This window comes from Anser cygnoides, chromosome 1 (genome assembly GCF_040182565.1).
Source record: "Anser cygnoides isolate HZ-2024a breed goose chromosome 1, Taihu_goose_T2T_genome, whole genome shotgun sequence".
NCBI lineage: Eukaryota > Metazoa > Chordata > Aves > Anseriformes > Anatidae > Anser > Anser cygnoides.
The window spans coordinates 80,193,294-80,265,382 of record NC_089873.1 but is presented as its reverse complement, the minus strand read 5'-3'; the positions used below and the strand labels follow the sequence as shown (position 1 = coordinate 80,265,382).

The 72,089-nt window shown below is 39.8% G+C and overlaps 2 protein-coding genes across 3 annotated transcripts in view; one reads left to right on the top strand and one right to left on the bottom strand.

Annotated features, from left to right (window-relative positions):
* Positions 1-24,858, bottom strand: part of VWF (von Willebrand factor) — a 148,000-nt gene extending 123,142 nt beyond the window's left edge. The window contains exons 1-7 of one of the 2 annotated variants that reach the window (XM_048046749.2): positions 24,725-24,858; positions 23,175-23,229; positions 22,453-22,611; positions 20,687-20,789; positions 20,383-20,603; positions 9,063-9,187; positions 952-1,168 (exon numbers count right to left, since the gene is read on the bottom strand). In XM_048046749.2, coding sequence (XP_047902706.1) covers positions 952-1,168; positions 9,063-9,187; positions 20,383-20,603; positions 20,687-20,789; positions 22,453-22,611; positions 23,175-23,229; positions 24,725-24,754 — 910 coding nt within the window. In that variant the 5' untranslated portion in view covers positions 24,755-24,858. The remainder of the gene's footprint in view (positions 1-951; positions 1,169-9,062; positions 9,188-20,382; positions 20,604-20,686; positions 20,790-22,452; positions 22,612-23,174; positions 23,230-24,724) is intronic. The other variant, XM_013195995.3, reaches the window with a different exon arrangement.
* A 28,427-nt stretch (positions 24,859-53,285) lies between these two features.
* Positions 53,286-71,675, top strand: CD9 (CD9 molecule). The gene is made up of 8 exons (XM_013196002.3): positions 53,286-53,523; positions 63,478-63,580; positions 66,482-66,579; positions 67,783-67,857; positions 69,292-69,384; positions 69,965-70,054; positions 70,559-70,642; positions 71,331-71,675. Exons 1-8 carry the CDS (start codon positions 53,458-53,460, stop codon positions 71,394-71,396), a joined length of 675 nt encoding a protein of 224 aa, XP_013051456.1. The 5' UTR covers positions 53,286-53,457; the 3' UTR covers positions 71,397-71,675.
* The last annotated feature ends 414 nt before the right edge of the window (positions 71,676-72,089 follow it).

Below are 72,089 nucleotides of genomic sequence, written 5' to 3'. Positions count from 1 at the left end.
TATAAACATTCTGAGAGAACTGTCCTTCCTGTGTAATAAAGAAAGCATGAGAAAAATCATTGAGAACATGATATTAAAGGATTTTTATTAATATTCATTTGTGTATTTATGTATTTAACTGGGGTTCTCCAGTGGAGGCATGCAGGTATACGAACTCCTGCACATTGGGTGCAAATGTGACCTTTACTCTACAGAGGCATCCCAGACAATCTACATCCTTCTCTGTTTGCAAAATCTTTGCGGAGATGCAATCAAGACCTCTGACCTCGGCAAAATTAGGTTAATAAAGACAACATTTCAAGATGCAATCAGGATCTCTGACTTAGAAAAAAAAAATGGCTAAACTAGGAAACGTCCCAATTCCAATGTAATTGTTTCAAGCAAATAAAAGATTAAATAATTCTCTTTACCCAGGAGCATTAAGGAGAGCCTTTCATGAAGATGCTGTCTTACAAGTATAGGCTGGATAAAATCACACATCTGAACCAAGTGTGAAATAATTCCTGAACGTCATAGTTGGTAGCTTTGTGTGATCACATAAATGTGTAGCAGCTCAGAATCTTCTTCATGGGGATTGTCTTACTTAGGGACATGGTTTAGTGGGTAATATTGGTGGTAGGGGGGATGGTTGAGCCAAATGATCTTGGAGGTCTTTTCCTACCTTAACGATTCTATGATTCTATGATTCATATGTGGTTCAAACAATCCTCACTTACAGACAACAACTTCTAGCAAAGAGGTAAATGACAGGGAGCTGAAAGTGGGAATGAGGAAAGGCACTTCAGATAAATGGTAGTGATGGGAACATTAAAATTTAACTTGCCTGCTCGAATCAACCTGAAACAACATCCTAAAAAATCAACAGTTGCTCTTACCTGCAGCACATAAATCTGCAGGACAGGCATGATCTCATTTGGGGTAAGTAGCTCAGGAATAATTCTATCAACTTACTGCACAAGCTCTCTTCAGGCCACCCATCCAAAATCACTCCTTCATGAGCACAGTTTCTTGCATAATCAAGGAACACTGAGCAGTGACAGTTTGTGCTATGGGTACAGGCACAGATGTCTTCTTCACAGAGATGGATGTATGGCTCTGGATCCACTAGATGGTGGCACCGGGAAAAGGTCAGAGATGTTCTTAGCAGCTGGCAGATTTCCATGACACCCTGCATGACCAGTGCAAGGAGGAATAGGGGACAAAATATTTTAGTTACTATAAACTTAGGAAGAAGAAGCTTTTCCAAACACACTGTCACCATTGTTAAATAACATCATGGTTATTAGTCACACATAAACATTGCAGTCAATAGCTACAAGTGGGCTACATCCATTTATTCACTACATCCATAATACATACATAAACAAAGGTACATTAATATGCTGATTAACATAAAACAGTGTCATATAAGAGAGGCTTCACACAGAAACATGTCGGTCAATCAGTTATCAAATGCAGGAAAGCAAAGAACTGCTTGCTGTCCAGTGAAGAACCAGGTGGTGTCTGGAGGACCAGAAACACATGCACATCAAGAGAGAGGAACTTACAATTAAGGTACTTCAGAAGAAAAATGACCAGACAGACCATCTTTCAGATAATGAGGGAACAGAGCAAGTTTCATGCTGAAAGACCAAATCTGACTGGGATCCAAGGAATCAAATTTGTTTTCTACTTCTGACTTCATATTCCTGTCACTCCTGCTGGCTTGTCCAATGCATGATAGGTCAATTTAACTCAGATAAATGGCAGAAAAATAACCCAGGGAAAAAAAGCAAAATTTTCACTTTTCTAGTAAGTTAAACCATCATGGTGACAGCTAGTGCAAGGACGGGACTGCACAGTGAGATGGGGAGGAAGGTACCAAAACTTACCTTTTCAGATGGCAACAAGCTATGTATGAATTAACTGTAAATGGAACACAACCTAATGAGAGTTCACTTTATTTTGTGAAGGAGATTCCCAAGTAGATTTTCTCTTATGTTTACATTATGTCACTGTTCAATAAGTCTGAGGTCCTCAATGCAACTTTCTGAAAGGATGACAATGTGCTTAGATAAGTGGGAAAACAATGTCTGATACAACCCTAACATAAACAGTTGAAGTGGAACTTTATTCTACTTATTCATCAATGTTTTATATAAGCATTTGTAACCATGCTGTATATTTCAGGCCTATCATTACACGGAGGCATGACAGGACAGGTTCTTAAGCTGGTTCCTTCAAAATAAGGACAAGTACCTGAGATGACAGCACACAGAAGTTATAGATTCATAGCTGTGCTAAAAAAAAAAAAAAAAAAAGTTTGGTTGTCTTGTTTCCAATTTTGGGTGAGGTGAGGTGGAAGGTGAAAAATGGGGAGCAAAAACACCCACAGTCTTTTGCAGATGTCTAGATGCCTTCTCTAAATGGCAGGTGGTATACCTGCATAGTAGAGGTACTAAGGTTTCTACTGCTGAGTAGGAAAGACTTTACTTGCTGGAGGGTGTTTTGTCCGGATGATCAACTTAGTACATGCCTGAACTGAGGCAGAACTTCTGACTTATGAAAAAAAACCAAACAGAAATGTCTGATCTATTGAAAATTGAAAATATATTCAGAGTTTAGCAAAGAGCTCTGTGAATAATTGCATATATAAGGAGGTCTTGAGCCTTCTGAGAAAGGTCTCTGGGAATGTAAAAGCAATGCTAACTGAGCATGATTGTCTTCCAGAAAAATAGATCCAGCCTGAAATATTTCTGATGCCCAAACAGAAGACACCATGCTGAGAGAGATGGAACGACGACTAGAAAGGGGGGAACAGGAAGTGCATAAATAGTGTTGGTACTACTCTTAGACTACACGAAGTATGAGAAAACTGACAAAGTGCCACAGGCCTGGAAGTAATAAAAATACAAACAGCGAAAAGAGCTATTAAAGCAGAGTTTCAAGATGAAACTGATGTAATCAGAAGTGAGCTGAGAGTTGCTCAGAGGATGAGCAGTGCAGCAGATCCCGGACCAAAGCCCTGATCCAGATACTATCAAATGCAATAGAAAAATGACTTATGCAATAAGCCCACTCACAGGCTGTGTTAATAAGGTAATAGCCTTGTTAAAAAGGTAATACACTTCAACTGTTATGCTGCAGCAGAACTCAGACTGTATAGTCTGCAAAACACATGGTGACAACAAAGCTAGTCAAAACAACCTTTTTGGATCATGTTCACTACATATCAATAAATGAGACTAAAAACAACAACAAAAACTTTTAAAACCATTTTTCCCCATGGTGTTCTTTAGTATTGTTCAATAACAACATACCTAATGACTGACCTTTAACTGCTTGTCAAGAAAACAAGTCATATGCCAGAAATCACCATACAGTTCATTTTCTCTGTTTAAAGGCTTTCTTGCCATTCAAATTGCTTCAAATTTTCAACCGACTTTATACAAGAAATTGTAGATCTAATTTTCCAGTATTTTAGACATATCTCAGCTATGTATTATGACAAACTAATGGACATAAGATGAAATACAGGAAAATCCCACTATATAAAATATAAAAAATATTTTCATTATGATGATGGTCAAACACTGCAACAGGTGCTCATAGGGGCTGTGAAACCTTCAACCTTGGAGATAATCAAAATGTGACTGGACAAAGATCTGAGCAACCTGACCTAAGGCAGCTCTGTTTCAAGCAGGGGTTTGGAGTAGATGGCCTCCAGAGGTCCCTTCAAGTTAATTCTACAAATTATTTTTATTTTCTCTCCTTTCTTTAAAACTGAATGGTCAAGTTGAACTAACAGAGTTCTTTAGTCAGGGGACAGTACACCTTTGTGGAGAGACCAGAGCCATCTCACCCATGGCTATAGTGTTCCTGCTTACGGAATAATAGTCCTGGAAGCTGCTTCACACAGAAAAGGAACTGCCCCAAACCAACAGACTAGGGAGTAAAGCCTCAGCCTGAAACAGTGCTTAGAATGCAGAGGGCTGTAAGATTAAAACCACCGGAACTGACTGCAGTATTTGAAATACAGGTGAAGGTCTCGACTTTACTTCATTTACTTCTGCATGAGTTCTGTTGTAAGTGTTTCTTTAAATGCCTTGGCAGTGTCCTTGCACTGGCAAGTCCTACTGACCACAAGCCTACTGACTTTCTTTATTCCCCAGTCCCACCACACAGAGTTGTAGGTGGCATTTTATACATTCTTCCAATTTCTGTGGCATTGTATTATGCTGCTGCATGAATTGCATTTGTCTATTCTTTAGTGATTGCCATTAAAGAAAGAAAAACTAAAAAGTAACAGAAGAAAGCAGAGATACCCTATCGTTCTGTTGAATTTTAATCTTATAGTACATGGATATACAGAAGTGTTTCTTTATATCATCCAAGAAAGATATATTTTAGTGCCATAGCTGGGTATAATCTTTCAGCCTGTCTTTCTTTCAGACTTTCTTTCACCTATCAAAGGAGAATAATTTAGCCTCCCATCTTTCCAAGTAAAGAGCATCCAAATCCAGTATGTTTAGTACATCAAATGGTAGTTATATCTTTGAACAAACATTAACAACAGACAGAAGACACTTAAATTCTGGTTCAGCTAATATAGAGTCACAGAGTTGTTTGGGTTGGAAGGAACCTTAAGAAATATCTATTTCCAACACACACACACACACACACACCATGGGCGGAGATGCCACTCACTAGATCATGTTGTTCAAAGCCCCATCCAACCTGGCCTTGAACACTTCCAGGGATGGAGCATCCACAGCTTCTCTGGGCAACCTGTGCCAGTGCCTCACCATCCTCCGAGTAAAGAATTTCTTGCTAATGTCTAACCTAAACCTACCCTATTTTAGTTTAAAGACATTACCCTTGTCCTATCATTAAACTCCATGCTAAAGAATCCCACCCATCTTTCTTGTAGGCCCTTTTAAAGTACTGTAAGGCTGCTAGAAGGTGTCCCCAGAGCCTTCTCTTCTCCAGGATGAACAACCCCAACTCTCTCAGCCTGTCTTCATGGGATATGTAGATTTCAGGAGCAGACAAATGAGATTCTGGACAAAGTGGGCTTCATTTTCACTCCTGAAATATATTACAGTAATTTATGTCCACGTATTTGCTGACCTGCTTGTGAGTTCTATCATTATCATGATCAAAAAGTCTCAAACCTCTCTCCCTTGCTTTCAGCTTTGAGGATAAATGTTGTTTCTTTATTGTACATGGAAGTACTCCATGGAATATGAGTGTATTTTGTACCGATTACAGCAAGAGTAGCAAAAGTATAAATTAGTCGAATTCTAATTTCACCTTTGAACTACAGTCACTTTCACAACTAACATGCTATAGCTATAGTATTCTAACAAAAATAAGTAAACAAATAAATAAAGGAAGAATACAGTGAACTGTGGCCTTCATACATCATTTCCATTAGGGATGAAATCTGGAAAATTAAGGCAACATCTAAGAATGCATAAAAGAATACTAATTCTTTAAAACATATTTATGTTTTAAACACTGACTCATTACAGCAGTTACACACTTTTCACTCAGTTTAATACTTCAAGATCCTTGTTGCCTATGCTGTTGGACATTTGAGAGGCTATTAGATTGCAGTACTTCATGGAATAGATGGCCTAAATCATCACAGCTATGTGGTGAAAAAAATGGATCAGACAAAACTGAGAAGCTCATTCATGGTAGGGAGGCTGTAGCTCCCTCCCTCCAACACTGCCCATTTTGGCATGTTTTCTGGATCACAAGACAAGGTAGATAGCAGGCATCTCCACCATGTAGATGGCAAACTGCATCCAGCCCTAGGAGGGGAATACATATATCTGGAAAGAAACCATATCTACAGGCAGAGCAGTAGTCAAACATGTAAGTGTGTATGTGCTTTGGAGGTGGAGAACAGGGAGGGGCCCAGAGCAGCAGTGGGGTAAAAATGTGAGCTGGTTCCAGACCCTCAGCTGATACACAGCAGCATTAATCAAAATAAGAGCACTTTCTTAATAAAGAACATTAAATTGCCCATGTTTTCTATATTTTAAAGATGTGTTGTGCGGAATTCAAGTCCAAAGAAGCTCCAAGGAAAGAAGAGACAAGTAGGCATCAGGAGATTGCCCTGTTGCTGTCTCTCCAGTGGATTGGAACAAAATAAAACAGGAAGGACAAACCTTGTAAAGGAGAGGAAGCATACCCAGTTAAAGAGCTGGGACCACCAGCAGCTCTAGCTGGCTTACACACAGAAAAGAACATCCAGTATCTCCACCCGTCACCCAGCTGAGAGCTGCTTCTCATGTGGCACAAGGTTCTCCTGGTCACCATGAGCACCCACCCGTGGGACCAGGCGGCACAGAGATCTAACACATCTGCTCCTTGACAAAGTTCCACCTGGTCAGCCACCAACTCTGTGCAGCTTTCAAGTCGACTCAGAAAATGAAACTGAATTAGACACAGCATAAAGCTCACCATCTCCAAACTCTTCTAAGCTTGATTATAAACCATTGCAAAAGTTTGAGCTCCGGATAGGAGCAATGTGGCTTTCCAGTTTCACTGTATTTCTCAAGGGAAGCAGAAGCCACCTCCCTAAGGATGCTGGTTTAGTGGCTGCTGTGCGTGGGAAGAGAGGGCAAATAAAAGTCCAGATCTGCAGTGAGTGGGGGGCCGGGAGAGAAGGAACAGGCTAAAACAAAGCTATTGTTTCCCTCACCTAGCAGCTGACTGCCTGGCCCGGAGGGAGGCTGGGAGACGGGGGGAGATTTGCATTCCGAAAGCTAAAGCAAGCAAACAAAGCAAGCTATTAGAAAGCTCGACATTCTTCAGCAGCACTCGTTTGGCTGGACTGCTATTAATAGCTCTGTGTTTATTCTTGTACAGTGAATAAATTAAGCCAATGTTAAACGCTGTGAGCTCATGAACTCACACAAGACAGGAGATAATTTCATCCAGCTAATTTTTTTGTGGGAAAGCAAACTTTGTCCAAAAAAGCATCAATATTTAACGTGGTCTGTACAAAACTCACATTAACTGCAGTCTGGTCTCCAGGCAGCGTTTCATCCTGCATTTCATCCCACATGCCACTCCGTGGCCTCCCTTACAGTGTTGACATTTTCTAGAAGTTAAACTTGTCTAAATAGATAAAATTCCAGCAGCCACAACCAGTCACAAGAACCAACTCGGCTCTGGAGCTGTGAACAGCTTTAAAACTCAGTTCTGTTCATCTGAAGACATCTCAGCCAGGTTGAAACCCGTCACTGAAGTCATGCCCTTTGGGTATCAAACAGGCATAGCTAAAGAGGTGCCAGGCATCACAGCCATTACTCACCTCAGGTGTTTAATCAGTCCAGAACCTGACAGAAACTCTGCACATATAGGCACAGCTCCAGCAAGAAGCATGCACTGAAGATCTCCACCCTGCAATCATTGCTATAGTTCCTCAGCCAGTTTTGCAGACCGCAAAGCTATTGTGCTTAGGGGTATGAGCATGCTTTGCTGAATTTCGGAATATGTCTACTATAAATATCCCCTCTCAAAAGCTTAGTGGAAGTAGTCAGAAGTTTACAAGTTTATCCCAGCCTTCGTTAGCTTATTCCAAGTAATAGAAAACCAACATTAGAAGTAAATGTAGAGCAAATATGTCCCAAGAAGCACTACTACTCCTGAGAAATTATTTGAGCCTCGTTTAAAAAGTATCAGTCTATGGGACTTGTATAGCAAGATAGTAAAAGCTAAATTTTGATCTCAGTTACTCTGGTATAACTCTAATCATAACACCCACAGAGTCATTCTGATTTACACAGAGTACTTGAGATCAGATCCAAACCCTCAACGAATGAAAGCTCAATTTACCACAACTGTCATAACCTGTAATATCACATGCAGTCAGTGCATACTCAAAGTCATTTTCCTCCCTGAGCTGGTGGCCATATCTGTGTGTCTGCCCTGTGTCTAATGTAAACAAGGAACATGTTTATACTTGTAAAATAAGAAAAGAAACAGGTTGATGCAGGGAAGGGGGGATCACAGAATTGTCTGTGGTGAGCTGTCCTGTGTTTCTTCAACAAATCTGAGCTACTATCTATATACATAACTGAAGAAACCTACTCCTCCCGGCAGGAGAAATAGCCTGGTGGCACACAGGCAGCACAACAACTACAGAGAACATCTCTGTCAAAAACAGCCTGCCTGAAGCATCTGCCTGCTCTGGTGCCACCCACGTATATGAACACATGCACAAATAGTATTTGTGCTGGTGGTGCCTAGAGATGTCAGAGGCAATGCTTTCCTGCTCACGGGATAACAGGGGTTGTTACTTGCCTAAAATCGAAGGCACCACTTAAACACACCTTTCCCAAGTAATGTTGGAGTTTCTTTGGCAGCAACTCACACTCCAGGCTCTAATGAGCTGTTTGTTTCTTTGTTTATATGTTTGGGGTTTGTGTGTTAGATTGGGGACTTTTTCTCAGCAGGTTTGGGGGGCAACATGTACTACAACTTTAGAAAGAATACTCACAGGCAAGATGCAGTAGGAGAGTTAAAACTGCATTCAGTAACTAGTGAGCAAACTGTTCCTTTTACAACACTGCATGTAAATAAGACATGGGTCACAACATGCAGCCTCTTGGGTCAGTTATTCACAGCACTTGGAAGCCTTGTCTGCAGGGTGGTCACACAGTTCCCAGCTGAACAACAACACATGCAGCTGCATCTTGTACCCAATGTTATGGAGAGCACCCAGCATGGCATGCATCACCCCTGACACCTCTTGCTGCACCACGTGCTTCCTAAGTGTGCTCCTGCCAGGCTGAGCGAGGAGCCGCACACCGATCCCTGCACTTTGCAGCACCTGTTTGCAGTGTGGTGGCAAAAGTAGTGCTCTGTATAGCTAACACAGACCACTCCACATCTCAGAAACCCAAATCAGGCATCTCCTGCACCTTGCATCCCAACCATTTGCTGAGGGAGGATCGTGTCAGGTGCAGGACTCAGGGAACAATTGTGTTCCTCTACCAAAGAGCAGACAAGCTGCCTTCAGGTAGTGGGGGACTGAAACTGGAATGGGATCTTGTGGCACCAACCTTCTCTGCAATATCAGATGAAATGTTGCATATGCTGCTTGGAGTCTGGACTCTCTTGCACCGCTTATTTTCACTGCGCAAAGCCCAGGAGTTTGCAAAATCATAGCTGTTTCCTGCAAGGGTCCCTGTGAATCAAGAAGAGAAGAAGCACATAGCTGTTTAGGGTTTTGAGAAACAAGTGGTCATTAGTGGCTATGATCAATACGAGGGGCTGGTGAAGGATGTTTTTAAAACCAGAACTGTATCATTGAGAGAATTTCTATTCCAAATAGATTGACTGTAGAAAAGCCACCTTCACTGATCTGGATCGACTCCTGCATGGTATGTTTCTAAATTCCCTCCCTGAGCAGGACAGAACAAAGCTTGCAGAAGACAGCTCCCAGCAGATCCCACATTTCTAAAAACACACTAGAAGATATTCATTGGTTAGATATATTTGGCAGAAACTTAGACATGCCTAGACATTTTCTTATTATTTAAAAGTTGTCAACAAGACAGTAGAGATTAGCGAGGAAAAACACACACCCAAAAAGAAAAAAAAAAAGGGGGGGGGAAAGAAAGAAAGAAGGAAGGAAGGAAAGAAGGAAAGAAAGAAGGAAGGAAGGAAGGAAGGAAGGAAGGAAGGAAGGAAGGAAGGAAGGAAGGAAGGAAGGAAGGAAGGAAGGAAGGAAGGAAGGAAGGGGAAGGAAGGAAGGAAGAGAGAGAGAGAGAGAGAGAGAGAAAGAGAAAGAGAGAGAGGAAGAAAGAAAGAAAGACAGAGAGAGAGGAAGAAAGAAAGAGAGAGAGGAAGAAAGAAAGAAAGAGAGAGAGAGAGAAGAAAGAAAGAAAGAAAGAAAGAAAGAAAGAAAGAAAGAAAGAAAGAAAGAAAGAAAGAAAGAAAGAAAGAAAGAAAGAAAAAGAAAGCTGTTCTCCCAAAGCAATGGAAGTATTAGCGTCCCTGATCACATCTAACCTTTATTTTCTCATTCTGTCTGAAACTACATCTTGTTTAAAAGAAACTTAACATACACCATAATGCTTGGGCCCTTGGTGTGATCTTACAGTGTAACTTGTCCCGAAACATGCTCCTCCGTGTTACAAGCAGATCTTGTGCCAGACTTGTCTAGATTTGCACGTATTTTGCATAAAAGCAAAACTGAAGGAGTTAATCTGTACATCTGTTGCTTCCTAGGAAATGCAAGCCACATCTCTTGCTCCATCCTTTTTTTCCTCCAGAAAAGGAATGTTTCCGCATTTTGTCTCCCATGATTTTGGCCTGACTGATTGCGGGACTACTTCCCTTTCCTTTGATAGGTACCTGCTACAAGATAGTTAATTTTGTGATTCTCAGTTCTGTGACTTTGCTTTTTAAACTCCTATTGTGTTGCATGCAAGAATATCAGTTGTCACTGTTAACTCATTTCCAAGACCTTATGCAGAAAACATCTTGAAATATGACCCCCCTCATTACCCAGAAAACAAGTGAAATGGTTCCTAAACATAAAATTTTTGTTTTTAAATATATATGTTAGATAGTGTTGTATAGATATATATGCATATGACCAGGCAATTCATGATGGATTTGGGTTTGCTCAACAGCTCAAGGTCTTGCCCCAGGTAAGCCTCCTCAACATATGATAGTAAAAAACTAGGCTAGTAATGAATGAAGAGAGATCATTCAACAGTGTATTTTTCTTGTAATTGGCCCAGTCTAGCATTAAGTGACTTATGGCAACAGATATCCCACATGATATCCTTGTCTCTAAATTGGAGAGTAATGGATCTGACAAATGGACCACTCATTGGGTAAGGAAGTAGCTGGATGGTCATACTCAAAGAGTTGTGGTCAACAGCTCAATGCTCAAGTGGAAATCAATAACAAGTGGTGTTCCTCAGGGGTCAGTACTGGGACCAGCACTATTTAACATCTTTATCTGTGAGATGGACAGTGAAGTTGATTGCACCCTCAGCAACTCTGCCGATGACACCAACCTGTGTGGTGGGGCCAACATGCTGGAGGGAAGGGATGCCATCCAGAGGGACCTGGACAAGCTTGAGAGGTAGGCCTGTGAGAACCTCATGAGGTTAAACAAGGCCAAGGGCAAGGTCCTGCACCTGGGACAGGGTAATCCCAAGCACAAATATAGGCTGGGCAAAGAACGGATTAAGAGCAGCCCTGAGAAGGAGTTGCAGGTTTTGGCTGATAAAATGCTCAACATGAGCTGGCAATGTGCACTTGCAGCCCAGAAAGCCAGCTTATCCTGGGCTGCATCAAACAAGGAGTGGCCAGAAGGTCGAGGGAGATGATTCTCACCTCTACTCTGTTCTCGTTAGACCCCACCTGGTGTACTGCGTTCAGCTCTGGGGCCTCCAACATAAGAAGGACATGGACCTATTAGAACGAGTCCAGAAGAGGACCATGAATATGATTAGAGGGCTGGAGCACCTCTCCTGTTAAGACAGGCTGAGGGAGTTGGGGTGGTTCATCCTGGAGAAGAGAAGGCTCTGGGGACACCTTCTAGTGGTCTTACAGTACCTAAAGGGGGCCTACAGAAGAACTGGGGAGGGACTCTTTGTCAGGGAGTGTAGTGATAGAACAAGGAGTACTGGTTTTAAACTACAGAAGGATAGATTTAGATTAGACATTAGCAAGAAATTCTTTACTCAGAGGGTGGTGAGGCACTGGCACAGGTTGCCCAGAGAAGCTGTGGATGCTCCATCCCTGGAAGTGTTCAAGGCCAGGTTGGATGGGGCTTTGAGCAACCTGGTCTAGTGGAAGGTGTCCCTGCCCAAGGCAGGTGGGTTGGAATTAGATGATCCTTAAGGTCCCTTCCAGTCCAAACCATTCTATGATTCTATGATAAAGGGCTATATAGTCATTCAACTTTAAAATGAGTGTTACATGCATGTTTGCCAGCCTGCTTTTCCCCAGAAACTTTGTACTCAACCATAAGTAACACAGTCACTAAAGATACTCCATATTTTACTGAATATCACTACTTATTACTTCCAATAATATGGGGTAGGTAGAACCTGTATTTGAACAGTACTTGCATTTTCATTGAACTAGAAGTTTTACAAATACACAGTAATATGTAATCCTAGAAAGGTGAAAAGAAAGCAGGAAGGAAAATGGAATAAAAGAGAGAGACTTATGAAAAGTAAGTATTGCACAACCTAGTTTGCTAAGCATGTAGTGACAGCTTCCTACTAACAATGTTTGCTTCCCAACCTCAAATCGTTTAGTCTCAGTTCTTACTGGAAGAAATATGAAGGACATTGTGTGGAATCCCATCAGCAGATATTTACAGCAGACCATGCCCACTCTGTTAATAACCAACATCGTAACTGTATCAGAAAATATAAATAAATTTTATATTTACATTTTACAATACAAATTTCTTACTAGAATATCCACTGAGCCACAAGCACTCCAATTTTCTCACCAGCCTGAGAGAGGTACTCTCTTTAAGAGGATTTTTCATTCAAAAATTGTTGTCTAGTCCCCAGGGAGAAGCAGAGTGCAAGCTATAAGATGCTTTCCAAATACAAACAAAGGCATTGCCTTGCTCCCCAAAATTATAATCTAACTGGGTAAGCAATGTCTGATTGACCAGAAGGAAAGAGCTCTAAGTATATCTATTCATATAAATGCAATTTTATCCACATATAACACATGGAGGAAAATGTATACCCATTTTTCTCAGAGTAGCAACTAGACATGGAAGTTTCACTGACTATCACAAGAGCTTTAAGCTGAAGCTATGAAATGACTCTGTGGCCACTGACCTACTGAACAAATTTGGGTCATGGAATTAAACTATTTCGGCAGAAGGTTTCTTTGGAAAGGACTCTTCAAACCATACAAGTTACATGCCCTATCAATGAGTGTGGTAATTCTCTATATTATGAGGCTTCAGGAGGAAAAGTGGGGAGGGAGAACTGTCCCCAGTGTCTGAGTGCAATGGGCAGAGGGAATAGCAGTTGCCCGCCACTGCTGATTTCTTTCACCTGAAACCTATGCTTTGTTCTGCTGAAGGGCATGAGGGTGTAGGAAAGGAAAGACAGTGAAGGGGACAACACAAGAACAGCCTAAAACCCCTGTTAATTTCCTAAGTGCACAAGTGATACTATTAACAGAGCAGCCAGGCAGTTCAGCTGCCTGCTCTGTCACTATGCATCCATCATACAGCACAGCTACCATCCTCTCTGCAGAGGCTGCCTTTCCCTTTTTGATGATGAATGATGTGACTTTTTTCCTTTAAAGGGCCTTTTAGCTTAGCTGTGTAGTCTTCCCCTCAGTTAAAAAGAGGCTCTTAGTTTGATTTCAGCCTGTGCTGATTCTTGATTGATTCCTGACACAGTATCTGGGATGCAAACGTTTTGCATGTCTCTCTCTGCCCTGCTCCCTTTGCTTGTTCCCATCCCTCCTCTGAGCATTTATGATGCACATTCTCTTCATCTGGTAGGCTCAGAGTTTTGTTTTGCTTTTGTTCCTTTCGTGTTCAATTTTCCTTCTTTCTGTAAATAGACAAGTTCCTGGAAAAACAAAGCCTAACTAGGAGTCATCGGAGCCCTACACCCAGAAACCCTCTATACGGCCTGCGTACGGTTTTTCTAAGGCATTTGTTTTGCCTACATTTTGAAAAAAGTTTGTTTAAAGAAAAAAAAAAAAGGAAGAAGAAGAATAAAAGGATGGTGTCACAAAATGTAATGAAAACAAAGTTGGATCAAAACCCAAGTACTTCAAGAACTAGTGCTTGCTGTGTGGACTGATACCAGCATGAGAACTTGTGGCTCACCAGCTGAGAACCCAAGGCAGCTAGTTAGTGTGCAGTCCCTTTGGAGGATACAAAATGGGTTCAGGTAGTAGCTGTTAAAGCACAACCCAGATCTCACCTTCTTTGCATGTCCCAGAAGTGTCCCACACTTTGATAACCCTGCTAACATGACCCAGGAGAGACGTGCCAACCACCACAGCAGCAGTCAGGGCAACCAGAGGCTGGTCACAGATGTTCAATTTATTGGATTAGCAATCTAATTGCTGCCCTTGTGTCTCTGTCTCTTTGGAGAAGAAAAGCGAACAAACAAACAAACAAAAACAAACACGCACACACACACAAACACAAACCCTACAACAAGTAAAACAAACAAACAAAAAACCCACAAAAAACTACTATGTTTTGGGCAACCCCTCCCCACCCCCTTTTTTGTATGTTTGTTTTGGTAATAACATATGCTTTCACCTATTTTATTTTCAGATAGACGATGTCTACTCTCCCCAGCATTCACTATGATATTTGGGTCTCAAAATCACTAATTCCTCTTGACATCTGACATCAGGTTTTTGGATGATGGAGCACTGGCAGAGGTTGTCCAGAAAGGTTGTGGAGTCTCCCTGCTTGAAGATCTTCAAAAACTACCTGGACACAGTCCTGGTCAACTGGCTCTAGGTAGCCCTGCTTGAGCAGTGGGGTTGGACCAGAGGACCTCCAGAGGTCCCTTCCAACCTCAACCATTCTGTAATTATGTGAATATAATGTGCTGCTTGTTTACTTTGAGACTGATCTCAAATGCAATGTGCTAGCAATAACCAACTCATGCTCAAGGCATGGGAGTGGGAGGCAGAAACACAGAGCTCCCTTCCTGGACCTCATGCAGATTTTCCACATGACCATAGGCCCATATTAAATTAGGATTATGAACTGGAACAGTTTCAGCACAAGAGTAAAAAAGCCAGCTCCAGAACTCCGTAGCCCAGTGATTAAGACACACTCCTCACAACAAAAACACCTAACTTTGAATCCCAACTCTAAATAAAGCAGAGGGGGTTATGAATACCGGTTTCTGTTACCTCAGATACATGCCATATAATAAACATGGTTACTGTGCAAGCATTCTGTGCAAAAGAAGACTGAGTGGGGATCTTATCAATGTTTATAAATACCTTAAGTGTGGGAGACAGAGGGATTTGGCCAACCTCTTTTCAGTGGTTTGTGGGGGCAGGACAAGGGGCAATGGCCAAACAATGGGTCACAGGAGGCTCTGCACCAACATGCGAAAGAACTTCTTCATGGTGAGGGTGACGGAGCGCTGGAACAAGCTGCCCAGGGAGGTTGTGGAGTTTCCTTCTGTGGAGATATTCAAGGCCCGTCTGGATGCCTACTTGGGCAACCTGCTTTAGGGAACCTGCTTTGGCAGGGGGGTTGGACTCGATGATCTCTCGAGGTCCCTTCCAACCCCTACAATTCTGTGATTCTTCCTTCGCCTGTTCTGCTTTCAAATGACAGCTTAATTTCTTTGTGAATCTATCCCTTTTGCTTTCAAATTAAAATGCAAGAAATAAAATGAAATTATTTGCTTAGGTCAAACAAAAGCTTTAAACTTTTCTAAAATCAACTTACCTCTATCTTTTAAAATGTCAAGATCCCAAATTTTACTTTTTTTAGCCACAAAGTTTTACTTATATTTACATGTACATATATATAAAATTATAAAATCTGCACCAACATCACTACAGGTTTTGAATATGCTTTATAAACTGAGGTACTAAGAATATACAAGGTACTGCACACAGGGAAGTTGCTTATTCATTCATGTGTGTTTATACTACTGCAAGACAGAAAACTACCTGAAACATCAGATTTTTCCTGTACTATACTGTCTGCTTCAAACTATTTAACCTACATTTACTCTGCAGCAGCATCATATATTCTGTATTTCAGCAACAGAAAAGTCTGGAATGTCTTGCCTGACAGTTTCAGACTCAGTTGGAGCAGGCTCAGAATATCAAACCTGCATCCAGCATTAGCCATGGATGTTGTTTTATCATTAATGTCTTTGTTGACATTGTTGAAATTGTCTTTGAGATGGATTCCCAGAAACATGCTTCCTGTCAGTGCCTAAAGAAGTATAATAGATTGATTTGGTTCTGTTGTTGTTTTCTTTGCTTTTTTTGTTTTTTCCATAATACTAAGAGTGTTACATGCACAAATGATGAAATGATAGATCCCACTGTTGGACTCAAATGGGGTGTTATGCACAAATAAACTTTAATCATGACCTATCATGCTATCACAGCAATACCACTGTAAGACTCTTATCTCAATGATAAGAGTACTTGGTAAAGACTGAGGCCACAGACACACACACACACAAAAAATAGCTCTGTGAGTTTGAACTACAGCCTCCCTCACTAGGAAGAAATTGCCTTGCATTTGTTGCAAGGTAAGAGCATGCCCACAAATGTACTGAGCAAGAGCATGACTACAAATATACTGCAAGGCCTTTTGGTCATTTACTCATGTGAACATGACCTGATGAGATTTCAGGATCAACTTTTGTCTATGTTGTGTCAAATTTCCTCAGTAGTATTATGTAAGTTATCTCTTCTAGTCACTGCTTTGGATCCCCAATTGTAAAATGCTCCTGTCAGTGATCTTGTGACACTCAAATGCCATGGCTTGAAGGCTTCCAAACAGATATCTGAGCATCTAAAATGGACTCAACTTCATAACTCTGATATAAGCAAAGAGGGGCAACCAGCAACCACATAGAAGTACACAATCACATCAGAAAAATTGAGCTTGTTTAATTACCAAGTCTTGGAAGTATTCATAGGATGATTATAAAGGAACAGAGCTTAGCTGGCAGGAAAAAGAAGAGGAGATATTAGTTCCTTCATTAGGATCTAGAGAGAAAAAAATAATGAATGAATGAAAGAAAGAAGGAAAAGAAAGAGAGAAAGAAAGAGGGAAAGAAAGAGAGAAAGAAACTGGAAATCTCACAAGAATTTTCCTTTGATATTCTAGTTATGTTAAATGTTAAATGTGAGAACAAATTCCCAACGGGCAGATGGCTTTTTTTCTACTTCCATACCCAGCAGACAAGCAACAACATACAATACAACCTTATTTGTAAGTCTGAACAGGACATGAGTACTTCTCCACAGGATGAACTAGTTTAGTAACTACCAAAATCAATGTAAACAACTCAGCAGTGTATCCTCTGTCTGAATGAGAGTCTGTGTCTACAGTTATGAAACGTGCTGTATACACTTTTTTCTTGAGCTTCAACAGTTACTGCGAAAAGCCACTACCTTCAAAGCTGGGTCTTAACAATACAATGTTAATTTGTTAGAGTATCATAGCTTGAGTCACATCACTCAGACCTCCAGGAGCTCATTAAGAGAGCATCAAAACTATATAGAAAAGTGATGTGTGTTATCCTCTAATCAGACTATCAGTTCTCAGCTTCCATACCAAAATACATTGAGGAGTCATGAAAGTGCCAAGACAACAGCACATAATTAGTGAGATTATGTAACATGAGTATAAATATATTAACAGAAAAGAAAAATAATCACATACTCATCACTAAGTTTAAATGGACTTTCCTTCATGCCACCTTTCTTTACTTTCAGTATACGGTAATGTCCAAAAGTACAATTTCCCTCTTATTTTACCACTATCTCAACACAATCCAAACATAAATTAACAAAATTCTACATCATAATCCAGTTTGACGGGAGCAAGCCATGTAAAACCAAACTAATTCTTTCCCGAGCAAAAGTGGCCAGTGTTGTTAAATTAGAGGGTCTATTTCTATCTAAAATATGGTAAATCTGTGTTCTCATTTGTTTTCAACATAAGTATTGCAATTTTGTTTAAACTGTGACAAAAACTGTGATACTCCAGGAAGGACAGAGCTTATGATGTAGATTCTGTCCATGATTCTGACTTTAGCACAAATTTGGGATGTGGTTGTTTGATGCCACAAACAATCCCTAGGAATGGGTCATCAAATCACACAAGTTCCCTCCTGTGCAGGCAAATGCAGAAATGCTATAAAACTGCTGCATTAGCTTTTAAACTGTGTGATCTACAGTCTGTGAGAGACAGAAAAAACATTTCAGCTTCAGTCCTCTTTCCACCACACCCATAATCAGCAGCTCTTACAAGCTCCCCTCCTACCAGGCAAGAACTATTAGCCAACAGCTAGCTTTAATTTAAGCTGAAATGGTAATCAGTTTGAAGGCTAGGATATCTTGAGTTTCTTACCCAGCTAAAAAACCCTGAGGATGGTTTTTAATACACCTCAGCTATCCAGCAAGCTCTTTGGCTGTAGCCTAAATACCCAATCCATAACATCTACCATCATCTCTCTTCCTTTATTTCTGACATACAGATCTGCACAGTGCTCCCCAGCGGTGTCCCAGATGACATCCCATAATCTTCACATTAGTCTTTCCTTTATGCATTGTACTTACAATACTTTTTATTCTGGGGCTCACAGATATTACTGTATTTATTGTCAATACAAATCCCATGCAGAAATACATTTAATGTATTGGAATTGAGGGCCCAATATGATAGGCAAAATATACCCAGATTTTAACAGGAAGCTATGGACACATTGAAATGGCCAGGTTCAGTCTGCAGACAACCTTAAGACAACCCTTCTGTGCCCTCAGTTCATTGTCATTATATCAAGCTCATATCCTGGGTTGGGCTGACCTTTACGAGAACTAATCAAGCTAAAAGGAGAGCAAATAAAAAATGTAGTGGAAAAAAAGATAAAAAGGTAAACTGTTTTATATGTTATCAATACTCTTTCTAGATCCTTCTTTAAAGAGTTTACCTCTCCCAGTTCTTTGGGTTGCCCCTCATCTGGAAGTTAGCTTCAGCAGCTTAAAAAATGACTGAATTAATAAAAAGCTAATTTTACTTGGAGCCTATTAAGAGGAGCTCATATCAGCCACCCTGCCAGCAGAGCTGCCAAGGAAATAAACAATGCATGGGAGTGGTGACGTCTCTCACTGATACAACAAATTCAACCATAATCAATTTTAATTCCTTCTAGATCAGCTAAAATGAAAGGTCTATTGTATCAGAGTGGAAAACTGTCAGATTTGCTGATTCTTCAGGCTAAAAGCACAGATTTGTGTGTCCACACATTACAGAAGTCAGGGTCTTCATGCAATAACAGCTATTCATGTTCTTATTGTCTTCTCTATTTTTCAGCTCTTCCAAGAAGTAACCCTGCCACATACTTCACTATGTTGAGAAATCTGCAGTTGGGAAAGCACTGTTTTTATAAAAGGGAGGATAAATCTTCAGGCATGTTAAATAAATACAGCAAGAAACATTTAAACATGAGCAGCAGTTGGAAGTATCATATATTTGAACAGTCCAAGGCAATACAGTCTCCTTTGCTGCTTTTACTGTTTATAGTAGTCTCGCCCCCTTCATATTGTCTCAAGAAAAAGATGTGAACTTCATATATCAACACATTCAGATATTGAAGTTTCCAAGTCCTGCCAAACAATTCTGTAAGATGAATTTGTTTCTTATTATTTATGGTGCTGAAGGGCTGATCAATCATTTTAAGATACTTTGAAATCAGTTCTTATTGTATGTTGAAGCCATGTTTATGAACCCCAGGTGTCAGTAATGCACACCCCTGGAGCAGTGCCAGGTTCTTCTCCAAGTTACTTTGTCTCTCTCTATTTTCTGTATCTTTTATTTTTAATAAATACTTTACATTATCAATTTAACATGTTAATGAATTAACTTACTTTACTCTAAAACTTTTCTCTTCAAGTGAATGCTAAGAATTGCAAGACACTATGAAATAGTATGAATCGAGATTGGTCCCTCAAAGTTACATTCAGGGCTTTTCCAAAACCCTTAGTGTTCACTCACAATGACAGGCTTTGCATAAATGTGCAGAAAGCAGCAAAAGCAATCTTGTCTCTCCCTCTTGCTAGGAGTTGCTGTGGTATAAGGTGCACCTCCAACACAACAACCCATCTGAGCAGAGAAATGTCATCAAAGTATAACCCCTTTATAGAACAGCATCCTGTGCCAAATCCATTTGTAAATTTGCCAGCAGCTATCCCCTGGATTTCATATTCGGCTATTGAAACAATCTCTATTCTTTCTCTCGTTTGCTTAACTCACTAATAAATTAGAAGTTGAATCAATAAGTATTATTTATATTTTTTTTTTTGCTGGGTCTTTTCCTAGTTGGTTCCCCACCACCACCGAATTACATATAATTTAGCCCATAGCTTCATCTTTGTAAAAACCTTGAAAGTTGAAATACAAGGGTTATATTTATAGCTCTGAGTTTCGCTCAGCCATGAGATGACAACAATTCCCTTTAAGAGGAAGGGAAGATGAAACAACTTGGACAGTTTTTCAGCTCATCAAGATGAGGTACCTGACAGGTTTTGTGGAAACATATTGCTGGATCAGCAAAATCATCATTGAATGACCCATGAAGTTAGGTGTACAGAGAGTAAGTACATCACAATACAAGCAGTTAGTCTTAGTCTTACCTTCCTGAGTTCTGAAGTCATCTTCAGCAAATTTATTAAAGTTGCCACACAGCCCACAGGTCTTATTATAGTACTTTTCTTGAAGGAATATCTGAATATTCCCACTGATATCAATCTTCACAACAAAGCCATGCTCATCACTGGATATTTTATAAGACATTTTATAATAACCTGCCTCCTTCTCTATAAATAATCCATTGGAGGCAAAAGGTATGGAAACCCTGTGAAGAAAAATAATTTCTCAGAATATGACATGCAAAGCACTTTTTGTTTTCTGCTGGAATATTTGCTGTTCCAACAGTACCTTTTGTCTTCCTGTGTCACACTTCCATTTAAAGAGAAGTGAACGTTGAAATATTCTCCAAGATACACAGAGAAACCAATTTTCTCCCCATCCTGGTAGTCACCTGAAGAGATGGGACATAAGCAAATATTGTTAGCTCTGGGACTGAGGAGGATAACTTGTAAGAACACATTGCAGATCTGGGAGCATATCTTCTAACATTTTCAAGGGCCATCTAAGCAACTATAGGACAAAACAGATAAAGTAAAACACAGAGAGAGTCCCAGGATGAGGGCTGGTATTGTCCACTATCAGCTGCATGACCTGGGAACCAGGTGGGGACTTAGCTTTTCCCATTATTGTCTCTAGTCCATGAATTCTTCATCCTACCTTGCACACTGGAAGAGTTCCCAAGAAGATGTACCAACAATCTGCCCTGCTTCCTACTCTTTCTCTTCCTAGTTTCCTCCCCAAAACAACCCCATAGCTCAGCAGCAAGAGAAGAGAGTAGAATACACTGAACTGAAGGAAGAACCGAGCCTGCATATCTTCCTTCTTGATAAGCCCTCTAACCACCTCAGCTAGTCTTTAAAGGGTGTATGTCAATATTGGCTATCCAACAGGGGGAAGGGAGGAGGGGGCAATTCCTCAATTTTTCAAAAGGAGAAGCGCAAATGATATGGAGACAATGCTCTTATACTCCAAGAGAGAAAAAATGGGGGGGGGGGGGGAGTGGGGGTGTGGAACGACACATAATCCCTTCCCTGCTTTTGTCTAAAGCATTGTCTAGCTTTGACTTTATATTGGTTGCTTGCACAATGCACCACCTGCACCACCTGTTCTGGAGTTTCTGCTCAGAGGTAGACAGCTCTGCCCAGACCGGAATGTTTTATTCAGGAACATGCATTGTACTTCACAGCCCAGTATCCAAAACCAAAACAAACCCATGCACATATGCTGAGATAGGAATCAAAAATAGACTATACTATACTTAGGTACCTAATATAGATATAATGCTTCTGCTCATGACTTTTAAGGTTTAATTGTCCACATAAAATACTGCAATGAATTCATACTTCACATATACTGGTCAGTTCTTCCACATACAAAAAAAAAAAAATGTGCTAAGTCACTTAAGTTTAGGAGCAAAATTATTTAAATTTAGATATGGTTCCTTTTCAGAGTGATGGGATGAATTTACTTCAATTTACTTACAGTTAGCACAAAGTCAGCTTAAACTAAAATTAGTACAGAACACTTCTTAGTGAATTTAAGAATACCTACCAAAAGAGTTTGGTATGAATGAAACATAGGGTTTTGGTTCTTTTATCATCTGTCACATCCCTAGGAATAACATTGCTAATTCAAACACTTTTTGTTCTTCAAGATGGGATTATTTTTTTTTTAATATGGGGATTTAGCATGTAGGTAAAATCAGTTTTACAGGGTCATGTGACTCCTATTCCGTACTCAGCTTTAACAGTCACACCCAACTAACAAATTCAAAAATTAAAAAGGTCTCACTTCCCCTCTTTAGAAGAACCAATAAGAAAATCTCTGTTTCTTTACAGCTTAGTTAGCATGAGCTATATTACTAAAGAATAACAAGCCAAAGTGATGGAATTTCCTCAGAAGCAATCCTACTCTCAGAAGAAAACCTAAGATCCTTTTATGCAATGGTTTATCCTATCACAAAGGACAACAATATTTTTCCCAGCATAAGGCCATGTCACATACCTACAACATTTTTTATTTGATACTACTTTTAAGTAGTAGCTCAAACTCACCTAAGAGTGTGAAGGAGCGCTTATGACAGTCCCCAGCTAGGAGGTAGCTGCAATCCCCAGCAAAATTGTAGAAAGAATCATCAAAAGTTTTGATATGATCATTCCCAAAAAGGCTGCAACGGGAAGCTGATGACTCCTGAAGCAAAGAACCTGACGATCCTGAATATTGAAACACAATGTAACTTGCAATGTAAAACAATCATTTTGTAGTTTAGGAATTTATCTGCTGGATTTTTTTACCACTGAACATCACCTGTCCTGGGCCTTTAGGTCTATTTTCTAAGTACACTGTATATCTGGCATGACAGTCCATAGGATCAAGTAGATTTTTTTGTATTGTACACATTACTGAAAAGGTTTATCTTTATTTCTACTGACCTAAACCCTACAAGGCTAATTTCAGTGCTTTAAGGAATGCCATACATTCATATATTTATGCCTGCTTGCAATCCCATCAAAAACAATAGGATAATAGTACTTCGGGCATACTTTTGGCAGACAGACATCACTGACTTCAGGGAGTCTTTGTGACTTAATATAGTGCTTGTTGAAAGTTAAAGAAAGGAACAACTTTATTGATGTCTCCGGTATGAGGACAATGTTGCCTATTCCAGGACTGCAGGATTAGGTGGGCAAAAAGAGGGGGGAAAAAAATCTCACAGAAGAAACAATGAAAATACATTTTTGTTTCAAGGCATTAGGAAACAAATATGTTTTCCTACCTGTTATTAGAGTGGCCAACAGTAGATTTGTTAGCAGAACTGCCAAGAGAAGCATCTGTCAAAAATGGAGAGATGTGAGAATATCCTTAGTTTAGGGTATTTAGTCTGTTTCACGACGTCTCACCATTTACTTACCTATTTTATAAAGTTACTTTTTAGGTTCTACACCATTTCAGAAAGCTGTAATCCATATAGACTTTCACAGTAATTCAGTTATCCAGCCATGCCTTGAAAAATAAGTAATCTAATTCTTTGTTCTCATTTTCGCTTCTCACTGCAAGGAAACATGGGCTACTTTCACAGGAAATGCAACCCAGCATACACATGTATTCTGATTTACTCAAGTTAATACACTGCACACACAAAGCTCTTTGATACGCTGTGTTGTTTATCAGACAACCCAACACAAAGAAGCAAGCCATTCAAACCGGATCCGCCAACCCAGGAGAAGTCACCTTTGCTGCATAAGATTTGCATCTTGCCCAACACCATCAAAGGGAAAGAATGTAACGGTTCTACACCAACCAACAGGCCTAGCTGGCAGACCATTATAACCACATGGTACTCTACTAATTTCAGGGTGATAATATACTCGAGATAAGGGGTGAGAAGTAAAGGGAGGAAATGGTACAAAGATTAGAAACACAGGGTGAAAACTTCCATTCACCAAAATCAGTTTTACTGTTGCCTCCTACTTTCTACAATCACAGTGTTGACTTTTGTTGCCCATATGTCTATAAACTACCTCCTGTAATGTCAGGCCTCTAAAAGTAATGAGTGCTATGCAGATGGTGAACTACAGATGTGTTCTGTGGAAAGACATTTAGCAATTAATGGATGAAAACTTCATGGAGCTCTATCTAGGTGAGTTAATTTCAGTGATCATGTTTAAGCTACCAGAGAGGCTTAAATATACCATACTTAATATATTAATGCCAGGAGATCAGACACACCTTTTCCTAAAAGAGCCCTCCAATTAAATACTTAAATACACAGAACCAAATCCTGATTTCACCTTACAGGCACACACTTATTGATGTCAGTTATGTAGGTCCAACTCACAGCCACGTAAATAAAAGTTTTACCTTATTTGCAAAAGAAAGGAAAACATCTATTATAAAAGCTGGTCCTATAATGCTGCAAATGCCAATCTGACATAAGGCTGTTAATTCTGCAAGACAGCTAAGAACTGGCAACTGCATGGGAATGTGACTACAAAACAGTGGTAAACAATAGGCATTATTCTCAGATTAAACACTTGCTGGTGTATTTTTAGTGCATGTACTGTTTTTTTTTTGTGACCAAATCTGATACTGCTTTGTTTTGTTAATCTCTCAATTTTATAAAGCATGCAAAGATAAAATACAAGATATAAAAACCCTCTCTTCAGCCTGTTTCAATCTCCCAGTCTGTTTTAAGCTGCTAACTTGAAGTTTCCCCCAATTTGAATAGAACAGGTGCCACTAACAAATCAGGATAAAATCAGTAATATCTTCCAGTATACAATCCTCCATAATTTTTATCACCAACTTAATTAGAAAGTAATGTACCTTCTTCTGCATGAGACTCCTCTTGCACATGAAAAAGAAGCTCCTCCAGTTTCCACCTTTATTCTACACCAGCATTGTTCCCTCAAGAGAGGGGACTGGAATGGCTTTGGTCTGAAATTTCTTGTTTTTGTACAAGCCAGGAACTCTTGCTCATTTAAAAGGAAAGATAAAGACCAAACGTCACATCCTCCTGATTCTCCAAACAATAGTTTAAAATGCTGTGGTGTAAATCAATGGCCTTAATTGCCAGAAAGTTACAATGAGGGGAAGTAGTATTAAAAACTTACATGACAGATAAGTCTTTGAAATAAATTTTGCATGTGTATGTGTGACAAATCTCACTGGTTGAGCCAATAGCATACTTGCTTGAAAGACTGTTATTAAAGAGGAATAGTAGAATACTCCATGTCTCAAAGAGTAGAGTACATGTAATATTTTTTCCTGTGAACAACTGCTTTAAAGGTGAAAGGAAAAAGAAACAGAGCTAGTAATGCTTTTGTTCTACCATTAAAAACACATATGAAACACACACAAATTTTATCATATTCTTTTAGATCAACACATTCAGTCCTTGAATTTGTACTTATAGAGGTACCCTCTAGAAAAATATGTTAATCATGCACATATTGTTTACAGAGGTGGGCACGAGTTTTGCGGGCATATGTACAGCACTGAGCAAGAAATGCAGAGCAGATGACACCATATTTTACTCTCGATGTCCCACACTTCATATTTTCAGTAGCTAATAGTAATACCAAAGGGATTAGAAGGCAACACATTTCCCCGTAAATCATATCCTGCCACTAGTTCACAGAATCAGGTCTTTACTTTAACCCCAGAAAAACAATGCAAAACAATAAAAACACGCCTCCTGAGAGCCCCTAGCACGCAGGCAGTTCTGAGAATGACAGTTCCTGCACACACTTCTTAGAAAACCAATAGTGCAACTCTTAAAATAAATTAATAGATAGAAAATAATTATATTATAATAATTTCTTCCTCCAGGCAATTGTCCTTATGGTTTCCAGAGGTGACTAGGCTGATCCTTGCATAATGGCAATGGATTATTTTCGAGACAGTTTAGGTGATGAGTCTGCTTAGGTTGAAGAGTTACAGATCTTGTTAGCCATACTTACTTTCTCTTGTGTGAACTCTTGACATTTGCATGTCAAAGTGTCATAAAGATGTGCTACAGAAACACATGACAGAAAGAAAGAAAGAAATACAAGCTAAATTTTCACTTTCTATGTAAAAAGCGAGAGAAAAAGATTTTTAAGTGAATATTTCCGGTCAGGACCTTTCGCTGTCAGATGCTCCTGCCTTTTCTCCAGTAGCAATAAGGTTTGTCCCAAATGCATTCATGCCAATGCAAGGCCAGCACCTGACAGTATCAGAGGAGATCCTTGGGACCACCCAAGAAAATCTCCTATGAATACAGAAACTTGGCATCCACTGCAGTCATGGCCCTCACTGTGCTTCCAGAGACATCCCTCTAGTGTGGGTTCCTAGCAATTCCTACTGTTTCAATAAAGTACCAGGAAAGAACAATAAATATTCCCCTGGCTTCTACCCAAAATGTTCCTCTACACTTCCATAGGAGAAAAATCTATGGGAAAAATATGCAAGCTGAGGCTTTAAAAAAAAATTAAATACATCTCTGATATCTTTGTCAAATAAATGTACAGAAGCATTAGTGGGCACCACAGCAAAATGCAGGAACCTCTTAATAGAAGAACCAGTAAGTACAGAGCCTCTGACCCTGCTCAAACTTGCAGGGACTTTACTCAGTCTAAACCTGCTATGACTCCATGGAGAGAGCAAGCGACTCTTCATGAGAAACAGCATTCAGGGCTGAAGTTATAGCTGAACAACAGGCAGAAATGGTGCAAAAGTGAGCAGAGAGAACAGGCAAGATGCCTCTTGTTCTTCTCATCTTGCTTCTCCTTCTGGTTTTGGTTAAAGACAGGGGAATAACATTGACTGGGAATCATTCTTGGGTCCAGTTGCCAACTCTCAGCAGGTCCTGGATACCTTTGAGATCCTGGGCATTAGTGATCTCAGAGAGATGTTCCTAAAACCTTTCACCAAGGGAGATGATTTCCAAGTCCTGGTATTATTCATGGTATGGGGAACAAGGTCTCCTGTCACCATAGTCTTCTGTCTTCTCAGGCTTAATCCTTCTAGTGTCTGAGCTCTGAATAAATCCCTTCATTTGTTAACTTCCTATGCAAATTTAACAGGTATCTTTCATTTTTTGAAAAAGTTTTCAAAAACTTTTTGGAAACCTTTTTTTTAATTTAGCATATGCATGATAGAGTTAGATTCCCTTAAAATAACCCTTAAAAAAGGGACATCACTGTTTTTGTTGTGTAGTGATTTCTTTACCATTGTTATAAAAAGGGGTCATCTCTTCAACAATACAGGATTGCTTAATCTGTAACTGTGATGGATGGCTGAGGTCTTCCTTCATTAGCTTTTGTGTGACTGCCTTCATATACTGACAAACATTATCTGAAACACCAGCGAGAGAGAGAGTAAACCATAAGAAAGTCTGAGACTACCAAAAGTTGCCTTGAAGAGAAGCAGACTACATGCAGGCAGATTTCTGAACTTAAATGGAGCCTCAAAGTCCAAATGCCTTTTTCTGTGTGTTTGGAGTCTTTTTCTACAGCAGGGGGGCATCTTGCAACTCCCACTGCCAACATTTAATAGATGGCTGAGATAAGCTAGACATCACAACACTTCTTAAGTGTCTTAGAGACCTCAGAGGACATAAGGAAGAAAATTAATTGGGCTAAACCCAAAGAACAAATTTCCTTCTTTTCCCCTCCTGGCTCAGTTTTCTCCCCCTTCCCCCCCAAAAAAGGAAATGGTAAAAAGCACATCTATTGTCTGACAGTGTACATTGCTCTATTATGAGGTTTAGTAATGTTTGTGCAGTTCTGACATGTAATTTTACAAATAATACACCTGAGACATGGGAGGAAATATATAAAGTACAATACTCGGTTGCTGGATAGTCCCTTATAAATAGTTTCTTTAAAGGAATAGGACTTCTGAGAAAAAATTATAGATAACCCTTGTTTTGTTACACATGACCTAGTATTTGAACAAGTCCAATATTTACTTGGAATTATATAATAATACACACCAAGGCATTAAACAGCATGCCACAGTTGTCACCAAGTTTGTTACACATGCAAATATGGAGGCAAAGTGTCTGTATTATGAGATCTGCACCAGAATGTAGGAACAGTGATGAAACTTACAGGGCCTGAACAACAACAACAATACCTTGATGTAGGCAAAATGGAAAACTAAAGTCTAGCAATGATGAATTTAGATTCTGCACTTAGGAACTGGCAAATTAGATTAGCTATGGAAGCAACACAGGATGTCACTTTAAGACCATCTAAAAGATACAAGCATCTGCTGTAAGAGGAATTCATCTTATTCAAGGAAGATACAAAAGCAATTCCAACTAGCTTCAGTAACAAAATTTTATTTGAAATTGTGTTTTTAGAGAGAAACAATCCAATCTAGGATGTCAACACATAGATCAAATAGAGCCATCTAATCTGAAGATTTCAGGATGATTCTAGCCCTGCTGTGAGCATGTTGAGTTGAAGTGCTCTATTCTGGACAAAGTTTGTTTCTGTAAACATCATTTCATCTGTGCAGACAAAGTCATTGATTGATTTTCTGAGGTCTAGAAGTGTTCTTAGCATTTTGAATAGATTCAAATCCCAAATGCTACACAAAAATCAAATGAATGACAGTTTACATTAAAATGTAGTCGTTAGAATATAAGACATGCCTTGTCAGTTAGCAGAAAGTTCTTAAGCAGAGACTCATGGGAAAGGAAGCCATGTTGCTTCATTGCTCAGTAGTAGTCAAAAAGGTGAAAGAATTACGGGAAAAATATAAGGAAAAAATTATTATGCAATCCAATAAGTACTAAGTATATTTTCATCTGAATATTGTCTGTGCTCTTGGTCTATCTATCTCAAAAACAGTAGAATTCTTAAGTATTTATTACTGTGACCATATGTGATATTTCTTTTTTTTTTTTTTTTAATTAACCTGTCACTTTTATAAATCAGGCAAAGATAAAATACAAGAGAGAAAAACCCTCTGTTCAGCCCCCTTCTATCTCCCAGTCTTCTCTAAGTATGGAAAAAGAAAAGATAAAAAGATGATTAGAGATAGGGAGAGTTTGGTAGCAAGGGGTGAAAATTTCCAACCTTAGAAAATCAGAGAGAAAAATAGAAGTATGAGGAACATCTGCCATATCACAAAAGGAACAGAGAAGGTAAGCAAGAAATAAGTAATCATTTCTGCCAGTACACAGGCTTGGGGTAGCCATTGAAATTCTCAAGGAGTTGCTTTCAAACAGGCAAAAAGATGTACTTCTTCCAGAAAGCACAGTATGAAGGCTTCAGCACATGTCACTGTGTCAAAAGCAAGTTAGACGTGAAGATGAAGGGCTGGTACACAGGCTGGATGGATCCATACAAAAGGATGAATCAGACGCAGCTCTTGGCTTACCCTGTTGAGTGGTGGAAGCAGAAATCCCATACTTTAATGTTATGTTTCACTCTTATAACTACTCCTAAGCAACAGCTGTTAGTCACCAAAATCCTAGCTTTTGGTCCAAAAAACAAGATAGCTGTCCTCACCCCAAAATGAGGGAAGGAATGTCTCTGTGTTTTCTACAAAACAGATTCACATTAACTTTTCTATTAACGACCCAACAGTGAAACTCAGCATAAGTAACAATGAATAAGCTAAAATAAGAAAACAGTTCCAAAAATAAGAGCCTCCTGTGACAGATCCTGGAAGTCCAGAGCAGAAGGCCAGAAATAACACCAGGTATGTGCTTAGAAAAGTTCTTTCTGCATCGCCTCTTACCCTCCCCATGTTCAAGGCAAAAGACAAACAAACAAATAAAAAACACAAACCAGCATATGAGAAGATCATCTGGCAAAGTCATAACCCTGTATTAGAACCCTCCCCTTTGTATAGGCTACTGTTCTCCTAGGAAAATTCTGAGCTAGATGAACGAAGTGCTCTAGTAATGAAAAAGAGTATTGATTTGGGAGTGACCATCACTAAAGTCAGTATTAGAGGTAAAACCTTCCCCGTGCAGAAAAGCATTGAATGAGATTTATACTGCATAATTACTCATTAACACATTTTAAGGGCATAAGCAAATGTAGGGAAAATAAACCAACTATAGGTATTCAAGAGAAAGGAGGACATGCAGACAGCTGTAACAGCTCAAACAATGAATGAACCATGCCTTAGCAGCACAGTACAATACCAAAAGTAAGGGATTCTCATCAGGGGTGGCTAGAAGAGTGCCCAATACCCCTGAGCAGGGCAGTAGTGGTATCTGCTTGCCCCTGGGGCAACCAGAGCAAGAGGCTGCACATTGCCTCTCTGCTGGCTCTGTGCCATGCAGGAACTCAGAATGATAAAACAGACATCTAAGATGCTCCTCAACACCAGAGCACTACAAAAAAACTGAAACTATGATCTGTCCCCATGGCAGTTGCCCTAGCAGGGCTGTATTTGTAGCACACAGCAGTGTAAAACAAATTCCAGGAAGAACTAGCAGAATACATTTATTTGAAATGATCAGAAAGTTTGTTTGGAAAACAAAACATTGCCATCTGTTCTGGTCCAGTATGAACTGCTGGGGCTTCAGTGCATTTTTTTAGGTCATCAATGCCCAGTTCCTTTGCCTGGCAAAGTTAATGGTACACAATTTAAAGAAAGACACTGCTCTAACAGAGGAAGGGAGAACACCTGGGTGGAAATCACATTTTGTACTTGTCAGCACTCAGCCTCTGGACATCCTTCCACATGTTGAGAAATTCACAAGAAAAAACAAATGCTCTGGTACCCTCCCTCATAACTATGCATTATTAAAGAGAATCCTTTTTACTACTCCTTCCATGGTGGCAAGCTCATAGGATTTCCAAGATCAGGAGGCAAGGGAGCACCCTTGAAGATCTCAGCTAAAGCCACTGTATTGCCTGTGGTTATCCTTTGAGTCACCTGAGCCTGAAGGACCTTTGGTGTTACCATAAAGCTCTTTGGCATAGCTCCAGACCACAAACCTGCTACATGGCAGTCCAATCAGTGTTTTGCTTGGCTTCAGCCCCTTTTGTCCTATCCAAAATGGGGATTTCCAAGCCAAGCCGCACCCTGTAAGCCCGGGGAACTCCAGACGATTGTCAAAGCAAAAGATCTACCTCCTGTACAGTGACCTTATAAAGTCTCTAGGAAGTAATAATATTATAGACTGATGTCTTCAGCTGGTGTCAACTAGTACTGCTTGTCTGAAATCAGTGGTGCTGCTCTAGTCTGTGCTAACTGAAGAGCCAAAAAAAACATAAATTTACATACATCACAAAGAGTCACCAGAAACTGAACAAAGGGTCAGGGGAGAGATTATTTTTCTCTTGGTCTATGGACAATTTGTCTCTCATGTGAATTAAGTATCACCTTGAGGATATAAGCTTGATTCTGCTTCTCAGACACCAATCCAAGCTTTAGCATTCCTGGGAAGGTGGTGTTCCTAAAGCAGAGCAACGCAACCTGGGAGGGGATCTCTTGCAAACAGCTGCTTCCTTCTCTTTTACTTGTTAATGCTTTAAATCTCTACCCCGGGTTGAAATTCCCTGCATATAGGAAGTCAAGCTGAAGCCAATTCAACAAATTTTTCCCCAGCTCTCTGGAGCTGGGGTTTAATATTCCTGCCTTTTTTCTTCCAATTAATCAAAAAATCTAGCCTTTCTGGTTTACACAGTGTATTTACATGCATGGGATTTTCTAAGCAAAGTACTCAATACTTACATGCTATTCACTTTACCAACTCCCCAATTACCCTGTTGTATGCTTTCTATTCATCTGGTCTGTTCCAGACAGAGCAAACATTCAATGCATGCATATACAAATCATTCAATGCATGCATATACAAATATACATACACATTAATTCTTCTACATCCACCAATTACATCTGTTCTAATACGAAAACATTAATGTGCTGAGAAAGGAGCAGAAGTAAACAGAAATGGCCAAAAGATGGGGAAAAAATATTCCCCTGTTATGGTGGGTAGATAATTACAAACACAGCTCAAGAAGCACCAGGGAAGTAGCAACATGAATGCAGGCACACAAATAACCTTGGAATTTCTTGTTCTTTTATTTAAAATGTTTCCGCTAATATAGTGCAGAAGGGCAGCACATCTCTGCTGATGAGCAGATCTGTTTAGAAGAGATCTGCACCCTTCATAGACTTCTAGTAAGGGTGGTGAGCACATGCCACAGATCAGCACTGGGAAAGCCACTGGGTGAAACTCCATTGCAAGTTAAATAAACCATTCTGAAGCAAATACAGTAGCTTAATATATACAGCCTGTTAAGCAGCCTCTAATCTAAATATCATAAACACCGTTCTCAACTTATTTTGCAGAAAAATAAAAAATAAAAAGAGAAATAAAGATATCTTTTTTGTGTGTGTGTATGCAGTCTCTTGACAGGATGGCCAATGCTAGAATGCTTTGAGGTTAATTCAGTGACTTTTTAAAAAGCATATGAAAGATTAAAAGTTTTAAGGTATTTGTAAATTTACAGAAGCTTGTTACAACTAATGCTTTGATTTTGAAATACCTATCGTGTAAGCAGCCATGCTTTTGTTCCTAAAACCAAAAGCCTGTCAGTATAAATCTGCTTATTTCAGCAAATATGACAACAGAAACAACAGCTCACAAAACATAGATTGCAAGACGAGATTTAAATAGCATAAGCGGTTATTTTGCAGAATGAGGTGTTTCTTTCCCAGGAGGGAGACAAAACAGACACCATGCTGCTGCTTTTCAGTTTGAGAAGCAATTTCATCCCTATCCCCTTCTGTAGTAAGAAGAGAACAATACTTTCTGTATTTGCATCACAAGTGTGCAAAAAGGGATATATTCATTAATTAACAACTTCTACTCTGTGTACACAGTTGGTCTAAGGTCCTGGGAGGTTTACTAATGATGGAATTTACTAATGACAGACTGCCTGAGGTGCTCCTGCAGGAACACAAGTTTACATTTAGGGCTGCAACTGTTCAATGTCTCCCGCTGCTCAGCTGAGCCAGAGTCCAGAGGCAGTAGGAGCTGCTGTGTTCGAGGCTGACCCCTGTAGGGCTGTCCTAAATTAATTCTTATTTCAACTAGAATACTATCAGTGTTCATTCAACATCTCAACCTGATCCAACTATTGCCAAACTGTTACAGCAATTAACATCCCACCTGGTTAAAAACACACACTGTAAATCTGGTCTCAGCTAGCCCAGATGCAGTTTTCAGACACTGGATTATATATAAAGTAAAGAAATGTCTATCACCATATATTCTCCACCTCCCTGCCTGTACAGTGAGTTCAAGCCAGTTCTTCACTATCCGCTTATCAAGTTATTCACTGAACTCCTAGATTCCCTCCCTAAATGACATTCCCGCCCCCTCCCCCCTTACCCCCCCCCCCCATCTCAAATGGTTTTCACGGCTCATCTTTAACTCTCTACATATAGAGACCAGAACTAGAGCCATGTTTAATTATCTGACACCAGTACTATCCCTATGAGCATAAATACTGCCTTTCTGGTTCATATCCCTTATTTCCCTCACTAGCATTTTCCACCAGCTCACTGATTGGTAATGTTAAATAGCATAGAGCAGAGAGAGATGCTATCAAGACTGCTAGAAACAGACTGTCTCAGAAGGGTGATTATCATTTAACCAGCTATAATCAATGTGATGAGCGTTCAGTTGGTGGTTTTTGTTTTTGTACATCACGCTAGGTTTTCTGGTGACCCAAATGATGTTATGGCAATCCTAAAGACAGGTGAATTAATGTTGCATTAATACTATTTGTCAAAGTTGTGATCTCCTGAAGATTTATAATGTTTGTTTCACAAAGCCACCAAATTTGATAAGAAGCTCAAGTAGCATAACATAACTACTAACCTACCACATCCTGCAAAACTTTTATATACATACATGTGAACAATTTATACAGGTATAAAAATATTTCTATATAAAAGCATACATTTCTGGCCAAATTAGTTTAAAATATATAACTTGAATTTTCAATGACATTCAGCAAGACAGTGCTAGATATTGACTGCTGTTGTAACTAATGGGAAAAAAAAAATACAGTTCCCTGAAAAATGTTGTCAGTGCTGCCAAAGTACAGGAGAGGAGAGATGCCAGTTGACAAGGAAGATCCTGTCCAGTAGAGTATTTTTTCCAGTGATTTCAACTTTGCTGGGATTTCAACTTTCATACCTTCACCAGAGATTTAATCACAGTATTCTCATTGGCCTTCTCTAATAAAATATTTATACATGCTCTCAGACTCATTGACTTTAATTGTCATATGAATATGGGCTACAAAAAGGAAATTTATCTAAATGCTACTATATCCTTTCTAGTGTTAGGAAGCTTCTGCACACAAACAAAACAGCTGTAGAAGATTAGGAAGAGTGCTATGATTTACAGCAAATTGCATATAGATGCCAGTTCCCCTTTTCTTCAAAGGGAGTTTCTAAAGGTCTCCACTACAAAGAGTAATTTCCAAGACTGAAGTCTTGGCCCGTGGAGGTCTCTTACATCAGATCAAGGGAAGCTAGAATTTCACCTGAAATGCTTATTCCATTTTCTTAATCACTTTTGAGAAAGAAGTCACATCCATACACACCCTTCATGTTTAACTCATTTTTCTAGTGCTGAGCAAGAAACAACATAGTCTAATGATAAGCAGATTGTTAAGAAAAAGTCACGTGTTTCTCTTTCTGAAACGCTGATTTACCCTAGTGCAAGACAGAGCATGTTACTCATTGTGGAGGACAATTAAGTCGCAGAAACATTCACTGCTCACAGGGAACAATTGGCACCATTATGTGATCAACAAATCTGTGTCTTATGCACATTCCCCACCACCACACTTTCGTTCCTGCAGTCATCTACTATAAGCATAGGAGGAGATGCAAATATTTTTGTTTCTAGCTTCTGTTTTCTCTTCAGATACTGGGCTACAGTACACAACCTAATATCACAAGACTGATAAAACAACAATTAAATTCTAGAATAATTGTGGGTTTTTTTCTCTTTTGCCTTTGATTTTTTCCTAGCATGCAAGATAAGCATTTACAAGATCTTTTTTACAAGCACAAAAGCTACAAATACACTTCAAGATGAAAAGCAAAGCTGAGATATTCACAAAAACTCCCAAATCCCTTATTTGGCATTTAAATAAAAGCTAAACCCTCCAAATATCATAAAATTCCAAAATAGCATAAGGTAAGTCAACAATGCAAATGCAGGAATTGAGGAACTTGAGCAGGGGGCTTGTCTCCACTGAAGAGTTGCAAAAGTTATGGAATTTTAAATGAATTGCATTACAAATTAAGAAAACCCTCTAAGTTTAACTTGAACACTCTGCTTTTAACAGAAATATATGGGTCAAGCAGTCCAATTTTTCTCCACATGGAGTGGCATGAAAACTGTGTAAAATTTGCATTCTGGTAAGGGTTTGGTATTTGAACAGCCTTAATGTTAGCCTCAATGTTGCCTAGGGACTGCTTTTTTATTCAAGCCCTTCTCCAAAGATTTTATCTTTAGAATGAAGAAAGGAAAAAAAAAAAAAAAAAAAAAAAAAAAGACTGTGCCTTGCTTATCAATGTTTGATAATTTAACATAATAATAGTCCTGAATTGTTCTGAAAACAAGAAACTTAAATGTCATGCTTGTTTTCTGTATCAAACAAAAGCTGAATATTTTATTTTTTCCTTTCCTTGCTTCGCAAAAAAATGCAATTTATAAAGAAGCCTGAGGATTCATGTAAGCATAGATATATCTGTATTTTTTGTTTATTTGCTGTTTAGTTTTGTTCATATCTTTCTTCTGCCTCATTTTTCCCCTACTGACAGCACAGGTTCAGCAACGCCTGTACTGCATTTGAAAATATGCATAGAAACAATTCTGGAAATACTCAGGGCCATACACACATGCAAAACTGATCTCTTGATCTAACATTAGATTCCCAGAGGCTTGTTATGCTTTCTGGAAGGCGAGATTTGAGTATGGATATTCAAGTATGTAGAACTTCAGAAGGCTTGAAAAGATTTCAAGTTTTTTATGAAATAGGTATAATACATAACGTACCAAGTTTGATTTGAACGTAGTGGGCTGAAAAAAGATGACAAGCACCTTTCTGTCTTGGTGCTCAGGTTAACTGGCAAGGTATCTCCAAACCTCTCCCATTTCACCTTTCGTGACAGCCTGAAAACATCTTCCCTCAACTCTAATGGGAAAATGAAAGCCAAAGGTTTCCAAAAGTTAACATGCCTTCATCCATTTTACTTTAATATAAATTATTTCATTAACATGCTGTGACATACTTTCTCTTCTAGAGCAGTACAACACTTCACTGCTTCTGCAGCCATTCTCAGTCTACAAAAAGCAACCCTGGCTAATATGTCCATACAAATACAGATGCATTTCAATAGAAAACCTGTCTCCCCTCCCATCAACCTACTTCATCCACAGAACGTGCCAGAGAGCTGCCATACATTCCTGCTCCCTTTCCCTCATGTCTCCTGCTCATCTGTCTGGACTGGGGACTATGTTCACTGTTATTCACAACTCTTTTTTATTTGTTCTTTCCTTCTCCCTCTGATTTCATAAATACATCCCAGGACATGGTACCACTTTCAGACTCTTGGGAGAATAGGAAGGAAGAGATATGCAGTAGGTATTATTATATATAAAAGGTGTCATTACTAATTGCTTAGAGATAATTTTATAGCAATTACAATGTTGGCAGAAGCTCCTAATACTGCCAAAACTGATTCCAGGGAGCTTTTTTCTCATTTATTGCAAGTAAACATTCACTACTTTAATTAATACTGTAAGCTAAATAAATTCACTGATTCTTTAACATACAGAACCACCAATTACTCTATACAAGATAGTGTAAAAAATGGAATAACTTCTTCGTTAAGTAAAAAAAAAAAAAGTATATTACAAAAAGCATGGTATTATTATAGCATCGAAATTTCTTTGGGGAAGCAAAGAAAAAAACAAAACATTACATTATCTAAAAAACTGCATTATAAATGTGGAGCACAGCCATATTTCATTCACTGAAAGACAACAAAAAACTTAGTTCTTACAAGCACATGCTCATTTTCTTCCAGACTCAAAAATGTTGGGCTGATTACATATAACTAAAGTAGAAACACATCCCACAGCAAGTGCTTTATTTATAAAGGGGAAAGAAAAAGACGTCCATTACAGACCTCCTATGAGTACCTACAGGACCACTCACAGACCAATATCCAATTATGTGCAGTTCTGTACAATCACAGGACAAAAAACACTGTTCCAAACCCAAGCAGGAAGAAAACAGAAAGAAAGCTTGAGTGAGGTAGTTAGGTTGAAAAATTTTTATGGATCATTTAGCAGGCCCTAGAGCATTTGGGGAATACAAGCTTTCTAAGTAAATTAAGCTTTAAATATTTTAACACTATTTTTAGCTATTTGTAACTTCATAGTCTAAAATCTGTAACTCAAGTTAGAGCAAAAAGACTAGTTAACAGAAGACAAAACAAAGAAAGTGCTCCTCAAAGCAAAGCTGGAAAGCACTCAAGCCTGAATTTCCAATAACTAGTGAGAACCAGACTAGCATCAGTAACCACAAAATAACAACTATGGGCTAAGATTCAGACTCAGTCCCTCCAGAGACCCTGTGACAAATTAAATACATCAAGCTGCCATATCTGTTGAACAAGATAAAGCAATTTATATGTCATATTCACATACATGATTAAACTATAAGAGGGCTCTCTCCTGGAGGGGTGGTTCACGGGCACTGAGCTGAAGTTCATGCTGAGGTCCCATCCACAAGACCAGGGTCTTGGCATCTAGCTCATGGCTGGGGATTAACACCACTAGAAATAAATTTCAAAATTTCCTAAACGATGTACTTTAAGGCTGATTTCAGGAAAATGAGACTTTTTCAAGCACATAGTTCATCAGTCCCACACACCATTTGTTTAATCTTTTTAATTCTTTGGCCAGTTTTAACCAGATGATTTTCTTATGTGTTTAATGAATAGCAGCAAGCTCATGTAGGGGAGGGGAGAAAAAAAAATTAAACGTAGCAAAGGAAAAACTGAAGCATCCACTCAGCTACAAACCACTAAATGTTGTCTTCCGCCCTGATTGTAATTTGTGAACATAGTAGGGAGCAGGAAGTCCCTGCTCTATGGGGTGGCTTTGGTGACAGCAGGAGAGATGAAATGTACAGGTCATGTGGAGGTCTGAGAGGATGGAAGGAGGAAGAGACACTGTGTCATTACAGTAGGAATGAGTCGCAGGGGTACAGGTACAGACCTGTAGGAAACTCAACTCTGCTACTCCCACTGTTTACAAAATTACTTACATATGTGTATTTTTTAATGTTCCAACTGGAAAATCTGACATGGGATTAAACAAATTCCTGTCCTGCTTCCTCATCCAAAGGGCTGCACAGAAGCTCAAAGCCTGGAAATTCCTGTTAGTCCTGAATCTAATGATAATTGGGCCTAGCTGAGGAAAAAAAAAATAAGATTTATATATATATATATTTAAAAAAAAAATGCCATTTAGAAAATTCTTCATTTCCAAAAAGTTTTCATCCCAGCTTTGGAGTTTTCCTAGATGCCTTAGATTCCCCCTTCTCCACAACAGCCTAATCAAGCAGCATGCTGAAAAACAAGGGAATCAGGCAAGATGATAAACCAAAGGTACCAAAGGCACAATATATTTTGGGATGAAACAGCATTTTCCAATGACAATGCTGCAAAGTCTCTGAACAGCTGTACTGAAAAATCAGGAACCATAGTTCCTGTTAAACAGTACAGCAGTGCCTCTCCTCATACAAGAATTTGCTTAATGGGTATCACACCAGAAGAACAAGGAGGCCGTTTGAAGGATTCTCAGTGGACACAAAGGAAGGCTTGTGAACTTACCCCAAAATGCCAATCAGCTATGCAGGAAGATAAATCTGACAAGGATGTTCTGAGTAGAATAATGCCCAAAGGACATTACAGTGTGGTTTTATCTGGTCATTGCACAGTACAGTACACAAGCTGAGCAGTTCAGTGGCATAAAAGAATGCATATACAACTGACACTGTTTATGCTGTTAAAGATTAAAAAGCATGATGGTAGGCTGACCTGCTCCAGACCACCACCTTTACCAGGATGTCCTTAAGGAACAGAATGGGACCTTGATGGTGACTCGTCTTCAGGACTGTCAAGACTGTGGCCAATGTTGCTGACCACTGTTGGTTCACTGTTTCCTGTGCTCCTTCTATCAACAGGTAACTTTTGTCTCCTGTATTCTGCATACACTGTACATGTTTTGGAACTGGCACCTTTTTAATATTTTCAATTTGTATAGTGTTTAAAGTGGGGACCAGGTCCAACACTTGGACCCCTAACTGCTACTGCATTACAAATAGCATCAGCACCACCCCAGAAAAAACATTGATCTCTACCACATGCACTGAACTCGTCAACTTTAATCCTATGGAATGGAGGGAAGGGAAAGCTTTTCCAAGTGAAGAAAGACACATTCATGTCTAGGTTAGAGTTTACAGCTATCAAGGAGCTAATCACACAATTGACACAAATCCTAGTCTAGACAAAGCTTTGTGCACTGAGAGGGGTAAAAAATACAGGGTAATAGCATGGGCAATAGCAAAGGAATACAGCCTTGCACCCTTCTACAATGGAGGCTGAGAGCCTTTCAGCTAAGGCTAGAGAAGATTTTAATCACCCAAAATTCACACTGACTTAGATTGTCTTAAAAATTTACTATGCCTTATAAGCATGCAGTCTAAATCACTAGATCAAAGCCTGTCAGATATTGACCTGCTGAAAACATACCAGATATTTACAAAGGATTTCTTGCCTATTTGGGTCCCAACTGATGCCATTTTTTCTTTTAGCTACTGAATAACAGTGAGAACATGATGGCCCTCAGCCATTTTCTCTAGAAGTCCTTCACAACCTTATGCACCAGGTCAACCAGTCTCTTCATTCTTCCTCTATCCAACCATTTTAACCAATCTGCACATTTTATGATGCCTCATATGGAAAATAACAGAAAACGTGTCCACACCAGGTGGGAACAGGGTGGGAGCAGGGAGAGGAGGAGATTAAGAGCCAGGGAAGAACAACCATGCAGATAAGGCACTGCATGCCCCGCACGATTACTGCCAAGAAGCCAAAGACTCTGAAATCTTCAGCCAGGATTAAACAAGAGTCCTGAAAAAATACTTCAAACTGGCAGAGAGAATAGCAATACGAGGCTGACCTGGTATTATGGTGAGAAGGAACAAGTAGATGTGCATCTTCCAAAAAGCAAATACATTCCAGTGGGAAGATGTGTACTGAAGCCTTTCCTCTGTCAGATGCCAATCACTTTTCTCTCTGTCTCCCTGGCTTTCCTGCTCCTCAGCATGTATATTACTTTTGTGTACTTCTGCTCACACAGAACCAGTCTTGCTCTGATAAGTAACCTGGCAGATCTTCAGATACTAGGAAAACATCCTTTCTGGCAAGCACAAGCCCCTGCAGACCATGAGATCAAGCACGACAAGGAACAGATTAAATCTGAGGTTTATAACAGATTCTGGGCAAAGCCTATACCCGATATACAATACCAACTTCTCCAGCTCACAATGTGTCAGGGTGGGGTTGCTTTGAAACACAACTAGTCCTTTTCTTTTAATCCCAGACAAGATACAGCTGTACTAAAATATAAATGTCTTAGAAATTCTAAATTTATTTCCCTAGATTCACTGATTTGTTGCTGATACATGATGATCACCATGGGAAGAGGCAAGTTACATTATTCTAACTGTGCAAATACAATTAAATCTATTTGTCTCTGGGATAATTTTTTTATGCACCTTTAAGCATGGGGACTCAAACTGACAGAATGACACCAGGATTTGCATTCAGCAGGAAAACACCCACTGGGTAGCTGCTATCTGTACTGAGGGTCCCTTGAAGTAAAAACAGATAAACCACAAATCTCACTAATAGGAAGGCTGTCACTTCTGGATTCAACCACAGACATGAAACATAATAGGGAAAAAGAAATATTGGCTTTATTCCCAGAAACAAAAAGTAAATCATCTGTAGAGAGAATGACATTCTTCTCCTCCCCTTCATCCCAAACCAAATATCAGATCAATGAAAATGAGCATACAGCAACTTCCACACCTTGTGATAATCCAACCTAAAAAAGGAAGGAGAGAACAAGAAAACTGTACAGCTGTATACACGTTTGAGATTATATATATCCATTAAACATATGATAAAAATTATATACAAAATATAAATATGTAGTCTCAGTAGTACCAGGAATCTCAGTTCTGCTTTAAATTTCCACAGATTATCTGGAGAAAGTGGTTATTTTCTTTATTTTCCTATACAGTGGTTATTTTGTGAAGTTAAATACATGCATAAGGTTTCAGGACTCAAATATGCTCAGTTCCCTGTCCTGTGATTAAAAGTATTTCTCATGCATCTCAGGCTGTACTCTTAAAAAAATATTAAGACTCATCAGCAATGTCTAATGGTTTTTATTTGGTTGGTTGGTTGTTTTTTAAGGGATAAAAATAAAAGAGATCACAGCAACAAGTGCTGTGAAAATAAGAGTATAAGTATAAGTCTTGTCTCCCAAATGCAGTTTTTTGTCCCATCTGCCTGACGGTAAAACTGTCAGAAGGGCCAAAGCCAGAAACTTTTTAAAAGAGAAACCCAACCTGTGACAAAAGAGCAATAAGGAGCTCCTCTCCCCCTGACACTAGCAGGACAAAGAACAACATGAGCCCTGTCTCCCAGGTTCATGCTCAGCCCAGCTCTGAGGCATCCTGGGCTGCAGCAGATGCTACTAGGTCCTCTATGATCCCTGGAAAAGCCTCTCCTCCTTCTCTTCCACTGAAGGCCTAGCTCCTTGTTCTCTTCAGTCATTTCCCAGGCTCGACAAGCTTGTTCCCTAGGTCTCTCACCCTGGGCACAGCAGCTCCTTGGTTAGCACAGTCCTCCATCCCCCTAACTGAACCAGGAGGCAGCAGTCAAGGCAAGGTAGAGCTTCTCCCTCTTAGATGCGTGACCATGGACTTTTAAAGAACGAGAGTATATTAAATGGCAAATGGCAGTAATTTCATCCATCACAAATATCACTTTTATTTGTTTCTGTATTGTCTAATCCCAAGATTGAACCATGTTCTGTAAAGCCTAGGTAGAATCCAGCCCTTGAGTTTTGCAGGTGTCAGCTCCTCTTTAGTTACCAAAATGAATGACCTCATAAAGAAGCAGAGGCTTTTTGTAAATACTCATTTCTAATCTAGGTACTCAAACGGGATGGGAGACTTTTCTAAAAACTTTGCTACCAAGTGGCAGCTGAGAACTGGAGGGAAAAAAAAAAAAAAAAGAGATTTTCATGTTTGTTACCTCTCCAGTCAGAAAAGAATAGCTGTGTACTCAACTCTTATAGCCTTCTGAAAAATATATTCCAATCCTCCAGAGCTCTGGTATCTGGCAAATTTTCAGTACTGCATACTTGCTGATTATCCTGGTGTGCTCCAGGATAACGTTGAAGTATGTACCCAGCTCTTTGCACAATGTGTTCACATATTCTTTTCAAAAGGCTTCTCTCCTCCACCCAGAAAATTAAAGAAGTGATTCAAGCACCTCCAAGTTTGTGTTGTAGCTAAAAAGTAGCACAAAGCAGAGAGAACAGAGATTTACAGAGAAACCTGAGATGTGCAAGAGGAGAACAAAAATTGGAGGAAACAAAAGAACTCGGTGAACATGTGTACAACAACAAGGTAACACATCAAATGGATCAGAAATCAGGTGGACATTTATCACAGTGTTTCCTCTTACAGGCTGAGGGATACTTGCTTATGCCCTGAAATGCAATCTCAGGATGCTAACAGTTTGGGATTAACACGGGGTATCTCAAAAGATAGCTGGTAGCCACCTGTTAGGAGGGCTGACGCGTTCTTCTCTGGCATCCCTGTGTTTTTACTACAGAAGAGAATCACTCATCACATCCTTGAAATTAAGTCAAAAGCAGTCCTGGAACAGAGATGGGGGCAGCAGCCACTCATACAGGGTAAAGGGGTGCCATTCTGCAGGGCAAACACTTATAGGTGCTCTATTCAGTTCAAGGTTGAACCATGTTAATTCCAGTGTTACTGCTCACACCATGCTCTATTTATTAGCAACCAGTTTCTGTTCCTATCTACTTAGCAGCCTTTGTCACATTTGACAGCATAAATGTAATTTTAAAGGAAATCAAGCACACCAGTTTGATATTTTCTATAACTTACTTCAGAATAAAGATAGTGATCAATATCTTCAGCTTAGTAATTTAAATTAAGCATTTAATTTCAAGATATTAGAAACTTGAGTACAGGTATTTGGATGCTTGACTCACAGCTGAGCATTTATGAGATAACTTTATTTTTAATGAGAGTAAGATCCTAGGATTTAAGGACACTCATAACACTGAGAATTACAGCTTAAGTCAATATTAGATTCTGAGACTGAACAAAATCCACCCTTTCTTGCTTTATATATAACTGACTGGTTAGCAATTCAAGCCAAACATTTTCTCAAGTTTCCATGATGAGTCATAACAAACACTGGTTAGCTTCATGGCAACAAGTTTGTACGCAAGTAATGGAAGGTTTAAAAAAAAAAAGAAAGAAAGAAAAAAAAGCAAAGCTGCAGTATTTATATTACGTCTGTATCCACATTTAATATCTTAACTAGAAATAGTGGATCCACAGACTTTGTAACACTTCAGAGAGCATACATGGACAAGCAGAACTTAGGCTTGCTTCATATATATTTCTGTTCAGGTTCAGATACGTAATAAGTTATTAACAATTTTTAGGAACAGTGGACTTGGTAAAAATTTAATTTTAATATAAATTCATCAGCCAAGGATCAATACAAAGCATATATGTAAGCAAGACTGTAGTATTCTATTAGGAAGGTGATTAATTGCTTGGTGTTTCTTGAAGTTTTGAGGTCATTGGTAGACCAGAGTCGTGCAAATTTTGAGACACACCTCACAATTTACCTCAGCCTACTGGCATTTAAAGACTGGTTGTTAAAAATGCTACTACTGTTTCCAAGAGGCTCTAGGAAATCTATTGCATCTATTTTTTCTTCTTGCCATACAATATCCAGGTTTATGTCAATCTTATTTCAATCCCCTGCCCTATAGATTACCTTGAGAGATTATCCCTCCTTCCTCCAAGAAGAGTCTTCAGAGATTTTATTAAGCAACTGTAATATTTTGGGGAAAATAAAAATACTTAGTCCAGTCCTGAGAGAGAATGCCTTCAGGTATCTCAGAAGATTTCTGAAGAGCAAATAACTTTCCCTTAGTTTAACTATGCTCATTACTAGCATTTTTTTCCTTTTCAGTTTGGAATCAAAATCTATTGCCTTCTAAAGAGACTCCTCCAGAGTCAGATGTTCCCTGTGCAGTTTGGCTTTACAGCACTCAACTTGGAACACCAAAAAAATGTTCCAACTTCCTTGGAAATGTTCATTGCTTACTATGAGTGCCAGACTTGCTCACAGTGATTTGGAGATGAACTCATCCACCCCTTCACACCTCCATGCCATGAGATTCACTCTAAAGTGAACTTTGACAGTGTTTCAAAGCCTGAAAGCCAACGTGAGGCTGCTCGATCAATTACAAAACTGAAGTCATCTGCTCATCAAGATGATGATTTGCTCACACAGTGGAAACAAATGGATATTATTTGTTGTCTCACAAGCGGAAAAGGAAGCTACAGATCCAACACATCTTTTAGGTGGTAATATGTGATATTATATTGTTATGTATGGTACAATTATTATTTTAAATTTAGAAGTGTACTAAGATAACATCCTATCCTAAATCAAAACCAAAGGATTTTAATAATCTGTCAGTGTAGAAAAGAAGAAAAAATAATATGATGCTTATTTGCCACCTCTTTAACTTCTCAGATGGAGATTTATCTCAGGCACTGTTACATAAACAAGAATTAAAAGTTAAAGACTCTAACTCCACCCCCTTGAGACGTATGGAGGATATTCAGCAATGCGCATAGCAAACGCTACATTTCTAAGGAGGCTTTGAATCTTTTTTTCATGATTTGATAGGCACAGGGGATGATTATCAATCATGTTGTATCTTGATCTTTGTTTTCATACACCAGACTCATCTGTGGTTTAATCAAAGAATATTGTGGCACTGGCTATGAGAAAATACAGTTTGAGTAAAAGGTGAGTGGCTAGCAAAGTTAAGTTTGTCTTTGGGCTGACCACACAATTATAAAACCCAGGGCTTTTTGCCCAACTCATTTGGAACAGGAATATGCTTTTTCCTTCAAAAGCTATGTCAACATAATTAAAATAATAGCTATTCCTTGTTCCAGAATAAGAAAAGATTTCCAGTTAAACATGACACAAGCTAAAACAGGAGGAAATACAATGCTGTGTCTTTAGAACACCTTATTCTTTGAAAACCTAGTCTTCCTGTGGAAACAAGCCTTCCTGAGAAAGCCACAGGGCATGTGCTAGCCCAGATTTCTTCAGGACGGTTTAATTACTCATCATTTAATTAACAATGATTTGAGGAGCTATTGGAGAAATGTGTGTCCATCACTTCAAGGTAGTGTGATTCAGAGGAAGAAACATGGAAGAATAGTTGTGAGATACAAAAAGTAATGCTGCTTTGCTTTACCCATCGCTTCTTTTCTTTGATGAGAGGACATCAAGTGTAGTGTAGTGTAGACATTCTCTAGCCACTAATGGTATCATATGGAAAGGGGAAGACATGTTCAACAACCTGTTCACACTGATAAATCTTGCTGTGCTTCTGGACTTATTGTAAAGACAGCCCCATTTGAGCCCTTTTCACTGAAAGAAGATGAGTCTATCAGCTCAAATTTGACTTGGCCTTCCTCTTCTAGACTGAATCACAACAACCAGAGATTTCCCATCTTCAATTTTTGCACCTCTTTTTCCTTTTCTAAAGAGCAGACCCCAGTATATGATGGAGTCTTACATAAAAAGACAATCTGTGACCTAATATCACATTGGCAATTAAAGTCCTGTTAGGAGTTTTCCTACAAATAATAATAATAGGCCTCCTGTAACACTGGCTGAGATGACATATACAATGTTATAAAGCAGTAGCTGCTCCCTGAAGACCTTGAACGTTGTTCCAAGTCTGCAGGAAGGATTTTGTGAAATCAACAAAGAGATGCTGATGGAAAGGGGAAGTGATTTTTACCAGGCTTTTCAAGCTATGAAGCAATCTGCAGAGCGATCAGGAGGAAATGACTGCAGACCTCACGTCAACACTAAGATTCTGTAACCAGAAATATTTGGGAAATACTATTCTTATTCTTTTGATTATCTCACAGAAACTATTAAAGGCATTGACATCACCAAAATTGAAAAAAATAAAGTTTTTTTTTGTGTGTGTGTGTGTTTTTCCTTAAATACAGTTCAGTAAAACTTTTTCTGATACCTCTTGTGATTTGTTCATGGCTGACAGATTTGTGGGAGCAATACTGACTGCTTCTGCAACTTCTCTCCTCTTCAGCACTCTCTCCTCCACTTATCCTTGATTCTCAAGACAAAGAGTTAGAATAAATTGAAGGGAGAAAAGGAAAAGAACCAACAAAATACACAAAGTAATTGGGAATGGAGTTGGAAGGGATGAGGATTAAGATAGAAGAGAAATTAATAGAAAACATGAATCTCAGTCCTATAAACAGCATTTCTTGATCTGTGATCAGATCAAACGCATCAGCATTTTTTTATACCCCAAGGTTTGAGTAGTTGCCTTAATTACCTGTTAATTAAGCTGTTTGTAAGCTTAAACTCAAATCCACGTGTCTGCCAAATAAAGTTGAAGAGATTGGTACTAGAAAACAAAGTCAGCCTTATCTAGTCCCTCATTAATTAAACCTATGCTGGAATAGCTCTTAGGTCATCTCCGTCAGATGAGTGCTATTTCAGAATTAAAATAGAGTATTTAACTTCACCAGCAATGGCTGTGCTGTTAATCAGAAACGAAACCTTCTCCCTTTCAAATACAGTGCTTAAATATGAAGTTACTCTGCAATAGCTAGTCTCAAATAGCCAATTGCAAATTAAGTTATGCTAATTGTCAGTGAAAATAGAGCTTATGGAGCATCTTGTTTGTTAGGAACAACGCCATTTCCTAATACTAAACCTCTGTCACTAAAAATGAAAGGCACCATTTGCTGTTTTTTATCTTCATGTCTCTTGTTTGCTTGTTTGCTTGTTTGTTTTGGCTATCTTTTTTTGTTCTTGGCACTTGTATAAAGAAGGCTTACTTTCTTTCTGAGTAGATAGTGCGAATAATCTCCTGGAACAATTCCACATACCTGAAAAATTAGGGAAAATAACCCCACTTTCTCCTTCGTAAAATATTACCTTTCCTGCTTTCTTAAATTGAACGAAAGTTAATAATAATAATAATAATAATGTTCAGTCATGTAACTCAAATGTTACTAATCAAGTGTGAAAAATACACTTATACAGCAAAGAGTATTTAGAAATATGTTTAATTGAAATACTACTAGTGTAGTCAGATTGCTGTGCTTCAGAAATATAAATAGTAAAACTAATAATGTAACCATGAATCTCAGATTTAAAATAACATCATGACAATTTCCTGTCAGACAGATCTAGCAGCACGAAAAAGAAAACTACGAGTGTCTCCCTAACCTGTGCTGTCTGGCTCTTCATGAGTTGGATTGTGTGACAGAGGGACACTGGGACTCCCTGGGGAATTTGGGGAAAACACCTGGAAATCCACTTCTGACTGTGCCAGCACAGCACAGCACATGCAGTCCTGGCAGCCCTCCCATGCAGCACATGCAGGCAAAACCAAGGAGAATTTGCGCCACAGTGCAAGATGTCAACACCTAGTATATTGCAATAGATGCAATGGAAAAAAAAGAGAGAAAAGATGGAAAAATAGAAGGAAAGGGAGAAAGCAAGAAGCAGAGGGAGAATGAGCAAATTCCAAAAGAGTACAAGGACCAACAGGCACAACAAGAGCATTAGGGGGGCTATGTGACAGAATGATAACCAAACACTCTCTTCTCAGTGTTGCCACTGCCTCTGAAACCACATCCACTGAACTTTTTCCCCCGGCTTGGTCAAACAAACATCAGCTGCCAACACACACAGCTCAAGCCAAGGAGGCACAGCTGAATGAGATGCATAGGGCTAGACCTATATCTGGACAGAGTTGCCCCCCCAGTTAATGCTGACTACCATAATCAATCCGTGAAAGATTATGGAGCTACTTGTGGGAATGGAGCGAAGACCAGAAATATTTTCAGAACTGGGATGTTACCTAGTCATCACTTTATTTTAAAAGGGGAAAAAAGCCTCCAGAAAGCCTGTTAAATACAGGCACTTGTTATCTCTTGGTAAAGCACTACTTTGAGTAGCCATGCTGTCTGGGCCACATGGGACCGTGTACACCATTTTCTGATCTATTCTGCTAATAGCCTGTGCCTGAGATATACAACAGCGTGCCCGATGCACACAGCAGTGTTCACATTTTAATGGAAATACTATTAAACATATACAGGTAGTTCCTTGTCATTCCAGTAGCATAAAAGTGCTAGAGACTAGCCCTGGGGGAGCAGTACTTGGAATAAGTACTGGATGTTTTAAGAGAGGCATGTGTATGACTTATTTCTTCCACTGGACATACAGATGAAAACCAGGGACAGCTTAGCATGAAGTGCCAAATAAAACTGAAAGAGAGCACACATCACCAGCTTATGCCAGCCACTCACATCAGGGGAAGCATTTCTTTTCAGAGCAGCAAGTTAATTTAAGCTAACCCGCCCCTTATCAAAATACCAGTCAAGGAGTAAGATTTACAATTAGTCACCTCTGGTGAACATTGGCACCTACCCATTAGAACAATGAGAAAACACAGTGACCTCTGTTTTCTTGGCTGTTGAGACACAGATCTTGTGCCATTTCTCTGTTTCCTGATGCTACCTGTGTCTTTCTCTCATGCATTTGCAAAGCCTTTCTCCCACTCCTTCCACAAAAATACCACATGATCCCATGGTGGCCTGATTTTTTAATCTGACATCTGGAAGGGCTTGTCATGTGTTACCACACGTGCTCCAGTGCTGCATTACAGCACGGGAGATGTGGCTTATGGTGGGTCCTCGTGCTCAAGAACCCCCCTACCTGCATGCACCTCAATGACAGCCTCAGCCTGTGGCCCCACTTACTTCTGTCCTCTAATCTCAAAATAACCTCACCTACACCAAGAGGTCTCACACACACAGGCATCAAAACAGCGGTAGTTAGATGAATCACGTTACAGCTGCATACTTGTTGCAGTCATGGTTTCCAAAAAGGGATTTTGCAACTCTTTACGGTCACAGAATCTGTCACTATAAAAAGCATCCTGTTTTTTAAACATTTGGGCCCTGATCCTACAAACACAAGCCTGCTCACATACTGAAAGTGAGTTACGAATATTACTATCTGCAGTATGAGGCTTTTAATAAACTGTAATTTCACTTGAAAAATAAACTGTAGGGTATATATTCAATGGTGTCAAATTGTTTCAATGAAAAAATAAAGGGTTATTTTGGTATTCTGTGTCAATTAAAAAAGCACATGTGATTTCTTTTCCCTTAGTAAAACTATGACACTTTCCATATCCTTCCTTCCTGACATGATGTACTTTCATCATTGGTAGTAGCAAGAGCCTGATTTATTTGGAACAGAAGCTTAGACTTTAACTAAAAGTTTAATTTTAAACAACTAAGAGCAAAATCTTTCTGCTTTTTGTCCCATGGATTTTATCTCAGAACTTGAAAATGATAACTGATTATGAAACAATTTTAAAAGAATTCCTAAGTTCGCATAGAAATTTTCCAGTCACACTCCTGACACTATCACTAATGTATTATACACAAAGGTCTGATACCAAATATTTGCAAGGATGTGCCTATATCTCTTCTAATCCTCTTCAAATTTTGTTTTCAAAAAGTGAGTTAAAAATGTGGAAAACAGAGAGGTTGGATTTCGGGTCTTTACTTCCACCTACACTTGCAGTAGTGGAGGAAGACCTGATTTCTAATGAAATCCCATGGGGCTTTGTGAATTCAAAGCCTTTCCCCTATGGAAGAAGGCAGACAATTTTCCAGGATGGACAGATTTCCTAACAGCATGAGGTCATCCAGAATTTAACTGTTATGGATACCAAACACTAAACATTTTTCCTCTAGCAGTGGAAAAAGACAATGCCATTGCCCTAGTCTTATCAGAATGACTGATCCTGTGAGTCATCTTTGCAAGGACATGAAAATCTTGACTCTCCAGCTCTAGGACCAGTGTCTCCCTCACAGCCCCAGTGCAAAAAACAGCTGCAGCCATTTACACATCATGACTCTCTCTCATTTATCACACCATTCCAAATTATTGCTGTATTTAAAATAAATGAAATAAGGATCTTTAAAATTTGCTTGAAAATATTAGGCCAGAAGAACTAAGATACTTAACCTGAAGTTTTGTGGATGAACTCAGGGATGGATTTTGAAAGGTAGGAGGAAATAGGAGACCAGAGGGCCTACACTGTGTCACCTGGGTCATCATCAACTCTCAATTCTGTGACAGCAGAGAAGCTGGCTGGTTGTACAGCTCCCTCCCTCACCTGACAGCTGCATCAAGCCCAGTACATAGCATACCTGAGCATCCACTTACAAAGAAAAAAAATCACTGAAGTTAAAAAGCAAGCAAAACAACGTGTGTGTGTGTGTGTGTGTGTGTGTGACTGGCTTCTACAGTACTGTTTTCCTACAAGGAAGAAAATTGTTATTGTTTTCCTACTGTAATCTGCGCTTCTCGGGAAACTCTGTTACTCCCTACACTTCACCAGGGAAAGCTTTGTATTTCATCTCTCTGTGTTTTGAACTGTTTATCCCTGGATGCTTAAGGGAACTGAAAGAAAGAATTTAAAAGACCTGAAATCATTTATACAAAGAAGAGAGAAGGACAGTAGTCCTTCCATATGTATGTAGAGATATGGGTAAAATGCATCAAGGAGGCTGTAAACATCAGAATTTCTGCAGTACTTACTGGTGGTTCCCACCACCCCTTAATAGAGCTGGGAAAGGAACTCTTTCCCCCTCTTACCTTGCTATGTTAATCAATGGATCAAGGTCCTTTAGATAGTGTGGTCTGAGGGGAAAACATTTCTCCATGACAAGAAAACACTTCTTCCATACTGGCATGAACAAGACGTTTCAAAGTAAAATGGGAGAAAATAATTCAGGTCTGTATATGAAAACTAAATCAGGGTCCTGCCAAGATTATTAGAAAGGTAATTTTAAGAGGCTTCTGGTAAACCCAAGATTTCTTCTTCTCAGCAGTATTCTGAGTTTGTTCATCTCTGTTGCAGTAGGAGAAAAATAACACTTTAATCATCAAGTACGATTTTAAGTGCAGATAATAAATACTTGGTGTAAACTATTTTGGCCTACTATCCCATGTAAATACAAAGTTTTAAAATAGTAATCATTCTCATGTAACTCTACAAGACTCGTGAATTTCCAGTAGTTTTCTGTTCTGCAGAAATTCAATTGATTACTGTCTCATTTCAATAGTCAGAGAAGTGAGATTATGTTCAAAGAGACACGTCTACTAGATCATCCGACTCTCAAAGACTGAAAGATGAATACCGTCTCCTTACCCTTCATATGGAAAGAAAGAAAGCCACATAAACACAGATTTTAACTATTTTCACTCCATATTCTTAAGAATACTAAAAATACTTAATTCAGTTTCACACGTTGATAAATAAATTCCCTGGATGAATAGGGAGAGTTTAGCTTTAAATCAGTACAAACCCACAGGACGCTTTGATCCATCAGATCCATTTCTGCCTTTGATCAAAAGGCTACCACCCATGAATTTTAATGGAAGCAGCTTTAACACAGTGTAAGCCTGAAAGCTTAGTACTACCATGGTTTTTCTTAATCCAATTTTTTTTCTTTTTTTTTTCTTTTCCTTTTTTCTTTTTTTTTTTTAATAACATCATGTTTGTTTTTTTGTTTTAAATCTATTTTTTATCCTTAACTTTAGAAAGGTAAGGGAAGTCATATTACTGACATTGACATAGATTCTTACGGCAAAGTTAAAAAAAAAAAAGCCATCAAGAAAATCAGTCAGAGCTCAAGAAAGTGACAGTACTTTCACTCAGTCCTCTGCTCAGCTGACAGTTACCCCAAGAGTTTTAGCCACACACACACATTTATTACTTCCAGCCTTGCTGGATCTGTACTCCTGTGGCTAGCCTCCATCCCTCTGGTTCCCTTTGCCGACTAAAATAACAGACCAAAACACTTCGGGCAGAGTTTGCGTGGAGCTAAGCACCATTCGCCCTGCTCCCAGGAGTCCAGCCCGTGGGCTGCTACTGGTCCATTGCATCAGAGGCCCCAAATCAAGAGCAGCAGAACAGTCCCTTTCTGCTCCTACAAGCAGTGCAGCACTGACAGAAGCCTCTTGGTTTGGCTCTGCTTGTGCTCTCACGATCATCTTTGAATTTCTTCTAGCTCTGTACTTTTCTACCTTGCTTTCTAGTGGAAGCATATCAATATTTTGCAACCTGCTCTGGGAAGCAGCTGCCCAATTCAATGTCTCCTCTAGCACATCAGCTCTGGAATGTACTCTGTCTTACCATTTATTTTGGCAACAATAACTCCAACGTGTTTTTATTTGCATTTCAGTAACTCTTTTCTGTGCTTTCCGTTCTGCCTGGGTTTTCTTTTGACTCTCAGTAACTGCTGAATTTCTAATCACATCCTATTAAGGATAAATTAAGGTATGAAGCCTCAGTTTTCATTCCTAAAAGATTCAGAAGCTGTGTTGAACATCCTTTTAAAACCGACAGGAACTTCCTCACTGAGATGCAAGTTACAAGCTTTGTCTAACAACCGGGGTGAACTGAGGGTAGGCGCACAACCAGGCACCACGCTCAGCTGCCGGTTAGCAACACCCCACCTGGTTTTTCCAAACCGTGCTCTTCCAGCTCTGTACAGCCGCCACGAAAGCGATTCAACTTTGCCGTGAGCTCACACCGCCACCCACCTAAACCAGGCTGAGGCACCGAGGGCAAACTAAACCCACATTGGAGCCGGCAGAGCACCGTCCTGCACGCCCCCACCCCTTTTTTCGCTCGCAGCATGCCAGCAGGGACTACCCAGGGACTACGGGGGCAGCCGGGGGGGGGGGGGGGCGCAGCTGGGCGACAGCCCCCCGGTGCCACCGCCAGCCCTCGGAGCAACCCCAACGGGCGCCCCGAGGCGGGGGACGGGGCAGGTGCGGAGGGAGGGCAGCGGGAGAAGTCATTGGGCAGGGGGAGGAGAAAGGGCCGGGCTGCCGGGGCCGGGCTGCCGGGGGAGGAGAGCCCCGGGGGGAGGCGAGGGGAGGCGGATTTAAGGAGTGGCGCTGTGGGAAGGTGGCTTTGCTGCTCCTCGATCGGCCTGTGAACGCACACTGCCCCCTCGCCCGCCCGCAGGATGCCCGTCAAAGGAGGCACTAAGTGCATCAAGTACTTGCTCTTCGGCTTCAACTTCATTTTCTGGGTAAGGGAGCCGCAGGGGGACGGGGTGGAGGGGCTGCCCGGGACCCTCTGCCCGCTCCCTCTAGAGCTGGGGGGCTGAGGGACCTGCTGCAGCCTTAACGCGCCGTGCAGTCGGCAAGAGAGCCTGGGTAGGGTTCGTAGTCAGCTCGTTGCTGTTTTTATATACGATTTGCACCATTTTTTCTTTTTTTTTGTTTATTTTTTGTTCATTTAGTTGTTCTAGAGCCACTGTGTATCCTGCCTGTTAATGTGTGTGTGTTGGGGGGGGTGCTAGATATAAAGGCAGGTTTTTTTTGTTTGTTCGTTGTTGTTTGTTTTTTTTCTTACCACGCTTGTGTGGAAATTCTCACTGCTAGTTGTGCTTCTGGAGACTGTTTTGGTGTGCAGGCTGTTACAGGGTGGGGAACTAATTTCTCGCAAACTAGCGCTTGGAGTCGTTGTTGTTTTGTGTATGAACTTGTCTTGGGGGAACCCTCAGCTAAATCTGGGTTATCTGCATCAAGTCTTACTGGCAACGCCTCTTTGAGAAAATCCTGAGACAGTTTAACCTGTAGGAGCACACCACCATGAGTGGAATTCGTGTCTTCAGTGCAGTTTCTGGCACAACTGTTTCTTGTCTGCCAGGTGCGATCAGGAAGCGTGGCATAACTCAGAAGTTATGACTGTTTCTCAAGAAGTTGAAGCATGGATGTCTGAATTCAGTGTTGTTTGTCTTTAATATTCTTTCTTCTTGTAAGAGAGAAGTCAATGGAGACTAATGCTGCTGCTTCTCCAAGTGGCTGCTTGCATCAGTAGGCAGTGGAAGTAAACAGCTGCTGAAAGTAAACAGCTGGTGTCTGCTGTGGATACGGATGCTTGTAAACCAACTGTAGTAGGCCTTGGCTCTTAGAGCTCACTGTAGGTATTTGTACTCCACTACAACAGCCTGTGGGGGGGTGTTCAAATACAATATTAGTATGGATGTTATTGTCCAAGAGCTAATTGGCAGGGGTGACAATGATATAGTTAGAGCCAGTGTGTCTCCTGAACCAGCAGAAAATAAAAGGTTGCATGAAGCTGTGATCAAATTTATGTATTTATTTTTAAAATAAGTTGCCTCAAAAGCAGAAGTGAGCAATATAAATGGTCTGCAACAAATATGCAGATATTTACAGTTGTCGTATTAGACACCTTCGATTATCTGCCTTGGTAAGAGACTTGAGAGAGGGTGAGAAGAAGCAGGAAGAGCAAAAGAGCTGGGTATGGGAGGTTATTAAAACAAAAAAAAAAAAAGAAAATCAGCTGAAGCTATGTCCAAAGAAAGACAGTGAGTTTATAAATGCTGGCAGTTCAAATAGAAAAATGTAATAAGATTACTTAAGTTATTACTAAATCTTACTTTTACCAAAGCAAACTCAACTAATACTCTACTCCTAGACACTAGACTAGGAGGCTTACCAGAGTCCTTAAATACCATAGTTGGTCTGGGTATGAAAGTGTGCTAGGAGTGAAGTTCTGCAAGATTTTACTTTGCTTGGTGTGTTTGGGGAAGACCTCATGATTGTTCTGTGTAATAACCTGTCTGTGACTTCAAATCCCTCACAAGTTTGAACTGACCTCTTGATGAAAAGCTTGTAAAACAACAGCAAGAAAAATGCTGCTTAAAAACTTTCCAGGGTCACACTTCAGTTACTTCAGAACTGTCAATGCACTGTGCTTAGGTTAAAACATCTTGCTCGCCACCCACCTCAGGGCCAGGGAACTGGATGCAGCAAACTTGATGCTCTTGGTTTTTATTTTTTATTTTTTTTCTGGAGGATGTAGAGTGGCATATGTGATGCCTCTGGAATAGGCAGAGGAGAAGATTCTATTAAAACAAAGTTGTTGTACAGATAGAGATAATGTGACACTATGGAAGAAAGAGAATGGCTACTGTAAGGAGAAGGAAGAATCAAGGTAGCTTTGAAGCCTTCAAAAGCCAGAATCTATGTAGGAGGAGGAGTGAGTGCTCATTACTGTTAGTTTATTTCTTTGTCTCCTAGAAGAATAAGGGTTCTTGGGGGAGCTAGGCAGTCCTGGACTAAGATCCTGGCAGGTATAAAGCCCCTGCCTGAGCAGAGGCAGGGATGAGATGAGGGCAGATGCAAAGAGAAGGTCTCTTGCAGTGGAGAGGACCAGCAGAGTTTCCATGCAGAAAGTACATGGTAGTCAATACGTTCTTACCTAAACTGGAAAAGTATGTGAGGTAACACTTTGGTGCTAGGCTAGCATTCAGGACAATAAAGATGGGCGCATGCTGGTGTAGCAGTAGGACTTGAAGAGGCTATGTGACGAAGCAGTATGTGACATTACTTGATATCTGCCTGCAGTGAATGTGTACAGGAGCAGAAGGCAGCCCAGGATTATAAATTGGTGGGCTCAGAGGCAACCACTGTCACAGGGATGAAGTCCTTGGGGAAAAGGGTTTACAGTAGTTTTATGAAAAGCTACTGTGTGCTGCTCTGGTCTTCTGCCTACCTTGAAAGGAACATAGTGGAAGCTTGGTAATGCTCGGGAAAGGAAGAGGAGGGTTTCTGCTGTTAGAAAGCATAAAGTGAATTAAGGTTCTTCAACCTGAAGAGAGAGTGGGGGGAGGTGGGATAAATGACACATGCTAGAGACTTGTAGGTTCACAACTGGCTGAGCCCTGGGTAGGGCATAGCTGTATTGAAAGAGTGAGCAAGAGCTAAGGGGTTCAGAGTCTGAAAAGAGGAAGCTTCAGGGGAAGAGATGTGCCTGTCTGCACAGTAGGTGCTACTTTATATGAACCAGATATTGTGGGTTAGTGGTTCAAGCCTTCAGTTCATTTTTCATCTCCAAAGGTACTGTCTGCATTTTTGCATAGCCTGTAAATGTTTGACATGTAAACTGGGAGGTTAGTCCCAGGAAATACCACTGCCTGCTCTGCCCTCTTCCGATACCCTTCCCAAAGAGGCTATCCACAGGATGCTGAGCTAGGTTATAAGCATAATAAGACTGATAGCTTTTCTTTTTACTTTTCTTGCTTTTGTTATGGCCAGTGTGCTTGCATGCTGTTGTTCTGTCATAACGTTATCTGCGCTGGCTGTGTCATCTTTGGTCCTGTGTGTAATCAAAGCCACACTAATTTAGGTCTTCTGAAAGTTTGGTGTTTGAGTTTGGGTGGCGAAGGGAGGTGGGCGGTCTCATAAAGATTTTATAAAGACCTAATGTAAAGATTTTCTGCCATGCCAGCTTGAGTTGGGCAAGAAAACAATGGAAATATCACATGACGTGCCTTAAACCGAATGGTGCAGTTTTCTCACTGAAGCTGGTTTTGAATAACCTTGGTGTGAGCATGTGCTTGATTACCTTGAGTTGTGTAAAGAGTTAGCACTTCCAGCTGAGCTCACTGGGTTTACTCAGGCTTGGTGACAAAGTCTCTTCCTAACAAAACTGGAGGCTGTTCCAAGCAGCTTTGTGTTGTGTGAGCTCCTGACATGGCTGTGTATACCAACCATGTGCCTCTGTCTCCTTCTGCTAACTTGCTTCTGATGATTAAAATTCAGGACTTGCATCATTAAACTTAATGCCAGTTTTCCCTAGTGAATTTTCTGGAATACAAAGAAGTCTGCTGTTAATGTTTACAATTTAATGTATTATAACCAAGGAAGTGCTGTAGTGTATGGTCAGAGTTCATGCCAAGTCTTTGCAAGGAATTACCTTCTTGCTCCTTTATGTTATCAGGCAACTGTCCTGTCCAGGCTCTACAATCTGAGCCCTTCAGAGTGTGTTTTGTCTTTCATAAACAAGCATATCTGTCTACGGGAGTTCCTGCTAAAGCAAGATTAGTTAGATCAGGCCTGGAGGTCTCTTATTTTAACTTGAAGATGTGACTTTGTTCTGGTATATAACTTCAGCTATTTATATTGCACCTGGAACAGCCAGTTTGATGCTCTGATTTCCTCAGAGGATATTCTCTCTTCAAGTGGAGAAGGCAACTTGCTGGCTAGACAGAAATATACACATACACATGTTTGTGTGCATATATAGATGCATACAAAAGCAACAGAAGTTTGTTTTGCTTTCTGTAATCAACTGATTAGCTGCTGACTGCAGTGCATGAACTAAATGCTGCTTTGGTTCAGCTTAAGGGATTTTAACTCGGGCAAAATTCATGTGAAGTCAGGAATGGAGCTAGAGGATGTTGTGTTCAGAAGCCAGCTACATGTATTTGTAGTTCTAGCAGTCCCAGCTCCTATTTGCAATTTAAATTGTGAGTACAGTAGACTTCTTTCTGAATAGGAACTTGTATGAAATGGGCCTTGGTCTTGGCTTTGGCTCAGGAATTCTGTAATGCTGCTCTTACTGTACTGGAGCGCCATTTTATTGCAATAAATGTTGTGACATTAACTTAGCCCACAGCATTCTTGAGACCAGCTTAAGCAGAAAGAAAGTACTTCCTTTCCAACCTATCCCCTCCCCCGTCAAAGTTTTGAAATAGCTGCAGCTTCTTTTATAACTGTTAATACTCATTGCATGTCTGTTGGGAAAGTTTGGGTGTTTTTCAGAAATTCAAAAGTGTTTTCTTGTGGATAACACTGATGTTGTAATTATGGGTTTAGAGTAACATTGTACCTAATTTGTTTTTACCATTTATGGGTCTTCACTTAGACAGCACCAGCAGGTAACAAGACAGAAACAAGTACTTCATTACTCCTTGTAATGCCATCTAATGCTCTCAATTTCTTTGCATATGTGTTCTGCAAAAGTTATGCTGCTGGTCCTGTTCATATGCTCTCTTCCATGGTGAGGAAAGAAGTTGTCTTTTATGCAGAGGAAGATCTGAATCAATTTTTAGCTGTAAGTCTTTCTCTGATGTAAAGAGAAGATGATGGCTTTTTCAGTGTACTCCTAGCATACTCTGGGTGAAACCTACATAAAGAACAGTCATGTAGAGGCCTGACATACCTTTTTACTTCAAGAAAATCTTTAGTCTTCTGTGATATGCAGTGCTGAGCTGACAACACTGAGAACAGCCTTGATTTTTGACTGTTATAATTCCACATGCAGATTTACCTTCTGCTAGAGGTAGTGCCATGAACTTGGTATAAGTTGCCTATAGGCTTGGCCATTGTGCTAACATAGAAGAAACTAGAGTTTTCTGTACAAAATTTTTTTTTGGCTTCAATCCATACCTCAAGATTTCCTACAGAATTTCATTTCTTCCCTGTCCCTGCCTCTATGCTGTGGATGTAGAGGAAGAGGTGATAGTAACCTGAGGGGTAATTACTATGGGTCTCAAGTCTAGGCTTTAATAGCCAGCTGTCAGGACTTGCTAACTGCTTGGACCTTAAGCCCCTTGAGAGCCGGTTCTGTGTGTGGAAAGGTGATCTGCTGTGAGGTGTCTGCAGCACGTGGGTGACTGAGGGGATCACGCTTTTTCAAGGTGACAAGTTTAGAAGGGACTGAACAAAACTGCCCTTGCAAAAGAGTGGTTAAATCTAAACAAGCTTTCCAGGTTCCCAAAGTAGGGTCATTGTGTGCTGACACTGCTATATCATGGGATATGTTAATAAAAGTAGAAATTTCTAGCCTGAACAGCTCATGTGGTAACTTTTAATGTGTTTTTAGAGCAATATCATGAAACCTAATGACTCCCTGTGAAAGCTTTGTGCTAGGAGACTATCTGTGAAACCTCAGGTGGTTTTGCAAAAAAGTTCTGACAGAAATTGCTTGATAGTTCCCCCAGTGACCTGGCACTGCTAAGTGATGCTGAAGCTAACCAAAGTATGGTGGAAAGGAGGAGGCAGAAAATCCTGTATAGCTTCTGCCTCCAGAATAGATTGGCTGTTTCTCATCTCAATTATAGAATAACTGTCTTCTGCTGTGGTACAGATTCTTTGTCAGCTGTCTCTTGGAAGCCTACTGTTGAAGATAAATACCATGATGTACTCTAAATAAGCAAGCCCTTAGCAGTGGGAAGGGCTGACTTGGAAGGCACTTGTAAGACTGCATGAGTGGGAGAAATGCTGAACACAGAAGATCTGCTAGAAGAGGTGCAGGGCTATATTTGAAAAGATTGAAAAGGCCACTTCTTTCCTGTTGCAGCAGCCAAAGGGATACATTCAGGAGCAGAGCATTTGAAGCAATGGATATGTTTGCATGTGATGCCAAAAATGACAAGACGACTCCATAGGACTAGAAGAGGAATAACCAGGGATTTTTATCCTTGTTTAGCATATGTCCTTCGTGGCTGTAAAACAGACATGAGTCAAGGAGAAATGAGCTGGGAGCTCTAAGATGCTTAGTAGTGGTTATGGAAAAGCAAGGGGAGCATAGCTAGCTTGAGCAGGGATGTCTGTATTATACTTGTGCCAGGAAATGCTATTACGGGAGTATTGCTGCCACAAACTTTTTTCCAATACAGTAAGTGAATAGTATCCCTTCAACTACAAATTTTGGTCAGACTGGTAAAAGTTTTCTCCTGAGTTCCTTTGCCAATAGCTGTTACTACAAAAATCTTTCCAATATATTTCATAAGCACAGAAAAACAGTTGTTTTTAGTTTTGTAGGTGTTACGCATATACAGAGTGGCTAGCTTCAGGAAGAGACAGTTTTATTCTTTGTTAAATTTGTTTCAGTACAGGATATTTCTAGTTGGAAATATCCGGTATTACTCAACTCCTATGACGATGCAGAACGCTGGTCTGTTAAATTGGGAAAACACTTGGAATGAAAAAACCTCTGGAGCAGATCTGCTGCTGCCACCCGTGGCTCTGCTTCCAAGCAACCTGGGCAGGGAGCTTGAACCCCTTTATCAGGGAGGAAAAACACAGCTACTAAAACTATCGCACCACTGCTATTGGAAGCTGCCGAAGTAGCATCGGGGAACAGCAATGCTGCTCATGTGCCTGCTAGTGATCTGGAGCAACCTGAGCTGCTGCTTCTGCCAGCAAGGAGTGCAATGGGGCTGTTCTTGTCTCTTCCTCTGAGACCCAATTAGTTCCCAAATCTCTCCTTACTCAGATGTTTTGTTGAAAATGTGAAGTCTTAAATTATTTTCTAACCTTCAGCTTTAAAATTTCCATTTTTAGTTCAGTGGTCATTGCGGGTAGGAAGAACACAAGCATTAAACACAAGTCTGCTTTCCTTAAGAAACAAGCAAAAAGTCACTTTCCTTTTTTTGCAAGAGGGAGCTGAGTTTTTAGGTCACTGTGAAGAGAAGGATTGCGTTGTTTTTTTTAAGCATAGGTGTTTTAGTGCTATTGAGTAGTTTGCTAACATCAAGCATTATTACTATTCAGTCTTCCAATCGTAAGTCCCTTGCTTCTCTGTGATCATACTTTTTTTTTTCCACAGGATGGCCACATTCCAAAGGAGAAAACACCATAATGAACTTTATGGTGGTTGGGTGGGTGTGTGCATGTTAAGGTTGTACTTTGAAAGGAGCCATATCAAGTATGCCAGGTCTTCCTAATGTTAACCAACCAGTTTGTTTATCTGGAAGATCGTTAACACAACCTTCTGCTTTGCTTGGACTTGTAAGATTATCTACACAGCGTACTGTTTCTTAGTTTTATCACAGTCTGCATAGTCTGGCCTCTAAAGATCTGCTGGAGTACAAACTCTGGCTTTAGTTGTACAAAACTTTGCTGTGCTCTGTACCATTTGCAGCACAGCTCTTCAGCTCCCTGATTGAACACTGAGGCTTGTCAAACAGTAGAAATATCTAGCTGCACACAACCAAGCATGCTTAGGCTCTTGGCTCTGAAATTCAGGAGTTCTTAAAGCAAGAAGAAGCTGGAGGCTTCTTCTGATGCTCCAGATCCAGATGCCTATAAAAGCTGAAGGCTTTTAAAAGACCACAGAAAGTAGAGCTTTAGCAGAGTATTAAATACTGGGTGGTTTGAAGGTAAGTTAGAAGTGCATGAGAGGTTTTCCACAACCAAGCCCTCCTGGTGTTTGAAGTAAAGTAGTGAAGTGAGATGAGATTGTAAAGGCTTTTTTTTTCCAGGTGATGCTGTAGCAGCAAGCATTAGCTGGAGCAGCAACTCCTCTCGCTGCCAGTCCACTTCTTGTACCTTTCCCTTCCCCTGAGGCAGTGCTACAGCATGATAAATTGAGATAGTACAGTGTTACAACATACTGGGTACTACATCAAGGTTCTTCAGCATAACTTAAATTATTTTGTCAGCATATTTCTAACAAGGGAGGCTCTGGATTTGTGCAGGCTTTGTTCTTGCTGTGCACTTTGTGAGTAACCCTGTGCCTACGCATACATGACACTAATAGTGTCCTTTGCATAGGTCTGGAAACCTCTGTTTGGGTTTGGCTATTTATGCATTATGTATCACTTCATCTCTTTCCCAGCTTCAGCCCTGCAGCTCCTCTTTGGGGCCGGCTTGGCACGCAGGTGCCTGCTGTACAAGTAGTGCTGGTTTTTCCAGCAGGGTTGGCTTCCTCTGTGAGTTAACCCTCTCACTTTTCTTTGCTAATACCTGAGCCCTTGAAGACTTCAGTTAGGGTACTTCCTGCTGAGAAGCTACAAGGGGGGCATCTTCCCTTAAACCCATGCTTAACTTGATTCTTTGTCCTGTATTGATCTTCCAAGATTTTTGGAGAGCAAGTTTAGGAGGTTAGAAAAGATTGCTATAGGCAACAAAGGTGTGTCTGCCTTCAGTAAATATAAATATTCCTGCAGTATGCAGAAAGGGCTCTTGCTCTCCCTTTGGGGAGAGCACAGGGCCAGGGGTTAGATGTGGTGTCTAAGTGTTCACATAAGCCTTCTGTGGGAATTCTTTCCATATTCTTGCTGAAAACTGGCATTTTAAAGTAAACTCTTCCCGGTTTCTTGGAGATAAATAAAGAATGTTGTTGACTTCTAGAAGGGACTTCTTAAAGATAAGGCTTTTTATGCATGATTAGCCCAACAGAAGTTCTGGACTTGCTAAGCTTCAAGTTTACTGCTTTTTGTAAAATTATATTTGTTGCTACATGCGTGATATTTCTGTCTTGAACTTTTCTTCTGTTAGTTAAATGGTGTCCCAATGAAAGAAGAAGGAGGTGAAAAACAGTCTAATTTTCTAGTTTGTCATGTTCTGTTTCAGTGTTTTTTTTTCACACAAGAAAACCTCAGCTTGCTTTCTTAGAGCATATAAGATCAGGCTTCTTGGTCTTTTCAAAGCAAACTGCCAGCATTTGCCACACGAGTGCAATTCCTTATTTCTTGCAACACTTCTGTGATGCCTTCAGCCAGATGTTTCATCCAGAAGCTACTTTATAAATAAACTTGTCACAAATGCAAAAGGAACCTGGAGGCACACAAGCAAAGGCAATATATTGAAAGCTAAATATTATCTAAAACTTAATTTTATTGTTCTGGATCAGCATGCAGCAATGTTGCTATTTTAGCAGCCTTTATTTTCTGCTTCTTGTCGGTGTGGTTATTTAGCGCACTAGTTCGCCCCTGCTTTACAAGCGAGAATGTTCTTTCCAAGTTCAGTACTGCAGTATACTGAACTCTCATCAGGTTGTTTAATGTGCTAAAACTTTTCTCTCTCCTTATAAATCACAAGGTGCTTTTCCTTGCATTATGCCTGTCCTTCATAGTGAGGATATAAGATCACTAAGCTACACAGTGTTGTTACAGTCACCCAGAACAAAACCATGGGTGGAGAGAGCAGTGGAAAATCTGACACTTGGCAGTTCTGTAAACCTAGAGGACTTTCAGTTAAAAACAAGCATGGCATTGTTCTCCTGTGCTATAGTTTAATAGGTAAGCAGATCTGTCAACAAGATGCCTCATGTCAGGAATTTACTTCATTCTTGTTTTGGTATACCTATCTTTATGCTGGTTTTCTGTCACCAGCTTGTTAAATAACAGAGCTGCATCCTGTGATTACTTCTGATGCTGCTGTTAGTGCAGGGGGGAATATAGTAATTGGTATTATTTAACAAGGTTTATTTGTTCTTACAGCTTGCAGGAACAGCAGTTCTTGCAATTGGACTATGGCTTCGGTTTGATTCACAGACCAAAAGCATCTTTGAACTGGAATCCAACAACACAACATTTTATACAGGTAAGGTATGAGATGAGAACTCAGTGGGATAGGTTACTCTTTTGTTCCTGGAGTCCCTAGCTACTTATAAGCCTTTCTTCAAGGCTACAGACAAAGTAGTCCTTAACAGCCTCAGTCAGGCTGAGAACAGCTCCCCTTGGCTGGTGCTCTGAGCTCTAGTGCTGAGAGCAGTAGTGTCTCTTGGGCTGGCTGCCTCTGTAAGTGTTATTAGTGAGCACCACGGACTCCTGGTAAACATGGGGAATGTATCTTCCTGATGCTTTGTGCAGATGTGAGTCAGCAAAATTTCACTCTAAAATAAAATTAGTGACATGAATAACTATTTTTTTCCTCTGAATTGACTAACTTAAGCTACCCAAAACCACAGCTGTATCCCTTCATTTCTCAAAAGGAACATACTATTGTCAAACTCTTACAGTATAATGTATACTAACATATTCAAAAGGATGTCCAATATCTTAGTCTATATGAGCAACTATTACAGTCAACCTAGATCACTGTAGTTTTACATAGGCCAGGTAGAAGTTACTCCTCAATATTTTCAGGTCTTAAAAGATCTTAGTCAAGGCTTTTCACAAGCTAGGATAGCTTGATTGCCAACTAGGTGATAGAGATGCATGGTTTTAGTTTGTTATTCTGATTTCTCAAAATCTGACTTGCTTAGGAACTCTTAACTGAAAGATTTTGATCTCTACTCCTGCTGTTGGGCTTGGACAGAGGAACATGTTCCTTTGGTTATCATCAGTGGAGGGCTCAAACTCTTTTGAAACAATAGCTGAGCTTGAACACTTCCAACACTTGGGAACAGAGAAAAATAAAATATTTACCTTTCTCGCACATATCTGCCACCTTAGACTTGGGTGCTCATTATACATATATTTCATGTCACTGTAACATGTGGACTTGCTGTGTCCTGTGCTGTGTTAAGTAGCCATCCCCAGCATGGTTAGGTCGGTCTTCCTGTTGCCAGGTAAGCTTTCTTGTGGTGAGTTAACTTGAGCTGTTCCAGCATCCAAACAAATGTCTAAGGGGTCAGTAAAAACAGTATAAGTCATCCTGATAGGTGCAACTCATACTGTCCTTTTTGGATACCAGAGTAGCCTGTGCCTACTAAGCGTACTGTCTGGAATCAGAGTAAAGGCTTTTTTAGGGGCCATAGTTGGGAATATCAAGATACTTCTACGTCATCATGAAGTCCCTGCATTCCTCAAGCATGCATATCGCTCATCTATAAGAAAGCTTGTATTTAGCTGTTGATATGCTGACATGGTAGTAAGCTGGGTTGTTCTTGCAGCTGCCAAGGAGGTTTCCAGATGCTTTTAGTGGGACCTTGGGAAGGGAACAAATCTAAACTTAGCAGTTGAACTGAATATTTAATAAGTCTAATTTTGGGTAGTCTAAAACAACTCGTTCACCTCATAAAATGTATGAAAGTTTTATGATGTGATATTTAAGCCACTGGCTGCATGCAGCTAAATAGTGAAACGAAACTACTTAAGAACTCAGTTTAACTTATAGTTTAAAAAGTTTAATAGGAATTATTGGTTTGTTTTATGGGACTAATTATTAGCTGCTGTTTTCAATGGTATGTTAAAAGAATGTGTCAATTACCTCTGAAGTGATCTATACTACTGAAAATAAACTTTTAAATAAGAGGTTCTGATGGACTTTTTTCTTCCCATGATGGAAAACATTTCAACTGGGATAATGAAATGAAAGCCGGAATTTCCTGCTGATAAGAAATGTCAGGAATATTCAGCTATATATGCTTAATTAAGTAGATGTTTGTTTTGGCAGTTAATATTTGTTAGTGTGCATCTAGAAAATAGAACTTGCAAATGTTTAAGTATAACTTTAATGTTGATTGGGTCTCTAGAGACCAGAACTTTTTATCTGTATTGATAGAAATGTCAAGCTACCCAAAACCACAGCTGTATCCCTTCATCTCTCAAAAGGAACATACATACTATTGTCAAACTCTTACAGTACTATGTATATTAAGTTATATTCAAAAGGAATGCCTTGTGCTGGTACTTCTTTTTAATATCATGTTTCACCAGTGATACTTATCTGCCATCCTTTGTGACTTGTGATTTCCTAGCTACCTCTTGCTGCATTTAGTGGATGAGCATCTATAATTCATTCCTAAGCTGGTAGTTCCCAAGATTAGGGGGAGATGTTTTGGCATAAGGGAGTCCTTTAGCCCAGAAGCGTTTGCCCTCTGTGCTCCAACACATTTCTTACATGAATTCTAGGCAAAATGGTCTTCAAACTTAACCACTTGGTTTAAAGAAGTATATGCTTTCATAAAGGCAGAAGATGCTGAATTACTTGTAGTTAGAGGCTGTTGGATTAGGTAGTTGAAGCATAGGCTTTTACCACTGTGGCTGACAAAATAATTCAGTGTTTTCTGATGGAAAAGCAAGGTAGGGAAGCATTTAAAGTCTTATGGCAGATCATTGTGATGCCTTGTGATACCTGTCCTCCTGGAGCTGGTAGATATCAAGAATTCTCAGATACTGATAAAATCACTAGTTCCAACTAACTGCAGCACACTCCTCATCTGAAAATAAGTGTAATTCTGGTTCTGAGCCAGTTTTTAAATGTGTATTTATGGTTTGGCTCAGATAGCATTATCTTGCCCATTTTCTAAAACTTATGAAACTGTAACTGTGGTGCACATCAATTGTCATAAGCTGAAGCTTTTATTTATCAATAGTTTCCCCACAAGTTTTGAGATGCTTGCTTTGAAAGTTAAGCACAGCTGTCTTTTGCTTGGAACACCTCAGTAAAGAAACTTAGCTCTAGTTTTTGCCAAGGTTTATTTATGGAGCAACTAATCCTTGCTGCTGAGGACTCAACTAGCTTGTATACCAATTTCTTTGTTTTTTCTCCTCCTAGGAGTTTACATCCTAATTGGAGCTGGTGCACTGATGATGCTGGTTGGCTTCTTGGGATGCTGTGGTGCATTGCAGGAATCACAGTGTATGCTTGGCCTGGTAAGTGCAAGTGTTTAAACAATAGTGCTAAAATTTAAGTGTGAAAAGAAAAGAGCAGCCAACTGCACAGTTGGCTGTGCAGTTAAAGGGAGCAGATACTGATTGGTTGGGTTCCATAGTGGTTTAACTCATGGTCACCTACATAATGCTAAAATACGAAATAAAGACACTTAGTTCCCACTTCTGGTACTGAATCCAAATATGTATGTTATATTTGAAAGCAGAATGACTTTAGTGTCTAAATCTCACTAACTCTAAGTATGAAGACTGGGAAGATGTGTGAATGCCGAATAAAAATCTTGGTAAGACTAGTGCTATTTATTAAACAGTTTGTCCTGAATTCTGAATGCTGTCTTTAAATCTCTGAGAGAAGAACTGGGGTATTTGATCCTTGAAACAACAAGCCTCTACTGTTTGTAATCACTGCATGGGCTTTTCTAATTGACAAGTGCTCTTCAAGTCAGTTGTTAGAAAGCAACCCTATTGTTTTTGGTCTGGAGGTGCCAGTGGCTTATTGGGTTCAGGCACATCTGTACCTCTGGTGGAGCTACTCATCCAAATAACCAGAAGACTTTGTTAATAAAAGACTACTATAGCTGGTGAGAGAACAATTCCCTTTATGTGTCATGCAAGAAGCTTTATATTTCTTGCAAAATGATGCCTCTAGCCTCTTTGTTTTAGTTCTGAATCTCTCTTTAAAGTGCCTTTAAATAGTTGGGGTGTTTTGGACCTGGTAGTCAATTAAACAGAGATGTTGTTTTTATTTCTGTTTTTATAGGAGACAACAGAAGTGACCATTAGTTCTCAGGGAGTTGGTGGCATACTAGGTATTAAGTAATGAATACTAAAGCAATAAGGGTGATAAATTGGAGAAAAGAATTATTGTTAACTGTTGATGTGTCTGGGTGACCTGTGCAACTTCAAAGTCTGAGCTAACAGATGATTGGTTTTAATTAACACTGATCAAAAAGCAGGATTTCTGCTTGGGAAACATTGCCAGGCTTTCTGACGCTGCCAGGAGGAAGTGCTGACTGATTGCAATATTCCCTGCTTTTACCAGTGTTTCAAACGTTCAACTGAAAACTGGTTGAGTGACAGTTTCCACAAGGCTTAACACTAGGGACCAGACAAGCTTGCAAGTGTGTATGTCTGCTGTTTTGTGGTGCGATGGCCTTGACTAATGACATGGTCTTTCTTTTCTAGTTCTTTGTCTTCCTGTTTGTGATTTTCGCCCTTGAAATTGCTGCTGCCATCTGGGGATTTGCAAATAAAGAAAAGGTAGGTTGCTCTTAAACAACCAAAAAAAATCAACAAAACCTCTTGTCTGAGACCTCAAAGTGGGTGTTCATCATTTGAAAGACCACATCTAATAATTGGACTCTTTCAGTGACATGGTTTTTAAATACAAATGTTTTTTTTTTCCCTGAAGCTGCAGGTCTTAAACTGCAGTGTAATTTTCTTGAAACTTATTCTGGCCTTTGACTTGTCTTTAAAGTTGATGGGCCTGTGTGCCTGTAGAAGTCTACTAAAAAGTGTACCAGTACTAGTCAAATCTCCCACAGATTACTTGGATAATGGAGAGGAGACTCATTCCAGCCAAATAATGAGAAACTAAGTAAATGCTAAGACTTAAAAAGGAGACTGGTGGAGAAGCCAGAACCCAAGGTGCTGTTGCTTTTTAAAGGTGTCTTCCAGGCAGTACCTGTCTGAGCTGTGAAGTGAAGTAGGCCACCAGTGAGGCTTTACTGTTTATAGAGAAAAGCTGGCTAATGCAGTTAAAAGCTGAATATTTCTGCATCTAAGCAGTGACTGATTTGTGTTATTGCCTCACAAGTCTGTGCTTCTCAGGTTTGAGTCCATAGTATCTCATTTTCCTTTGTGCATGTTGACATGCTCTGAATACTGCATTGCTGTGCTGGTTTGAGTCTACCTGACTGCATGGCAGTAAGCTGAGTGGGTGGTTCTTGGTACAGACCCTGTGGATGAGGCCATTTTTACCCTTCAGTAAGGCTGAGAGTACAACAGATTATTGCTGGTCTAGCAGTTCCTCAGGAGTAGGAGTGGTTTTATCCCTCATCACCAGAGTTGGGTAAGCAAAACTGCCCGATGTGGATGGAGGAGGTGCTGTTGGCCACTAGAGGGGAAAGCTAGATATAGAAGCACTGGCCTGCTATGCCCAGGAAGCTCTGGTAATGTAGATGTGGCTCTGGGCTTCTTTTTGTTGGTAACAGTCTTAAACATCAGGAACAACTGAAACTTTGTCTCCAGATATGCTCTGTGGAATAAACTGAATTTTGCTTTTGAAACAAACTAGAAGCCGAAGTGCTAAATATGGGATACTTGTTGATCAGGTTCAGGGTTGTTTTGTTGCTTGTATTATGCAACAGAGGAATATAGTGACTTCTGAGTTACAGAAATAAGTAGGAAATAAATACTTCTGTGTAACCAATGAGTGAAGACAGTTTTCTCACTCTTCTTAGGAGCTCATAGCTTGGAAGAGAAAGCAGAACTTAACTGTTCAGGTCTGGCGTTTAAGGTGACCTTAGGCTCACTTGTTCCAGGTGCAGAATGGACTGTTTCCACTCTTTCTATATGTCAAAAGGATGTGTATTGTAGGTTGTAGAAGTTCTAATGACTGCTTTATCTGAAACAACTGTCCTATAACTATTAATCAAGGTAAAACAGTAACAGTATACAACTCTTATCTTGTAGGTTATTGAAGAGTTAAAGGACTTCTACACAGAAACCTATGAAAAGAGATCTCAACCAGCTGCCAGGGAAACCTTGAAAGCATTTCATTTTGCTGTAAGTACGTAGTTAAACTAGGAATTAATGCAATTTAACAGTTTTCTATCACATCCAGTGTCGTGCACAAAAATAGTACCTTACTGGCTAGAAGAAACCAAAGAAGCATTAGTAGCAAATTGTGGACAAGATATTTTTGTATACTACTAGTGAATTCAGTATACCTTTTTGCCCCTTTGAACCTTTGAAATACATAGGACTAGTTCCGGTTTTCCTAAATGAACTTACAAGCAAGCTGGGAAACTCTAGATCTGTGGCCTTGATCTAAAGGCACCATAGTATGCATAGCTGCATATGCTTAAGAATTCCACCTTTGCATCTATAAGTACAAGCTGTCACCAACACTGGTATGTGGGCATGCATATATTTAATGAGATTTAGCTCTTACTTTCAGAATCTTGTCCTTTAATGCAATAAAGCCTTTTAAAAATAGGTTTATAGCAGTCAAATTGGCAGGACTTTAAGCAAACTTGCATAAGGTCTGTAATAAAATCTAATGTAATCTACTTCTTCCTTTTACCAAGTACAAAGCAAAAATAAGGATGATTTAACCTGGTTCTCATCCTGTTTTCTATTGCAGCTGAACTGTTGTGGTGTTACAGGAAGTCTTGAGCAGCAGTTCATGGATATCTGTCCAAAGAAGTCCTTGGCTGAGTCATTTACTGTAACGGTAATGCATGACTTAATTCTTTAGTAGCTCTGCCAGATGAGTAGAATGAGGTATGTGTCTGTGAATAAAACCTGTCAGTCCATAGTGAATTCTTATGTCACACTTGATAGGTACCTATCAAGATGGATCTACATGATCCATCCGGCTGTGGAAAATCAACATAATGTTATAGTAGACAGGATCAGCAGGAAATCAGAAGTGTGAATCTGCACATAGAATGAGCAGTCCTTGTCAATAAATTCAGGGGCATGATGGACAAAGCAAGGCCAAAAGAAAAGAAGAGGTTACTGCTTCTCTAGTAACTTTGTTTTGGAAGCATCTGTGGCTCTCCATAAAGATGTGGAAAATACAGGCCAGTTCAAAGCTACTTTTGGAAGATGCGTCTTCATCTCTAATGCAGGTAGACTTGGTCAGAGGTGTAGCATCAGTTTGCAGACTTGAGCTCAAACAAGCAAATAAATGCATCTTTCATACATACAAAACTAATGAATTGTTTCTTTTCAGTCGTGTCCTAAAGCCATCGATGATGTCTTTCAGTCAAAACTGAATGTGATTGGAGCAGTTGGCCTTGGTATTGCTGTAATAATGGTGAGTTCCGAAATTAAAGGGTAGCTGTGTGGCCAAGGGTACTTAATACACAAGTCTATTGAACAATGCCTGACAATGCAGTCTGAGCCTGTTCCACTAATGACAAGTACTGGAAAAATGAAGGTGTGTGTCTCACGGCTTTGAGGCAGCTCAGCAGGTGGGGCATGTTTGGGATTTCCCTACTTCTGCTTTGGATTCAGATCTGCCTCCTAGCTTTACCAGTGGCAAAGTTTTATTAAGTGAGGGTGGTGTATGGAAGGTGAAGAGATATTGGTCGTGTTACCAGACAAATCTTAATCCTGGTTATCTCTCGGGGATTCTTTATTTTGTTTCCTTTCTAATTGGAGACTCTGCTAGAGGTGTGAAATAACTGCTGTAAGAAAACTTGCACTTGTTTGACTTCTCTGGAGGAAATATGATATAGATGCAAGAAAGTATGCTGAGGACTTCTAAAGAGACTACAACAGTACTTAGCTTTATTCTATTTTGAAGCCCTTAGGGAGAAGGGGATTGGTGAGAATGGACTGAAACTTTGGGATGTAAGGGAAAGGAGGGGCAGGGACATGAACTGCAGAATAAAATTTTAACTTGCTCTTTAAGCAAGGAAGACAAGCTATGCGGCTATGCTTGTCTACATTTTGATTAAAATATTCCCCCATGATTCCTAATGAATTTGTTTTCTTTACAGATTTTCGGCATGATATTCAGTATGGTTCTTTGCTGTGCTATCCGCAGAAACAGAGAAATGGTCTAAGAGCTAGACATCCAAGACCCCTGCACTATAAAATCTTTGTCATTAACTTGAGCGTTCTCAAAGCATTTCTAAAAAGTTATATATTTGTTACCTTTTTAATGCTTTATTTGGTACTGATGTAGGTTTGCTTTTTATGCTATAGGTTAAAATGGTAAAGGTATATCTGACTCAAGACAAATATTGTACATAAAATATCTGACTTTCTTGAAACTTATGTAATTTGGATGTAATTTATGTTGGAGACAATTTGATACTTAATAAAGAGTAAAATGTATTGTATGTTTGTGGGGGACAGTTGTTGATGCCCCACTCCTGCAAGTGTACAAGGTCAGGTTGGATGGGACTGTGAGTAAGTTGAGTGGAAAGTGTCCCTGTTTATGGCGGGGGGTGCTGGGACCAAATGACTTCTGAAATCCCTTCCAACCCAAACGATTCTGTGATTCTGTGTCTATTAATCATTACTGTTTGATGTGTAGCATGAATTAGAGCTTGCATAATGTGTGTGTTCAATCACTGGGTTGTTTAGCATAACACAGGAAATAACTCTGATATCAATGCCTTCTTTGAAGAAGATTCCAAAGAATGCGAAGATGACTGTTCATAGTCTACTTTATCAGTGCGTACAATTCTTCTTTTCTATGATATATATATATATACACCTAGTGTTACTGATGTAACTTTCTTTTTTACTCT

Bases quoted from the DNA above. Each gene is read 5' to 3' on its own strand.
- CD9 (XM_013196002.3), top strand. From the start codon at position 53,458: ATGCCCGTCAAAGGAGGCACTAAGTGCATCAAGTACTTGCTCTTCGGC. The intron at 53,524-63,477 runs GTAAGGGAGCCG...TTGTTCTTACAG, and splicing joins GCTTCAACTTCATTTTCTGG to CTTGCAGGAACAGCAGTTCT. The intron at 63,581-66,481 runs GTAAGGTATGAG...TTCTCCTCCTAG, and splicing joins CAACACAACATTTTATACAG to GAGTTTACATCCTAATTGGA.